We start from the raw sequence: 72,089 nt of genomic DNA, 5'->3' as shown, positions 1-72,089 counted from the left end.
GGTAAAAGAGGCCCTGCAAGAGGACATTGACCTGGACACCAACCTTGGCAAACTCTTCCTGAGAGAGTGCTCTTGCACCCAATTCAGGACCAGGTGCTATTTTTTTTAACACAGGAGCAGGTGTTAGAAGGGCAGGCTGAGTGGTCTAGCAGAGTGAACACATGGTTTAAGATCTTGCAGTGAAAGAGAGCATGACTGGTTCAGAGACTGAAAGAAGAGAAGCCTGAAGGGAAAGAGAAAGTGAAGGGAATGTAGGAGGAGATGAGGCTGGAGAGAGAGATGGAAGTGACAACTGCCCTGTGGCTAATCCCTGGCTTCTCATCATCTTCAGGGAACAGGGGATCCAAACAGAGGCTGTAAGCAGGGGGAATGCTTTATGAAGAGAAAAAAAATGCTAATTGGTCACTATGAATATATGATTTGTCAGTTGTTAAGCATTCACAATAAACACTTGGGAACTGTTCAAAGGCACATTTGATGTCATGCAATTTGGTTTATATAAAGCATTTTAAATAACAATTTAAAAGCATCTTGTTTCCACTCATATATGGAGACTGCATGATATGCCTGATAAAGGGCAATACAAAGTTCTTTTATAAATAATCCATAAACCAAAATCTAGAAATGACCAAATGTTTTTAAATTAAAATGCTGGAACAAAAGAAGTGACCCAACTGTTTATGAAATGGTAATGTGATATCTCTATGGATTCTTGAGCAACTTTACCCCTTTGCCCCTGATTTGCTTCTAGCTTGGGTTAGAAATGACTGGAAATTGTTACCACCTGACAGCTGCTGACATATTTGATGTTAATCAATTCTCCGTTTAGCTTCTAGAGCAGGTGTCCCATGTGGTAAAGCCAATGTCCTAATTGCCACTAATTGGTTTCTTCTTCAGCAAAGTTGGTAAGAAGGCCAAAGATCAAGTTGTTTAATCACATCAATAAGAAATGGAAAAGACCACTTAGGTCCTCCTTCCTCTTTCTTTGAAACCACCACAAGTCTACTTCCTATTCTTTTTCAAGGGTTCTGCCCAGTCCCACTGAGAATGAATCAAATAATATGAATTCTCTGCTTCTCTCATAAATTGTCTAAATATTTTGCTTTTATTCTCCCAATTACTCTCCTCTTTTCTTCCTTAGTAATCATCTTAAATTCTTGCCCTTGCTCTGTATTCTCAGGATTCAGACAGTAAGCGGAGTTGCTTGGTGAAGTCATGAAGAAAGAATGAGATGGAAAATAGAATTGCCTAATTACCTCAGTGGGTGGTCTTTATACACAGAGATAAAATGTACTGAAAGGGTGGGATCTTAGTTACTGTGAGATATCCACATAAAATAACAAAGAACTAATAACTATTTGATATTATGATCAAATATTGGCCAAGAAAGTCATCATAAATGGTAAACAAAGAAAATGTATTAAAGATTCACTAAGAAAATGGAAATCTGTGAGCTGGAACATTCCATTAGTTGAATTTTTAAGACTGAGTAGAATGTATAGGACTACAACAAATTTGCATTTTCAACAATCAGATCGTAAAAGATTATATTTGGTAGATACTGTTGAAAGTGGTTATTACATGTTCAGAATTCTCAAAAGGCATTGCTATTAGTAACGATAGGTTCTTTTCACATTAAGAGGACATACTTTTAAATGTACTTTTTTATGTTCTCATAATATGACCTTGTAAGATTTCTTCTTTCACAATGTACGAAACTGATCTTCTCTAGCCTAATGAGGAGCAAATCTAGAATTGGAATGTAGAAATCAAAGTTTTCAAAGCCTACTTATTTCACCACTACCATCTGTCAAACTCTTTCCTTTATAGTAATTTTTTTTGGTTGGTTTTATCACACATAAGGTCCAAAACAGAACGCTCTGAGCTATGACAAAGAAATCTTATAGTTATGGGGGCAGTGGTAAGGAGGGGGACATCTTGGGTTGATGAACAAAGCATTTGAATGGTTTAGTGTTTCACACATGGAGAAATAATCCTGGAGTCATCCAACACCTGTTTTTCCAGATTCTGATATATTGGGCTTACATAAACTCCTTTATTTGTATTTTAATATAAAATATTTTACTGGCAAAATCAGTGGGACAATAGACAGTAACAAAAATAATGTAAGAACATTATAAAACTCATAAAGTTTAATCCCTGATATTTATCTTAAAATTTATTTATAGAATGTTAACACTAATTCTAAACAGAAAGTAATTACAAATCTCCCAAAGGAAAGAGGATGTTAAAGAACATTCGTTCTTTAACTTATCTTTGGGATCTGTGTTCATCAGAAGGATTGCTGAATCATATAATAATTCTATTTTACATTTTTAAATTAAAAATAATCATTTATTTATTTACTTGAAAAGTTGCTTTCCTAGGAGCAGGGAATAGAGGAATGATAGCTCTAGGTCCCAGAGCTCAGTGGTAGAGAAAAATCAGAAGACAGTCAATGGGTAAACATTTAGTTATAAAAGGAATAAATTCTAAAACTAATCTACAGTTTGGTGACTATAGTTAATTATATATATATATATATATATATATATATATATATATATATATATATATTATCATATGTAAAATTTGCTGAGAGGGTAGATGTTATACTTATATTCACCACAAAAAAATGTGAGATGATGGATGTGTTAATGATCATGGTTGTGGTAGTTATCTCACAACTTATACATCTATCAAAACTTCATGTTGTACATTGTTATGGTTTAGATACTAGGTGTCCTCCAAAAAACTCCTGTGAGAGAAAATGCAAGAAAGTTTAGAAGTGAAATAATTGGGTGATGAGACCCTTAACTTAATCAGTCATTAATCCCCCTGGTAGGACTTAGCTGTGTGGTAAGGTGCAGCTGGAGAAGGGGTGTGCCTTTGGGGTACATATTTTGTCTGTGGAGGGAAGTCTCTCTCTCTCTCCCTGCTTCCTGGTGTCCTGTTTAGCCACTTTCCTTCGCCACACATTCCCGCTATGATGTTCTACTTCACCTTGAATTCAGAGTAACAAAACTGGCCATCTATGGGCTGAGACCTCTGAAACTATGAGCCTGAGCCCCCAAATAAACTTTTCTTCTTCCAATTGTTCCTGTTGGATGTTATGTTTTAGGTGTGGTGTCCCCAAATCTCACATGTAAGGCAGTGCAAGAAGGTTCAGAGGAGAAATGATTGGATTGTATCAGTGAATTAATCCCCAATGGGATTAACTGAATGGTAACTGGAGGAAGGTGGGTTGTGACTAGAGGAAGTGGTTCACGGCGGGGGAGGGGGGGGCGTGGCTGTGGGTATATATTTTGTATCTGGAGAGTGGAGTCTCTTTCTCTCTGCTCTCTGATCATCATTTGGGCTGCTTCCCTCTGCCACACTCTTCCTCCATGATGTCCTGCCTCACCTTAAGACCTGAGGAGTGGAGCCATCTCCTCTTGGACTGACACCTCTGAAACCAGGAGCCCCCAAATAAACCTTTCCTCCTCTACAATTGTGCTGGTCCGGGCAGCAGTGAAAAAACTGACTAAAACATTGGGTCTTTTGGTCTCTTCCTGGGGGGAAAAATACATCTTGAATATATTCAGTTCTTTTTTTTTTGGTATTCTAATATTTCACTAGGAAATCTATATTTATTTTCATATACTTTTATTTTTTTTGTTAATTTTTTTTATTGGTTGTTCAAAACATTATAAAGCTCTTGACATATCATATTTCATACATTAGATTCAAGTTGGTTATGAACTCCCAATTTTACCCCAAATACAGATTGCAGAATCACATCGGTTACACATCTACATTTTTACATAATGCCCTATTAGTAACTGTTGTATTCTGCTACCTTTCCTATCCTCTACTATCTCCCCTCCCTCCCCTCCCATCTTCTCTCTCTACCCCATCTACTGTAATTCATTTCTCTCCTTGTTTATTTTCCCATTCCCCTCACAACCTCTTATATGTAATTTTGTATAACAATGAGGATCTCCCTCCATTACCATGCAATTTCCCTTTTCTCTCCCTTTCCCTCCCACCTCATGCATCTGTTTAATGTTAATCTTTTCTTCCTGCTCTTCCTCCCTGCTTTGTTCTTAGTTGCCCTCATTATATCAAAGAAGACATTTGGTATTTGTTTTTTAGGGATTGGCTAGCTTCACTAAGCATAATCTGCTCTGGTGCCATCCATTTCCCTGCAAATTCTATGATTTTGTCATTTTTTAGTGCTGCGTAATACTCCATGGTGTATAAATGCCACATTTTTTTTTATCCATTCATCTATTGAAGGGCATCTGGGTTGGTTCCACAGTCTAGCAATTGTGAATTGTGCTGCTATGAACATCGATGTAGCAGTATCCCTGTAGTATGCTCTTTTAAGGTCTTCAGGGAATAGTCCAAGAAGGGCAATAGCTGGGTCAAATGGTGGTTCCATTCCCAGCTTTCCCAGGAATCTCCATACTGCTTTCCAGATTGGCTGCACCAGTTTGCAGTCCCACCAGCAATGTACAAGAGTTGCCTTTTCCCCACATCCTCTCCAGCATTTGTTGTTGTTTGACTTCATAATGGCTGCCAATCTTACTGGAGTGAGATGGTATCTTAGGGTGGTTTTGATTATCATTTCTCTGACTGCTAGAGATGGTGAGCATTTTTTCATGTACTTGTTGATTGATTGTATGTCCTCCTCTGAGAAGTGTCTGTTCAGGTCTTTGGCCCATTTGTTGATTGGGTTAAGACACCTTAAAGAAAGAAAACTACAGACCAATATCTCTGATGAACCTAGATGCAAAAATCCTCAATAAAATTCTGGCGAATCGGATACAAAGGCACATCAAAAAAATTGTGCACCATGATCAAGTAGGATTCATCCCTGGGATGCAAGGATGGTTCAATATACGGAAATCAATAAATGTTATTCACCACATCAATAGACTTAAAAATAAGAACCATATGATCATCTCGATAGACGCAGAAAAAGCATTTGACAAAGTACAGCATCCCTTTATGTTCAAAACATTAGAAAAACTAGGGATAACAGGAACTTACCTCGACATTGTAAAAGCTATCTATGCTAAGCCTCAGGCTAGCATCATTCTCAATGGAGAAAAATTGAAGGCATTCCCCCTAAAATCTGGAACAAGACAGGGATGCCCTCTATCTCCACTTCTATTCAATATAGTTCTCGAAACACTGGCCAGAGCAATATATTCAGTTCTTATTGGTTAAGTATACCTAAATAAAGCCAAAAATAAATAAAAACTTTAAAAATAAATATTTTTCCTTACAGCAATTACTCACAGATGCTGGGCATCCTCAGTGTTCAATTGTTGGAAAAACATTAATAGAAAAAGTTATATGGTTTTATTTCCATGTCATAATAGAGAAAGTCCATGATATTTGAATTTTAATTTAGACTTTATCAGAATGACTCTAACAAAATGCATCCTCCCCAGGGTGGTTGATACATGAATTGACCTCCTTATCTGTTTTTAGAATGAAATGTTGGAAGGCCAAACTTTCAGTTAACAATGGATAGCAGGTCATCACAGTCTAGCAGTAACTAAAGAGTACCTCAAAGTTAACTGAAAAATATTAAATATTTCCTTGTGATGAGAATCTTTAGTAAAACTTTTGCTTGTCTATCTGCAGTCTTTGATGCAGGTGCATTAATGGAAGCATTGTGACTTTCCTTCAGATATCTAACTCCCTCATGTCACTCATGTGGATTTTGTGTTATTTTTTTGTCATGAGTTTATTTTTCTACATGTACATACAGTTTGATATTGGGTGCACAATAATTTTTAATAAAAAGAAATAGCAAGAGTTGTATAAGTAAAAGCTGAATGATGATTGATTTTTATTACTCTTGTGACAATGGGTTAGATAATTACTAAGAGGTGAAGCCATATGTTAAGTATGAGGGGAAGAACTGTGCTTTCTAAGCATTTGCTGAGCACTTAAAACCAGTAACAATGTTCATAAAAAAGTATAATTCCTACTGGATATGGAAATGGGAAATTCATTTTTCTCTTTATAACAATGCCTTTCAATATTGTGTGAGTCTGAGTCCAATTAGGAGATAAAACCACAGAGTAATCTGCATAGGAAAAGTTTAATATAAAGGACTATTAAATATAATAGGGGATTAGGATTAAAAAAAAAAAAGGTTGGCTAGTGAGTATGAAAGACTAGGCTATTGCATACAGGAATGGAATACATGTGGGACAGTCAGAGCCCCGGGGCTATGATAAGTGTACGTGAAGTAGCACGTCTTCCCATAAGCCTGAGACCCTGACTTCTGGGAGAAGAAATAACCTTGGCTCATTGAAGGACAGAGAAGTTGCTGTGCTTTGCCAATGGAGCCTGTAAGAAATCTGTCCTTCAGACCTTGCCAGAAATCCCCTTCTCAGTAGTTGGAGTAAGCTTAGGAGAGATACTCCACTATGAAACTAGCATGGGCTGTCTTTGGAGAAGCCACTAGACACTGAACGCTGCTGTTCACAGTATTCTGCAAAAAACAGCTACAGGAGAAGTGGCTGGCATTATAGAAGCCAGATGCTGGAGAAGCTGCTTCTTCTAAAAATGTAAGGTGCATTGCTATTCAGGAGTGTTGAAGGAGACAATTGCAGTTGAGGAGGCAGTATGTTACACACTTTAAGAGGAGGGGCATGCCCTGCCAGGAGAGTCAAATAAAGAAACACTAGGGTCAGTCAGAAGACAGAGGGCATGAGGAGGAATTGTGGCCATCGACCTATTTTGTTTCCCACAGGAAGGACTAGGCAAGGAAGAGCAAGGAGGCTTATACTGACTAATTTGTCTTAAGATGAGTAGCTAGTTCTAACACAGAATTTAGTGAGGACATGAGCCTTTGGTTTCAACGGAAACCTCTCTTACTGATTGGGAAACAGAAGACAGATTTTACATTCCAAACTCTAACTCCATTACAGTGATAAGCTAATTAAGGTCCCATCAACATTTCTGTCCTCCAGCTTTTGCTTTCTGCTAGGTTTCTTGTAATCACTCCTGTTTATGCACAGTTAAAGGACCCAGCAAGCATATGAGGAAAATTTGTTTGCAAATTTATAGGCTTCCATGTCTGTGGCCCTCTCCTTTCTTGAATTTATCTTCTCAATTTCCAGCCACCTGGTAACCCCAAGGTCTATCCTCTGACATCCCACCTCAATCCCACACTGCAGTCTTCTACTCAATCTGTAGATTTTGCCCAGCGCTTTGTACACTAGGGAAAGCTCAGGATAAAATCAATATACACATAGATTACATCAGGTGAATTTACCTCAAATTTCTGCTTGATTTGTGTCATTTTCCAATATTTTTAACAGCTAACTTATTTTTTGCGTCTAATATATTTTTTCCAAGTATCGTTGAAATTGTTACTTTCAAGCCACTATGACATTCCTGAAACTGACAAGTGATTTTGGAACTGGATTCCTAAAACCCATGTATGGTCCACAGACAGCTGCAAAGAGTGATGGAGAATCCTTCTTCCTCCCTACTGCTACTTTAGAAAGAGATGACCTTTTTGTGTTTTATTTTGTTCTTCAGTTTTTCTCCTTATAATATTGTATTTAGGAAATAAAATCTGCTAACAATAATTTGGAAAATCATTGCAGTAGACCATTTAGTCAACAGATTTTTGAATAATATCATAACATGTGCTACACCAGATTTTGTATTTTAATTTCAGATCCTGACTAGTGTTAGGGATTTTGGTAAAATTCTTGATAACTAAAATTTATTTTGTATATGCCCATGCTTTCTTATTTATACTTCCATGATACTGAAATGACTACAGAACAAAGCCAAGAAATATTTTGTTATGAAGTCCACGTCTTCACAGTTACATAGATAGCTGTAGGTATTATATAGAAAATTTTATTATATAATTTTAAAGAGTGTCACCTATACGTGTTTCTAAGTACTTAACTATTGGTGCTTTCCAAAAAGATTGACCATTCAGCACAATGTTCTTATTTGCTTTTGAAGCAGAGCATTCCAATACTTTTTTTTTTTTACTGAAACAATATTTTTATCAATTAACTTTACTTCCAAAATGAAATTTTAATTTTTCAGTTTTCATAAAACAAAACATACCAAAGGGCAGCACATAATTGTTTATATACTTTTATGAGTCAATTTATCACTTCTTTTAATATAAATAATGTGAAAAAAGATGAGTTAGAGAAACAAGTCTGGGTAAAATATTTCTGAGAGAAATATTGTGAAGCTAATGATTTTGTTAAACATAGGCTCAGAAGAGGGTATGATATGCCTAATGTGAGAGGAAAGTTAAGGGAAAACAAGTGAAGAGAGAGAAAGAAAAAAAGACACTGAAAAGGGGGACAGGGGTTGGGAAACAGTCAGAAGACAGCCAGTTGTCACCTTAAACCTAATCCTTGTAATCACAATGAAACATATCATTTGTTTTCTTTTAATTTATAATAATTGAAATTGAGATGGGAAAGCTTTTATGACTTTTGTCCAAGTTGGAATGGTTAGATCCAGTGAGAACCAAGATCAGGACCAGAACCAAGGGACCTGACTCCACGTGCACTCACTGCACTTTGTTCCACCACAAAATAAATATGCCAACTGGATTTTCTTTAAGAATGTTACTTCTGAAATTTGTTAAATGTATTCTTTTTTTATTTATATATAATATTAGGAGTCACCCTGACATTACCACAAAACAATGGCACACAACCCACTCTAATTCAGTTCCCAGCCCTTCATTCCCTGCTCCCCTTACTCCATTCCACCAATCCCTCTTCAATCCATTTACAGTTTACCTTTTTTTTATTTTTATTTTTTTTACTTTTTATTATTGTCTGGTGGAAACACCCAATGCCTGGCCCACTTTGTCACATCTATGCATGTAATTGTATCAGATTTATTTCACTGTTCTTTTTTCCTATCCCTCCTTCCTCCTCCCCTTTGTGTACTCTACTAAGCTTTCTTCTATGTTGATGAAATTCCTTCTTCTTTTTTCCCTTATTTATTTTTGTATTAATTTTAAAAAAATTTCCCCTTACTTTGGATTAGCTTCAGAGAAATATATGTATCAGAGAAAACATTTGACCTTTGACTTTTGAGGCCTGGGTTATTTCACTTAGCCTGATAGTCTCTAGTTTCACCCATTTTTTGGCAAATGCCACAATGCCATTCTTCTTTATGGCTGAGGAATATTTCATTGTGTGTATATGCCACATTTTCTTTATTCATTTACTCCTTTGTTGAAGGGCACCAAGGTTGATTCCATAGCTTGGATATTGTGAATTTAGTTGCCTTAAACATTGATGTGGCTGTATCTCTGTAATATGCAGATTTTAAATCTTGTGGATATATATACCCAGGAGTGGTATACCTGGGTCATATTGTGCTCCCATTCCTAGTTTTTTTGAGAAATCTCCATAGTGCTTTTCAGAGTGGTTCCACTAATTTGCAGTTCTACCAATAATGTATGACTGTACCTTTTCTCCCATATTCTCATTAACATTTATTATTAGTTGTATTCTTTTTTTTAAAGAGAGAGTGAGAGAGAGAGAAACAGAGAGAGAATTTTTAATATTTATTTTTTAGTTCTCGGTGGACACAACATCTTTTTTTTGTTTGTATGTGGTGCTGAGGATCGAACCCAGGCCGCACGCATGCCAGGCGAGTGCGCCACTGCTTGAGCCACATCCCCAGCCCTATTAGTTGTATTCTTGATACTTGTCATTTTGATGGGAGTGAGATGAAATCTCAATGTAGTTTTGATTTGCATTTCCCTAATCACTAAACATTTAAAAATATATTTCTTGATCTTTTGTATTTCTTCTTTTGTAAAGTGTCTGTTTATTTCTTTTGCCAATTTATTGATTGTTTGTGTGTGTGTGAGAGATAAGGTTTTTTGAGTTTTTTGTATTTTCTAAATATTAAAGCCCTATCTGAGGAGTGGGGGGCAAAGATCTCCCATTCTGTAGGCTCTCTCTTCATGCTTTTGTTTCCTTTGCTGTGTAGAGGCTTTTTAATTTGATGCCATCTCACTTGTCCATTTTTAAATTTTATTTCTTGCACTTTAGGACTCTTGTTATGCCAATGTGCTGTAGAATAGGCCTACATTTTCTCCTAGAAGTTGCAAGGTTTCTGGTCTAATTTCTAAGTCTTTAATACACTTTGAGTTGACTTTTGTGCACTGTGAGAGATAGGGGTTAAATTCCATTTTCCCAGAACTATTTGTTAAAAAACATTTTTCTTCAATGTGTTTTTTTCATCTTCACCTGGTATCAGATAACTATATTTTGTGGGTTTGTCTCTGTGTCTTCTATTCTAGTCAATTGTTTCTCATGCCTGTTTTGGTGCCAGTGTCACACTCTTTCTGTTACTATATCTCTGTAATATAATTTGATGTCTGGTATTTTGATGCCTCCTGCTTCACTGTTTTTCCACTAAGAATTCCTTTGGCTATTCTGGGCCTCATATTTTTCCAAGTAGTTTTTATAACTGCTTTTTCTAGTTCTGTGAAAAAATATCATTGGAATTTTGATTGCATTGTATCTATAGAGTGCTTTCAGTATTATGGCCATTTGTCAATATTAATTCTGTCTATCCAAGAATGTGGGAGGTCTTTCTATCTTCAAACATCTTCTTTAATTTCTGTCTTTAGTGTTGTATAGTGATCATTGTAGAGATCCTTCATGTTTTTTGTTAGCTTGATTCCCAAGTATTTTGCTTATTTATTGACACTATTGTGAATGGAATAGTTTTCCTAATTTCTTTTTCAGCAGATGCATCCTTGGAATATAGGAACACAATTGATTTGAGTGTTCATCTTATTTCCTGCTACTTTGTTGAATTAATTTATGAACTCTAGAAATCTTCTGGTGGAATTTTTTGGAGTCTTCTACATATAGAATCATGAATCATCTGAGATAATTTGAGTTCTTCTTTTCTTATTTGTATCATTTTAATTTCCTTTTCTCACATAATTACTCTGGCTAGGGTTTCAAGGACTGTGTTGAATAGGAGTGGTGAAAGTGAGCATCCTTGTCTCTTCCTATGTTAGAGGAAATGCATTCATTTTTTTCTCCATTCAGTATATGTTGGCCTTGTGTTTGTCATATATAGCCTTTACAATGTTAAGTTCCTTCTAACCCTAGTTTTTCTAGTGTTTTAAACATGAATGGAAATGCTTTTTCTGCATCTATTGAGACAATTATGTGATTCTTGACCTTGACCCTATTTATAAGAATGCTATTTTACAAAAAGTTTTAACTTACACAAATATAGACTGCAAATTTGGTGTTATGGAGAACACATTGCAATTGTCAATATGAAAAACTGAAATAAAAACTTCAGTTTCATTAAATGTAATGAGTTTAATGATTGAGAATAATAAATAGCTTGAGATCTAACACATTAATTGGGATTTATTAAATAGAAAAAAATATTAAAGATATGTATGGATATTTCCAGTTTGTCTTTGAATTTTCTTGTCCTCAAAATAATATTTTCTTCTGCCTTCATTTTGTTAGTCCTTATTCAACATTTTTAAAATAAGAATTATGCTCACGCAGTAATATGTCACCAAGACCAAAGGATACATATTCACGTACACTTATGTAATTATATATCTACACACAATATGTTTTTCATCTTTAAATTCTATCACTGCTTTCCCTAAGGGATTCATAATAGTGCCAAATTACTCAGAGAACACACTGAGATTAAAAGACAAACCACACATCTCATAGACTCTAAATCTAAGAGCATCTCCTAGTAATATTACTCCTGAATGTTGTTTTAGAAATTTCTGCCAGATCCCAGGTCTGGAACTTTTTAAACATATGGGCATGATAAATAAGAAAAAAAATAAACAAGTGAGCTGAATTTTGAAACAAGACAAGGAACAAAAACTGCTAACACAGTTTCAGACCAAAAAACACTGGAAAGCTCTTCTATGTCTAACCACTATTTGGAGGAATGGAGGCAGCGGTAGAGGATGGAATAAATGGATCTTTGGATTACTTGTAAACATTCACTTTTCTAGATAGTTTAACTTCAGTGGTGATGTGACCTGAGAAAACATATTGACTCTGAGTTTTATAAACAAATAGTCTTCTCTTTTAGAACATAGTGTTTATTCTACAGGGGCATTCTTGGTTCATCTTTTATTTGAACTAAAATTTATCTCACAAACACCAATGATATGGAGATGTTTGTGAGTGTAGTGGTAAAAAAATAAAATGGTGGATGATAGATCTTCAGGGAGGGAAGCCATCTTTTCTTGAGCACAGTTTCTATGAGCCATGTTTAGTCACAAGGCAGAACTATGTTAAGATTGATCTAAGAAGCTACTTCTCTCTTCATAATAATGCTAGGATGAATTGGGAACTTTCTTAAGGCTGTTCATAAAAATAATGGCATTACCTAAGGACCTGAAGTGCCTGGAGGGGTTGAGGAGTAAACAGTAGTACACTGCACACACAGAGGTTGCTAAAAGGCTAGATCTCTTGTTATGCTCTTACCATACACACGAATTCTTGTGCAAATGTGACTTGAGAAATATGAGAATAATACTCCATAACCGGACCTATATCACATTAAAAAAGTAAATGCTGCTAAGACTATTTCAGGCAAAGTAAGGAAGGAGCATAAACTATGGTTAGAAGAATCATAAGAATCATTGGGTGGGATCAGGTATAATATATCCCACTATTGGTGGAAGAGAATTTTGATTCCTTCTTTTTAAAATTAAATGATGGTGTTAGCCAGCCTTAAAAGGCTGGAAGACTTCAATCAGTTAGAAAAGTTACATTTGGCTATGTTTATTAAATATCTGAAATTCTGTCAGAATGTCATCGTTCTGATATCCAGATGTATTGTTAACAAATATTAAACTCATAAATACGAAATAGGCTTAAAACTGTACCAATGAAGATGACATAGAGTCATAGCATAAGAAAGATCATTTAGCTAAACTAAATAGTGTGATTCATTTTACTGCCCTATCTTTTATATGATCTTAATAAATCAGACTTCAGAATTTCATCTACACTCTTTCCCCAAGCCAAATAATAATTAAAGACATTTTTATATTTGCTAATGGGGAAATCTCACATGAAGTACATGTTTTCCCTTTGACAAGAGAAACACTTATTTGATATCAATTAAATATCAATTCTACCAAGTTTATTAAATATCAATTCTACCAAGTTTTGTATTAGTTCATATCACTTCCTGGGTAAACACAGTCATTTCTTTTAAGTTCTATCAAATTACTTTACTATAAGCACATTTTCGTTTTAAAAATAAGCTTTTAAAAGGCATACACTTATTGTTAAATAATCACTAGAGACAAAACAAAAATTTTTTCATAGGTTTACTTACATCTTAGATGCATAAAGAAGTACGTAGAAACAAATGTTAATGCCAACTCCCACAGGGAAGGCACATTATCAATTTCATTTATGAAGAACTAGAAAAAGTTTTTTGCTCTTCTCCTGAGTATTCCAGGACATCACATTTCTAAGAGTATTCTTCATCCACTCTTACTGCTGCCAATCAATTTGAAACCCTCACTTGATAAAATGTTCTATCCTTTTTTTCAAAATATTCATATGTGTAGTAAATCTTCCAATATTTATATTAAGAAAATATTTCTAAATATGGTCCTTATGTAACTTTTATATCTTTATTTGGTTTCCAAGCCCAATAAATCATGCATCCATTTTTAGGACTCTGTGGATACTAAGTTACATATTAAATGAATTTAGCAAACTATAAGGCACTTTACAAAAGGAACTATTCCTATCTCAAGATGATTCATATAATTTACCTTGGGATTTCTGGTTACTGGTTGCAAAGAAAAAAAATACGGAATTTCTTTGAAGTATTCAGCTGGCAAGTTTTTGCTGATCTGTGTTTAAATCTCTTTTATGACAGTAGTATGCGTGTATGTCAGGGAAAAGCAGAAAAAAATACAGAAACACAGAGGCCAGAGTATATTAAGATGCTGCATGTTGATAGATATCTCTGTATAATTTATTTACAAAACAATTGCCATCCTAGGTAATTTCCTTATATTACATTTACATCTACTTCAATTTACTCGTTAAGATACTTATATTATATTTGATGATTTCCCATATGCCAACAATTAATGAGTTTGTTTTACAAAATCTGAGATCTTCCTGTTAGAATGATATTATGGCTACTTCAAAATAACAACAGCAAATTCAATCTGTTTATATGAAAGCCTCAGAATTTGTGCTGAAATATTTCATTGTGGACCTAAACACTTTTTTATAGAGATCTATTATCTTAACACCACAGTGATCATAGCCTATATATAAAGTCATAGTTTATCACCAAAGATACCTAAAGCTTGGAGGGGGGGGGGTGCAAGAAGAATATTTCTCATAGACTTCACTTACTATTTTATCATTTTTTAAAAACTCATTATAGATGAATAAGAAGTATATGTAACTGACTAAATTATTTAAAGCATGCATTTATCTGTTCTAGTTGGCTATTTTGCTTATGTATACATAATCATATGTATTTGTAGTTAATTTTCATATCAAAATCATGCATATTTATTGAGAACAAATTTTTTTGTTTACTAGCTAATACAAACAGAGTGCCTATTATGTGGCAGGTAGAAAGAGGCTCTCAAGACTCACAATGTCTTTGCTCTTAGAAGGTGTTATTTTCATGGAAAAATAAGATAATAAAAAAATTATCAAGTAAAGAATATCATGTAAGACGATGATAAAGTGATGGAAAAGTAAAATGGGATACAGAGAGCTGAATACAAAAGGGGCTTCTTTAGGTGCAGCAGGTGGGAATGACTCTTTGAAGAACTCATATTTGAACTGAGACATACATGGTGATACATACATACATACTAGTGATGCTATATGAAGATGTAGGAACAGAGATACAGGGGAAGAGGAGAGCTTCATAACTGTATTCAGCCAATACAGCTAGTGGGTAAGGGACTCAGAGAGATTGGTGGGAAATGAGAGAGAGAGTAGGTAGGCTGCAGTTGATCATGTGGATCTTGCCTACTTTCAGAATATGGTTTCCCTAGAAAACAGATCCTGAGATGACTAATAGCATATTAGGGAGAGTGTAATTTCAGGGTGCTGAAATGTGAGAGAAAATGGGAAACCAGATAGGAAAGGAGTAAAAGCAAATTCAAGCAGCGCTTTGCTAAGCTAATCACAAGCTACTGCTCAGACAGGAAGTAGGTCTTGCTGGGGTCATATGGTCAATAGAAGGCAAAATGCATCTCTCAGCAACTTCCACATTCTCTCATTGGTGTTTGTCACATGAGGTTTTATTTCCCCCTCCCTTTCTTGTTCCTTTTTAGGCAACTGCTGGAGGTACCGGAGACCTTGTGTGGGTGATCACATTGTAGTGACAAGGGGCTCAACCACAAGGTGCCACAATGTGTGTGTGTGTGGGGGGGGGCACCAGGAAGTCCAGCTTTTAGCGCCAGGGAGGCTGTCAACCAGGATTACGGGATGGTGCTTCAGAGAATGGACTGTACCAAAGGTTTATGATTTTATTTTAATTCATTGTCTTTAAAAATTTTTTTTTAGTTGTTGATAGACCTTTATTTTATTTATTTATATGCAGTGCTGAGAATTGAACCGAGTGCCTCATACATGCCAGGCAAGTGTGCTACCCCTGAGCCACAGCCCCAGCAGATTTTGTTAATTTCTAATTCAAGTCATTGAATAGTTTGTTTTTTTTTTAAGGAAGTAATCAATAATCTCATTGATGCTTTTAAAGATCACTGTAATTGCTTTGTGGAGGAAAGGGGCATGGAGAAGTCTAATTGGCAAGAGAAAATGGATTTTAAATCATTAGCACAGTTTTTGTTTCTGTTCTGTTTTGCTTTTTTATTTTTGTTTTGTTTTAACTCTGCTGAGAGTTTGAAGAAGAAAGAAATTGCAATATTCCTCAATATGGAAAATTTTAATGACCTTTATCTGAGTCATCACAGTGAGGTGATAGAACAAAAGCAAGTTCAGATTTAATTGAGAAGAAAATGGAAGGTTATAAAGTGAATCAGCAAAGTGAAACTAGACTGCCCTGGGAGGAGTTACTGGGAATTTTTGTTCAAGACCAAAGTTTATTTTTAAGGGCATGGTTTTAAGGCCTATCTATATACTAGGAATCATCTAATCATGATATATAAATTTATTAAACAGGACAAAGAAAAAATATTTGCAGGAAAAAAAATTTGAGTAAGATGAACACAAGCATGGGACAAAAGTGGGTAGGTAAGCTTTGGAAGAACAGGTGCTTCTTTAATCTTAATATTACAACCTTAATCACAAGCCATCATTTAAAAACTAGTAAAAAGTATTTTCCTCATGGATATGAAAGGATACCAAAAATTATTTAGGATTCTAAGCAAGAAATAACAAGTAGATCCACAGTATGATTGAATGCATAAAATACGTAGAAAATTGCTCAAAGAAATGCAGAGATGCACAAGGAGATATGAGATGTTGTAGAACCCCACTATTATTTATTTATCTAATCTTCTGTGAATTCTTTTGAGGGAGTCTTAAAGTTATATAACTATAAGGTCTATAATATTTGTCCTAAAGCCATTGGATCTCTCACTGAAGTACAATGGAAGATCTTGTGTTAACAAAATGAGATACTTGAAAGTCATACGACTGCATGTGGATTTGATCTGCACATTAATGAAATCCAGTTTAAGGCAGACAAGCAACAGTTTCTTTTCCACTCACCACTGAGGTTTTCTTTGTTTCTGTGTAGGTCTATTTGCCATCCAGTCATGTGGAAACAGTTCTCATATTCTTGCCATCTTCACAGTAAAATCCCTAAATATGGGATTGGAAAGCTTTTTTTTTTGGATTTGTGTTGACCGCTTTTTGAAAAATCTGTTATTTCTTTTCCAAATGATTGTTTTGGATCCTTCCATTAGGATCTATAAAGGCAATGGCAATGGAGTTTCTCTGGAATCAAGGGCACATCCTCCACAGGCTCCCTCTTTCTTCTTAAGGGACATTAACTTTCAGACCAGGTTAGTTGAAACAAACAAACCAAACCTGAAACAAACATATGAACACAGGCTTCCCTTCTCACCAGTTAGCTTTGGTTGCCCATTATGAGTTTTACTCTTATCCCAAGCAACTATTAGAGAACAATGAATCCATTTGTCTTACAACTGAAATATTTTGGAAATGGAATGTTTCCAATATGTCCTGAATTCTCATTGTTCTTTGCCCCATTAAGGGATAATTTATTTATTTATTTATTTTTGAATTGTCTATGAATAAGGAAGCCAAAGCAATTTGGGACTTTATTGCTTACAGTTAGTTATTTGAGTTCTATTTTCTTTCTAATATGGTTCAATTACCACCATTGCTTGCTCATTTCAAGTTACAACACTGGGACAGTTTATGAATTTCTAAGTTTTGCCCTCGTGTGTTTTTGAAGATGAGGCAAAATGTAATTGAGACAGCAGCCACATTTTCTGGAGGATGCTGGATACTGATGTGTATACATTATTCTTGATGGCTCCTTAAAGCTCTTCAAAAGAATAACATTTCAAATATTATATATCAACAATGCCAAGTGATGACAAAGTCAAGCATTAAGCTCTTTAAAGCCATAATATTAAAAATTCCTTTACTGGGCGGGGTGTAGATTGTGGCTCTGCTTTGCTTCACAAACTGATTCTTCAGTGGTTTATGATACCATACAAATGTAAAACCCAAGAAATAAAATTGTGCTGTGAAAGGAAAAGTAAAAAAATGCTAAATAATCAATAAAATCTGGGAAAACATCTGTTTTAAATTACTAATAATGGTTATATTAACAGTAGTAAATAAACATGGTAAAAGAAATATCCTGTGTTTATTTTCTCTCTCAACAACCTAATTTCTTAGATTCCTAATTGGTTTAGGAAATAAGTGAAAACTATTTTCTTAAATAAATGCATGTGAATATTCTCAACCAAAATTACTATTATTAGTGATAACCTTTTGAAATATTTTAAAATGTATGAAATTTCAAAATTATACAAATTTTGAAAATAGGCTGCCTCTACAGAGATAAGTTAACTCCTAAAAACATGCTGATCTCATCAATTACTGGCTAGTTTTATAAATTATTATATATATTCATTAGAAGATATAACAACTATTTCTAAAATATAAACTGAAACTCTAATCCATGTTCTGATTTCACAATTTGCATAGACTGATAAATTCCATTAAGAATAAAATTTATGAAGTTAAAAACATGTTATTTATAAAACTGGACACCTTTATTATTCTTTGATAATATATCACAATTAATGTAACTTTAACTAGCTGCAAATTCTTAATGTAATGCAGATCATAATTCTCTATGTCTCAGGTACCTGAGATAATGAAATATTTTTGTTTTACATATATTGAGCATGCCTAGGCAACTTAAATACTTTTATATTTTTAGGTTCTGTAACCTTGGACTCTCCTGCCACCATTTCTTCTTTAAGTAGCTCTATTGATCAGTCTACAGGGAAAGGGTTCATCGAAAATGGGAATCTAAGGTCAACCTAGAACCCAGAACAGGGACATTTGGGAAGTAATTTCATTTATATATATATATATATATATATATATATATATATATATATATATATATATATACACGTACACACACACATACATGAACTCCAAGCCAATTTATATATTTACATATAGAGCTACTACAATATGTGTGTGTGTGTGTGTGTGTGTGTGTATGCATTTAACATAAAGTTAAGATGTGAAAAACATTGGACAATATTGGACAGTACTTCTTCATTTCTTGATCCTTGATTCATTTGGACATCTAACTTAAGTTGCACGTATTTTTAGTTCTTTGTTTTAGTCCTTTTAAAAAATCACAATTGAATTTGTATTCAGCAAATATAACCTTTGAATTCATATTTTTAATTTTACAAGTTAGTACCTGACACCAATATTAAAAGTTTAAGGAAGAAATATTCAGGAAAACAAACATGTGCCTGTGCTAGTCAAATATACATGAACATACGCACATTTGTATTTATGTGTGTTTAAACATATATTTCCCAAACTTCTTGGGAATACTGAAAGAATAATTATCAAAACGAAATTTAAAACTTTGTGTGTGTATATGTCACATTGTTCAGCACTCTTCTTCCATGACTAAATTTTTCCAAACTCTTGCAGTATATTTTATGAATTAACTGAGTTTTTTCAACAGGGAAAGAAGTAAAATGATTCAAAAGAGCCAAATTAAGAAATAACTCAGTACAGTTAGTTAATAATTATTTTTTTGGCATCAATGAAAACTTCTATTAGATCATAATCTTAACAGTAATCACGAGATAATACTGTTGTGAATCTTTGGACGTTTTAAAGTATCAGTGGAAAGTTCCTCTTCAAAGTTGTTGTGTAATCTACCTTCATATAAAGGACACTCTTCTCTCATTTAAAATCACATTTGCTTTAGGTTCTTTTGCAAAATAATATTATTTATGAATATGATGTTCTAGATCACTTAGTCCTGGTAATCCAGGTTACATGTCTCAAGGTCATTTCTTCCTCTCTCTTTGTTTATGTGCTCTTGTATATACATATTTTCAATTTATTTAATACAATTTGAAAGCTTGGTAAAATAATTTATATTCTAAAAAGAGAGTTCCTGAATTGTTCAGATGTTTACAATTCATGAAGAACTGTGTGCAGTGCTAGGAACAAAGTTGTGTTGGTAAGGGACAAAACCAGAGTAAGCAAGTGATGTGGAATTCATAATTTCTCAAATTGAGTATGGAATAAAAACCCTGCATAAGGACTAAGGAATCATAGGATATTTGCTTAATAAATTTAAAAATCCATCTTTAAAACCACTTTGTATCTAAATGTTAAACACATTCTGTATATCATGTATATAAAGCTATCTTTCTTTTAGATGACATATGATGTAGACAAACTTATCAGTATAAAAATACCATCAAATTCAGACATTACCTTAAAGTTTATTTATTCCAGGGGTCTACAACCTTGGTCCCATGAATTTTAGGATGTTTAGGTGTAGTCGTGAAAACTAGTCACTGAAGCCAGAAGCATGTCTCCAGTGTGACTGAAAATACCTTCTGAAGTTCCTAAATATTCCTTGGCGGGTAAAACACCTATGCTGGGAAATAGGGATCTAGTCCAGTCAGCTATAGGATGCCCTTAAGTTATCCAAACTGATTATACAGAATTAATTTTGTCCTATGTATAAAAATTTCATTTTATAAGACATAGTCAAGCTAAAGAGAAGAGCTGGTGAGAAGCAGTTTATTTAATTTACCATTTTTAGTACAGCTTCTAATAGTTTGCATATTTACAATGATTCTTGAGAAAATTTATAGAAATACAGATATTTTATACTAATTTCAAAATGTATGAGTTAATTTTGAGATTTGGGGATTAAAACCTCTATATACATCTTATAATAATTTATACATTTAAATTACTCATCAAAGTGATTATTTGATATTACTAGGATAACTTTCTTAAATAATTGATTCTCTCAAAATATTTACAATGTTTGAGAAAACTTTAGTTTTTACTTTTAAATACTTTTTCTGTTTTAAGAAACTGTTTAAGCCATTATCCTCCCACAACACACACACACACACACACACACAGAGTAATGCATTCTGAGCAATTACTCACAGGAATTGACAGTAGTAAAATAAATGTTACCATTTAGCTGATTAATGAAAATTTGAAGTTCTAGTGAAAACTTCTTTTACTTGTTCCTGTAGGGTATAATTCCCAAGAAAGATGCTATGGAAAGAAATGGAATAAAATAAAAACCATTTACGTGGGTTTCTAGAAATCCAGGCAAGACTGATTTGGGTTAGGAAAACTTTCTTTCTACAGAATATAGGGTGATTCAAATGATTGAGCAGCCTAAAATAGCATTCACTAGTAGTGGCAGAAAATATATATATAGAATTTGCTGGGGTTTCCTTTCTCATGAAAAAAGTCTACCCACTGTTCCTTACCTACCTCATCAGTGTCATGATTTAGTTGACAGCAGTTTTTGTTTGTTTGTTTGTTTGTTTTGGGCTGGGGATCAAACGCAGGGGTGTTCTATCACTGAGTTACATCCCCAGTTCTTTTTAGTTTTTATTTTGAGATAGGGCTTGCTAAATTATTGAGGCCAACTTCAAACTTGCAATCCTTCTGTCTCAGCCTCCCAAGTGGCTGGGATTATAGGTGTGTGCCACAGCATCTAACTCACGGCACTCTTGAAAGAGGTTGAAGGTGAAACCCTAAGACTGAAAATAGAAATTGCATTGTACTCAATATTTTGTTCATTACACTTCAGAAGCTCCTTCCTCTTTGGAGTTTAGAGTCAGATATATTGCATTCAGTTGGCTCTAATAGGTAATTCATTCATATCCTCTCCTATGTGAAAAAATACCACAAGCAAATTGTTTCAGTCAGCTTTTTCACTGCTGTGACTAATGGACCCAACCAGAACAACTGTAGAGGAGGAAAAGCTTATTTGAATACTCAGTTTCAGAGATTTTAGCCCATAGATAGCAGGCTCCATTCCTCAGGGCTCAAGGTAAGGCTGAATATCACGGAGGAAGAGTATGGCGGGATGAAGCAGCTCACATGATCATCAGAAAGGAGAGAGAGAGAGAGAGAGAGAGAGAGAGAGAGAGAGAGAGAGAGAGATCGAGATCTCCATTTACCAGATACAAATATACACCCCAAAGTGATGCCCCCTGTGCCCCACCTCTTCCAGCCATATCCCACCTGTCCTGAGTTACCACCAGTTAATCCCATCAGGTGATTGACTCACTGATTGGGTTAAGACTCACAGCCTAATCATTTCCCCTCTGAACCCTCTCACATTGTCACACATGTGAGATTTTGGGGAACACCTCACATCTAAAACATAACTGAAATTTACCATTAAGCATGATTCATCAGACTAACAGTAAGGAGGACTTTGGCATGGCCACTGTGGCACACTCTTGAAGACTACTCCATCAAGCAAGAAGGCAAAGTATGCCTACAGTGGGGAGGGGAGAACCGCAGGTCTCCACCAGCAGACGGTCCCAAGGCTGTGTCAGAACTGTGGGCACAATCTCAGTGTAATGCAGAAAGCCTTCACTGTAGCAGACTGGCTCTAACTCAGGGTTCCAGAGTTTGAACCCACCAGGGTTAAAAACCTTATTCAACACTTCATTTTCTGACAGGTGAGAGAAAATCAAGGAGTCAGAGTACCATTATTAGGCAGTGGAAATCTCTGGCTATTCACTGGTGTGCTGCTCATTAAAGGAGGTGGACATTGCAGGACTTACAGTACTGTGGACTGCACATCGCAAGACTCCTGTTCCTGTACAGGGGATGTGTGAGCAGCAAGAGAACAATCAGGACGGGAGCCATGCCAGAGACTTGATTTAGAGCAGGACTCTCTGACTTCTCATAAAACTTGAAAAGACGTAATGTATAGGTTTTTATATTTCATATATATATGCCAGGTTAAGAACTGTGTCATCATACTGAATATTTTTTTCTATGTATTCCTTGATGGCCAAGATTCTGTGAGAAAACTATTTCCTGGTTGATTTAAAAAATCATTAGAAGCATGAAAACCATTTCTATTACATGAAGGATTCATTAGACTATGAAGGGAAGGGAAACCTCAACACCTAACTACCCTGTGGCTGAAGCACATTTAGAACTTTGGAGTCTTTGAGTACCATTCATGAGAAATGCTGAAGCTGTGTGAGAAACCAGAGGCAATCAGGGAAATGGAAGCAGTGGAGAGGACCCTTGCACACATTTCCCAAGGTGGCTGGTTGCCTGCTATCCACATGCACAGCAGATGGCAGAAAGGCTGCGAGGGTGGGAGTGGCTGGCACTTCCTAGGCTGCCAAGCTCCGTCTGGGCTCTTGATAAATATTAATTAAATGACTGAACCCATTGAAGAGCACAGTCCATGCTGCCAATTATGACAACCAGTCTTTGTTTTGTACATTATTCTCATGTTAGCCTGACAGGGAAACTTCGATCTGTCTTTATAAAGTCAGAATGGGCTACCAAACCTATGTGAAAGGCAAAAGCATACATGTTTCATAGATTGTACTGCATTAACATATGATTAAAATCATATTCTAGGGGTAATTTTGATTAGCAATTCATCTGGAAATACAATAATTCAGCAAAACCAAACTGTATGTGATAGGATAGGAGTGCTTTAGGTGTTTTTATTGCTTGGCCCGAGGTGAGAGCCGGGAAGAAAAGCAGCAGCCCAGAATTGGTTTGAAAAGGGGGTTCTTAATCCTTGTAACAGGAGCTGTGAAAATACTACTTGAACCCCTGAATTGAAAAGCATCCAGAGAGACCTGTGTTATGGTGCTGCTCCACAGGTAAAATGAAACTGGTCTGAGATGGGTGCTCTCCAGAGGGAAAAGGGCTGAGAAGTCATAAAGCAACCAGATGTTCAAAAGCATCCCTAAGATCGGGTGTGTTCCTTGTCTTTCTGTATGAAGGGGCGTTCCTAGTTAAATAGTGACAAAATTCATATCCTCTTTGTTATAGCAAGTTACCGACAATATCTGTCAGGCTTACCAGCCTGTGGGTTCAGATGAGGACTCATTCATATTAATGTCCAAATTCCACAGGCTCCCTAGTAATGGCAAGACAGCACTCTCCCTCCTAGTGTGCAGTGTCTGGAAATGTCAGCCAGTTATTTCTGGAAGTCCATATATGTTTCCCAGTTTCTTTTACTCCAGCCTTCTTGCTAATGACACTGCCAGGCGATGTCCTAAGGGGAGGCACCTGGTCACTGGCAATTTTCCAGGATTTTTTAACAAGGACATTGCTAGGCACCAGAGTTACCATATGGGAATGAAGTCTTTTCTCCCCCACCCACTCCATGTTCTCAGTCATTTGTGCTCCAAATCAGCCCAATTAGTGCTCAGGGCCCCTGCTGAAAACAGCTGCCACTAGTCTTGGTGTGTCAGATCTGACCATGGGCACAGGTGAAGAACAACCTGGCTCCTCCTACTTATCCTTCAGGAATAGGGATAAGCTTTGCTTCCGCAGAGAAGCATCTTCTCAGGTCTAGGGTTTTAGGATTACTACCTTTTTATTTTCACAGTTCTCCTACTTCTTCATGGCACTTTGGGATTTTATTTACATTTACAATTTATCTATCTTCCCCCTCTAAACTCTTTATGTGTAATGATAAAAACTTTGCATTTCTGATTTACCACAATTTTCCCAGGTAGTTCTACCATGTTTTACAAGTCTGGTAGGCACTGTGAACATGGGATTCTCTGAAGTTGAGTAGCTGAGGTCCCAATATCCAACACTAATAAAATAGGGTAGGTGCTTAAGTAATTTTGAATGAATTCTGTTTTGCATGTCAACATCTCTGTTATAATTTATTGAAGAAGTTTAAACAAATCTCTGTATTCTACTCACTTTCAAAAATATAATATATTGCAATATAATATAATTCCTTTCATGTTAAGGACACTGATAATGAAATTTCCATTAGCCTAGTTTAAATGTCCATACAGGATGGAGATGTGGTAAAGGTGTAAAATATAGAAAATATATGAGCTGGGGCTAAGGAATCAAAAAGGGGATGTGACATATATTCATTCAGTTATTCTACAAATATTCATAGAGCACCACTTCTATAGGTTTTATTTAAGATGCAGGAAACTCAAGGTTAGTAAAATGAAGGAAACGGACAATAAATGAGTTAATAAATGATAATAAGATTAATATTTAGCTAAGTCTTTTAGAAAACTGCAGTACATGGAGCTACAGAATAGAACACAATATGTGAATTTGGTCATTTCATACAATTTGATTAAGGAGTGACCTCTTTTAACCCTGTTGAGTGAGCATGTAAAGATATTGGAAAAACATTGCAGGAAAGGAAACAGTATACCAAGAAAAACCGGGTAATACTAGTGAATAAAGTATCCTTCAGGTGATTTGCGGAAGCAGAGAAAATGGATGAGAAACATGTTGTTTTAGTCAGCCTTTTCGGTGCTGTGATTGATAGGTCTAACCAGAACCACTGTAGAGGAGCAAAGTTTATTTGAGGGCTCATGTTTTCATGTTTCCATTGAAGGCTGGCTCCATTCCTCAAGATTGAGATGAGGCTGAACATCATGGCAGAAGAGTGCGGCTGAGGAAAGCAGTTCACATCATGGTAATTAAGAAGCAGAGAGAGAGACTCCACTGGCCAGATACAAATATATACACCAAAGCCATGCCTCCAAAGACCCACTTCCTCCAGCCACATCCCACCTCTTCAGTTACCACTTAGTTAATCCCAATAAGGGGATTAATTCACTGTTGGGTTAAGACTCTCACAACCCAATTATTTCTGCTCTGAACCTTCCCTGCATTGTCTCACATGTGAGCTCTTGGAGGACACCTTACATCCAAACCATTATGCATGTGAAAGTGGAATGCAGCGCAATGCCTGAGTCATCTCAGGGCTTCCATCCTATGGATATTTACAGATGATGGAAAGCTGAAGCTGCATGCACTTTCTGTTCACTTCACACTGAACCATCTAGAAAAGCCAAGGAGGTAAGCCAGCGGTTACTCTCATCTGACTTATGAGGATCTTTAGTTCAGAAAAATAAAGGTACTTTCCCAAAGTCACACAACCAGCAAATGTCAGTACTTGGATTTGAATCCAGGGACTTTAGTTATAGATATGTGACTAAACAGAGAGACACATATAGACTCTGAAATATTTCCAATTTTAATGTCATTTGAATACACATACACACACATAAAATCTTTCAAATAATTACTCTTTTCCCACTTAGTGTCATTGAAAAACATTAACTTTTCATGTTCTACTTTATTGTGTATTTTTCAATTGAAAGTATGTCTCAGAAGTAGGTAAAGAGGAGTATAATCAGTGCAATGATTTTTACTATTCTTACAGTTGGCATAATTTCACATCACAGAATCATAAGGTTAGCTATGATTTCAATATCAACTATGGCACCCAAATAACTGGGTTAATTTTACTTTGAGTGAATAAAAATTATGAATTTTTATCAACTATGACTTTAGTGTTAGTTCAATCTTCTTGTAGTACTCTCTGGGTGAAAGAAGAAACAATAGGAAATATGGCTTCAAGGCTTTTTATGTCTATTTATATTATGCTGGGTTCTAAATATGACTTAAGGAAATATTTTTGAACTATGAATGAAAGTGGTATTAGAGGAAACCCTAAAAAAGAATATCAAAAATAGAATCAGCATATGGTGGAGTCCACAGAAGATGGTTCATACTGAGTTACAAAGGAAAACTTCTGTCAGTTGTTCTGGACACTTCTTGGAATTCTTCCCTTAGGCAATGTTATTGAAATATCAACATGACTATTAATGAAAATATCCATGTTGATAAGTAAATAGAAAGAGTCTACTGAATTCATGGAACATTTACATTAGTTTTATTGATTAAAACTTTGGCTGCTATTATTAGTACACATTCATACTTCATAACTCAGCAAATGGAAAACTGGTCTCCAAACTGCTCTTTTTCAACGTTGTTTAAAAAGTTTTCTATCATTTTTTTTTCTAATTTAAATTTAACAGTAACAATGGTACCACCTGTCCACCTGCTATAGGCATGTTTTCTACTATGTACAAACCACCCTGACCAAGGGTTTTGTCCTCAGACAAAGCTGTGTTAAATATGAATGACGGGTTTAACAGGTATGTATTGCAATATTTGGAAAAACACTGACTTGGGCAGATCACAACTGGAAGAGAATTTTAATGCTACATTCTGAATGTTCCAAGGGGCAGTGCCAAGCAGAAACACAGAAGATAACAGATGGTAAATATATTCTGACCAACTGACAATTGCAATTCCCGCAGCCAAGCAGTTCCTAAGTCATGCAGCTCCCAGGTCAGATAGAATCCGTTCTATTTTTATGCTTAACAAATATATGTAACTATATTTAATAAACAAATGTTTTGAGCCACAAGAAGGTATTTTGATAGGTATAGTGAAAATACAAAGAATTATTAAAAATTTTAGAACAATGAAAGACCTGTTTTATTATCCATATTGTGTTGTATGATTTTAAAATATGTTTAGTACTACAGACTACTTCAGGTAGTGTCTTTGGTCTTCTGAAGAAATATTTTCCCACAATGGAAACTAAAACAGAAAGTCATTTAAAAATGTTCTGCAAAGGTACATGATTTTGTGGTTATTTTCATTAAGTAATAATTAGAAACGCTTAAGAGTTAATTGTTGTATTAGGATTTTATTGTGTGTAATTGACGTTTTAGGATAAAATTATATGATTCAGACTCTTACCAGATTGATATGAATTAGTTGAAATAGGAGCTACTCTGTTTCATTTTAAAAAACAAAAATGGGTATTATGGACAGAATTCTTTATTTCAACATAGAAAAAGCATCCCCCACTTTCATAGAAAGATATGATGACTGACTCTCTTCAAATATGTAAGAGATTAGAAAAGCTGGCAGTGTTGGCTAATTCAATAAAAAAAAACTTATCAATTTCAATTTACTATCATGTGGAAGCCAACATTTTAGAGTCTATAACAATTCTTTTAAAATGTGGATATATACAAAGGAAGATGACCCACCCTATGCCCAGGATTGAGACTGTCATACTGAAAAGCATCTATTCCCCCAGACTGGCAGGATTTCCTATGACAATTTTTTTTTCTAGTCGCTTTAAGAATAGGGCTGACCGTTTTACCAGATAAAATCTTGTTGGGGCTTGGAAGCTAATAGTTTTCAGTTCTTAATTTACAGTAAGCCCTGCTTCTGCCTGCTTCAAAAATAAGACAGAATACAAAGCCAGATGACCTTAAATAACTCCAGGAATGAGCAATCACCTGTGTATTAATAATTGCATATGACACAGTCTTGTGCAACACCAAAGTAGATAATTCTGATCAGAATATAGATCTGAATTCATCACCGTGTTTATGACATCTAATGAATAAAACAATTGCCAAATTTCTACTTTCTACCCCAGTTATACTACGGTTTCAATTAGGATTTCATTTTCTAATTGCATCTGTTAACTTTGGGGATTGGTACACCATCCCGAATTTAGTGGTTTGAAACATCAAGAAGTATTTATTTAGCTCACAGAACATCAGGCTATAATACAGGCTGGATTTAGTGAATGGCTCTTCCAAAAGTCTCAGCTGGTGAACATCATGCATCAGCAGTCACCTGGGGATTGACAGGGACTGGCTCATCTGGAATGGTTCCACTTGCAGTCCTATGAATTGCTGGTACAGGGCTGAAGCAACAGTGGTGACAAGGTCATTGTTTCCTCTTCATCCAGCAGGCTAGGCCAGGCTTACTCACATGGTGGTTGCAGAGTTCCATAAGCAGTAAGAAAGGACAAGCCTCAGTTAATGTGTAAACATTTGCTTGTTTGCCACCGTCCCATTGCTTAAAACAAATTACATGGCCAAACCCTGCAAGACAGTGAATAAACACTCCAAATTTACAGGGAAAGGCAGCAGAGAAAGGTGACAATTTGTGGAGATTTTTCCAGTCTACTTATTAGCCATGATCAGTTTAGCATAAAGAATTGAGTATTGACTAGATTTGTTTCTTTAGTAAGGTGTATTAGTAAACAACGACAGTAGCTGCCACGGTATTGAATGTTCAGTAGTTCAAATTTTTGATGACAATCTTAAGATACAAACAATACTGACAATTATATTAATCATTTTCCATTGCTATAAAAAAATGCCCAAGGTTAAATTCTTTATAAAGCAAAGAGGGTTTATTTAGCTCACATTTTTAGAGGCTGAAAGTTCAAGATTGGGCAAACCTGTTTATGGGCCTCTGATGGGTTCTCATTGGTTGGGTTATCAATGGTAGATGACATCAGAGCTGAAGAGTATATAAGAGGAAAAGACCTAACGGTGAGACAGGAAGACAGAGTGCTGAGAGGGGCGAGTCTTTTGTTGTTCTTGTTTTAATGAATCTTCTTGCAGAAACTAATCTAGTGAGATATAAGTCCTTCAGAGAACAGCACCATCAATGACCTAATTATCTTGCATTAGGTTCTACCTCTTAAAGTTTCCTAACGTTGCCACAGTGATGACCAAGCATGTGACATATGGTCCCTTGTGGAACACCCTCCTCCCCATAGCACTAACACTGAGCTTTTGCCAGTATCCCACATCTCAGTGTTTTACCCACATTATTTCCTCTGATTGAGAAAACACCCAGTGAGGCCACTGAGTATGAAGGTAGTCAGACAGCCTGCTTGTTCCTGGTGGATCCTAAAACCCTGGAGACATATATTTATTTTTTCTGTTCAGTATTCTATGGGAGGCTCTTTTACTTCTGTCTCTGGTTACTTCATGGAAATTATTGTCTTTATCAAAAAATAGAATGACCTTTTGCTAAAAAAGAAGGGAAACATAAATGTATAAAAAGATAAAAAAAAACCCAAAAAACTAAAGAGGCACTTTTTAAAACCAGTATCTATTAAGTCGTGGGTCAAGGAATCTGAAAGTTTTTGTTGGATTCCTGGACATCTTGGTCAGGTAGATCAAAGCAGTCTTACATTTATACTTTCTATAATACCACACTTCAAAATTTTCACCTGACATTGTGACATCTTATCCTATGTCTCTAGGTGATTGCTTACCAAAATATTTTATTTTTTGGCTGCCTTATCAAGGTATCATATCTTGGCAGCCACACATCTGAGCAGATCACCTTCCTTATTATTCAGCTTAGAACATGTCTTGTATCTATTGCTGCAGCAAAACCTTTTCAACTCTGACCATGACATCTACACTATTGTCCTCTAGTAAATGGAATTAGGTCATACGCCACCCTGCTTTGAGTTATCTGTATCCATTAATTTATGCAGTCCTCCTACATAAATTATTTGAACTAATATAACTGCTGTAGCACAAACATATTCTAATATTTTCATGGACTGGTTTTTATTTCTGTGGAGTTCAGATTGCCTGGAGCAAGAAAAGGGCTTCTAAGAGAAAACTCAAAGGAAAGGATCAGTATGGTGTACCAGGTGCAGGGACAGGGACAGCTGGCAGACTAAAGGAGGTCCAAGTGTAGGTTCATGAAAAATTCCAATTCTAACCCAGCTGCCTTGGCATCATATTTCAATGCTAGGAGATAGGGGCTTTGTCCATAATTTAAGAGATCTGCTCAGGGTTATAGCCTTTTGAATCCAAAGCAACTTTCATTTAGCATCCTTCCTATTTACCAGTCTGAGTGTTCCCTGGGAGTGCTGCTTTCTCACTTCCTTAGAGAAGAAATGCCGCTTTTCCATTTCAAGATCCAAAGGTACTCCTCTAAACCTACTCAGGAGAGGCATATTTCCAACTCTACCAGCTCATACTTGACAGCAACGGCCTCGAGAATGTACTGTGAGGGCTGGGGATGTGGCTCAAGCGGTAACGCGCTCGCTTGGCATGTGCAGGCTGCTAGGTTCGATCCTCAGTACCACATAAAAATTAAAAAAAATAAAATAAAGATGTTGTGTCCACCGAAAAACTGAAAAATAAATATTAAAAAATTCTCTCTCTCTCTTTCTCTCTCCCCCCCCTCTCTCTCTTTAAAAAAAAAAAGAAAGAAAGAAAATGTACTGGGAAACAAGAGTATAGGACTTTGGGAAACTGGATGGGCTGTACAATTCTGGCTCAGCGACCCAAGCAGACATTAAAGAACAATTTCAATAATTCCTGTAATAGTTTTCTTCTTAAGCAGTTGTTTATTAAACACTCTAAATGGGCAGAACATGGAAAACAATGAGCTCCTTATTTGTTTTGTAAGGGTAGAAAGGTGGTAGATGTCATTGTCTAGTATTTACCAATGTCAACGCCTTTCTGGGGATGACCTCTGAGAAATACAGTATATGTCCATCTGCCAGATTTAGCATTGGCCATCAAGTTCCAGCTCTCCTGTACCCCAGGAGAAAATTCTAATTCAAATTGACTCATGCTCACAATTATTCTTGCAGGTAAACAAAGGGATCTTGGAGCAGGGATATTTGGGCACTCATGTCAATACCCTGAATTTATAGTGGCTGGACATGAAGCTGGAACCCAGGTTGCATAGAAATAAAGAATCTAAGAACCATGTTATATCCTAAATTTAAAAAAAAAAAATTATACTCACAAAACTTTGTAAAATAATTAAAACCTTGATACTTCATTATTACCTCAAATTGATAAACACCCCAGGGGATGGGTCTAAACATCAGTGTAAATTGTTACCAGGTTTTTCTTCTTTCTACCTGGAAGAAATAACATAAAATATGCTTTTTAAATGCATACAATATGGTTTAATAAATCTGATTCTTGCTCCGTTCCTTCTCCTCCCTTTAGCTCTTGGCTGACCTAACTGGGGCTGGAGACACTCCCTTAAGTTTCCAGCAAAGAATGTGTTTGCTCTTCTAACTTACGGTAGCCTGATGTTTCTAATCAAATCCAAGATTTGGGATGAAGCTTGAAAACATCAGCAAAACACACTGAAGTTCAGATAGGCTACTTCAAGTGTCACTCACTGGTTCCTAAAATACATTAATATTAATTGGGGCTATTTTTTTAACAGATTGTTTTAATATTTTGAATAATTTAATTGAATACTATTTTTAAATTAAGGTTAATTTTTCTCTTTTCAATATTTTTTAAATTAGTGCTTGGATAAAATTCATTCCTTATGGCATAATTTCTACTCATTTTTTTTCAATAAATATAGAGCTTCTATTTTGAAAGTGTACATAGATTCAGGCACCAGAGAGAAGGAACTGTGCTCTCTTAATTTTTCTTGCAATATTGGGGATTGAATCCAGGGCCTTGCATATACTGAGCAAATGTTCTACAACTGAGCAAAATCCCCAGCCCTTTTAAAACTGTTTTTAAATTTTTTTATTTATTTGTGACAAAGTTTCATTAAATTACACAATCTGGTCTTGAACTTATGATCTTCCTACCTCGGCCTCCCAAGTAGCTGGGATGATGCACCTAGGCCACTGTGTCCCAAATTCTTTGTACTGGTATCTCTTTTGTATAATGGATGCTCAGTAAACTCTTAAGAAATTGTAGTACAGCAGATTTTTTGTTTTATGCTTTTAAAATAGAGAAACTAGGCTAATGATTTATGTACACAGCAACAGTCCAACTGTTAGAGAAAGTGTCCTAGTTGGGTAAAAGAAGTGAGATGACTTCAGGGTACCCCTCCCCCAACAGATGCAATGAGAACCATGGAGACATGGAGAAACAGCCAGCAATTCATTGTTCTGGTGAGAGATGCAGAGAAATAAGAACCTAAAGTATAAATTTAGAACAAGATGAGTCTCAAAATACAGTATAGATACTGCCAAAATTTTGCTTGTGGTATCTAAAATATATAAAACTGAGAAACATTTTAGTTTTGGAGGGGTTGTAAGAGGCAATTAGAAGCAGACAGGTAAATGGTACCAGGAGACTATTAGACTGGAAGGCAAGACTATAATTTAGCCATTAGGTAAGATTACAAGGCAAGAAGCAGGTTACCCTAGGTCACATGAATCCCAGCCAGAGCATGAATGGCTAAAAAGGGAAATACCTAAACATGGAAATAGGTAGAAATTGTAAAAAGAGTATGGGCTTTGGAATTACACAGATACAGAATTTAATACCATCTGTGGCTTTTAGTATATTAGTTAATGTACTTAAGTCTCAGCTTATCACAACAGAGGAATAATAATATTCAGTATATACAAAGAACCTTTCCTAGCATCTGGCATGCAGTAGAGGCTCAGTACTTCCTGGTGAATACGTTTATCTTTGTGAATTTTAACAAATAGATACATAAGCTGCCATTCTGTTCCACAGAGAACTGAGGTTAAAGGAAACTCTTGTTGGGGACAGAGGTGCCGACCAACTTGTGATGTGGAGCACTGTGATGGCCTTGAGTCCTGGGGAACCAGGTGCACATTTATTCACTCCTGAAGAAGAGAGCAGTCGGCTCCCTGGACAGTTTAGATGGCATACAAACGTTTCCCAGTTAAGCAGAATTCGTTCCTTATTAAAAATAACAGTTAGAATTATCTCCTTCTGCATCTTAAAGATATGCTATTGTTCTCATTCACCAGGGATGAAAGTGAACCTCAAGGAATCCAACTCCCCCAAGTAGACCTGACATCTGACCACTTCCTTCAGGTTCATGCAGGGCACCTTCACAGCTTGCCTGAGCTACTCGCTGATCCTAACTGGGAGCCCCAAGCCTGCTGTTTGTTTCTCCAACCAAACTTTCACATCATTTAGCAGCTAGTCAATTATTTAAAGTTAAAAGTTTAATTTTAACAGATGTTTCATCTTAGAAATGTTCAATAACCTCCCAAGGCACGTAGAAGAAAACACTCATAAACATTCTCATCAAGAACCATCTGACCCCGGGGCCACGGTGCCCTTGCCACATGGCTCGTCCTTCGGTTTCCTATGGCAAGGGCTCCCTTATTGTCGGTACTCTGCTAGAACAGCCTGAACCCCCTTCTTCTGTTAGTGAGCTTTGTGTCACTGTGACAAATGCCTGAGAAAAACACCTCAGAGGATGAAAAAATCATTTGGGCTCACCGTTTCGGAGGCTTCAATCCATGGTTGGCTGGCTCCTTTGCTTTGGGACTGTGGTGTGTCAGGACACCATGGTGGGAGGGTATGCAGGAGGAAAGCTGCTCAGCTCATGGCAGCCAAGAGAAGAAGAAGGAGAGAGAGGGGAGGGCAGGGAGGGAAAATAGAGAAGAGGAAGGATTTTGGAAAAAGATAAGGCCTTCCAGCTTCAGTGATCTGCTCCTCCATCCATGCCCCACTGCCTAGAGTTTCCACCAGCTCCCCATAGTCCATTCAGTTACCAATGGATTGAGACTCTGGACAGAGCCCTCATCACTCAGGATCCAATCATTTCCAAATACTCCTCCTCTGAACATGGCGACCATGGAGACCAAGTCTTCGACACAGGAGACTCTGGGAAATTTCAAATACAAACAATAATATTGACCTTTCCATCTTTTGGCTCTCTGTCTTAATTTCATTCCTCAGCAAGAACATCCTTGACTGTCCTTCAACTGAAGTTGAAGCTCTCTGATTGTCTCTTTCAATAGTTTGCTCATTACAGTTATAGATCCTTTAAATCTTAGTTTAAATTATATGTTTATTGTAGGATCATGACATTACATATCTTTCATCCTCCAGACCCTAAGCAGCACAAAGTAGGGATGTCTATAGGGTAGAGGCTAATAAAGGACATGGTACATAGAATGTGATTGACAAAGATTTTAAAAAGAATCGATGAAATATCACCTTTGAGTAAGATGACTGAAAGTCTGAAAATTAATATTACATACATAGGTAAGACCATATCGTGACCGGTCTTTTTGGTAAAATTAATTTATTGTGTTCTTGTCAAAAGGTACAACTAACATACTGGTTACTGTAATTTACATAGAGAAAATACAGTAGTGTTCTTTGGACTTACCGTGAGAAGTTAAGTTGTCCTCTACCCTTCCTTAAATTCAGATGCTTAATACAAGTGTTTTGCTTTTTAAATTATAGTTTGCATTACATTGGTGTGCCTCACTGATTCAGTCACGTTTTGCATTGCAATGACCAAAATACGTGAAAAGAACAACTTAGAGGTGGAAAAGTCTATTCACAGTTTCTGAGGTCTCAGCCTGTGGATGACCAATTCATTGCTCTGGGGCTTAAGTGAGGTCACACATCATGGGGGAGGAGTGTGCATGGCAAAGGAAAGCTGCTCAACTCACAGCAGTCAGAAAGCAGAGAAGTAGAGGGGAAGGGGCCACAGGGAAGATGTAACCTCCCCGGGCATGCCCCAGTGACCCTCCTCCTCTGGTCTCCCCTCCTGCCTACAGTTACCACCCAGTCATTCAAACTAGGATGGACTGATTAGGTTACATTGCTCATATCTAATAATTTCATTTCTGAATATTCCTGTATTACCAGGAACTTTTTGGGGGGTGTGGGGGAGGACACCTTATATATAAGCCATAATACTAACCAAAACCCAATACTCTTTATTTTAAACTTTCAATGTAGTTTAATCATTATCTTTCTTCCTAAAACCTAATTGAAATCATTATAAGAATGAAAAGCAAAATTAAGTTTAAATATTTAGCCACATTTTAATTATGTGTTTTTAAAAATACATAGACCTTTAAGTTTTATTAAGATATTTATTATATATGCTACTTTTACTATATTGGTGTCCTTATTTCTTCTAAGAAAATGTAATAGTCACGTAAAGCTCTTTTTAAATTGCTTATTTTTCTCCTAGAAATTGACATCAAAATGGATTTATTACACAGGATCCAGTAAACTTCTTCTGAAATGTAACAGATTCAGAAAAGTGCAGAGATCATAATTATGTAGCCTGATGAATTACTACAAAGTGGTGCAATTGTGTAACTACTATCACTTCCCAATAATTGTTGACCCCACCCAAACTAATACTTCTGAGTTCTGTCACTGTAAAATGGTTTTGCCCATTCTTATACGTTATGTACAATAAATCAGATTATATGTACACTTTGTACATTTTATTTTACTTATCAACATTCTAGATTCTGCCCTTCTTATTAGTATAACATGAACGTGTCCTTTTTTACTATAGTATAGTATTCCATTCATAGATAGACTATAATTCATTTAATAATTTACTATAAAGTATTTAATAATCCAAATATTGATGCATATTTGAGATTTTTAAACCAATTTGAGGCTTTAAAAAATAATGCTTCTAGGAACATCCTTGAATATGTTTTGTTTGGTGTATGTCTTAAGAATAGAATTGTGGGCTACTCATATGTCTAGTATTAATAAATATTGCCAAATAGATTTCTGGCCTGATTTTGTCCCTGTGTATATCCATCAACAATGTATAAAAAGCTCTGTAATTTGAATTTGTACCAACAGTTGGTATGATCCTTGTAAATTCTAATCATTTTCATATGTGCTTAGTGCTGACTCATTGTAGTAATGATATTAAAGGCAATTTTTAAATATTTTCAATGAATATTTGGATATCATCTTTTTTCATATCAATCATCTTTTTTTCATGTCAGTCATCTTTTTTCATTCAATCTATTGCAGGGGAGCCTGCCTTTTCCTTGTTGGTTGCATTTGAAATTTCCCAGAGTCTCATGTGTTGAAGACTTGGTCTCCATGGTCGCCAGAAATGTTTTTACATTCATTCTGAACACAAACATTTGTCAAGTAGACAATTTGTCAATATCTTCTCCACTGAGGCTTAGTTTTTAGACTATTTTAATGACATCCTTCAACAACTAGAAATATTTGAATGAGGTTGAATTTATTAATCTTTTTTTTTTGTTAGTGTATTTTCGTTCTTTTCAAGAATGTTTGTTTCAGTCAAAAACTGTTTAATTTTAACACATTACAAAAATTCAGTATCTTTTACATTTAGGTCTTCAATCCATTAGAAGTAGATTTTTGTGTGTGGTGTCAACTGGAGATAGGTCTGTTTAATTTCCATATGGATAGCCGAATGCATCAATGCCAGGTATTGAAAAGGCTGCCTGTCTCTCCTTTGTATTGCCCTGGCACTCTTGTATAAAACATCTGACTTTAATGCAGATCTGTTTGTTTCTAATCTCTATTCTGGTCCATTTATCTTGCTTGCAGCAGGAGTGTACTATGTTTAAATTAGGTCTAGATAGCTGGTAATATGTATCATTGAGCCTTATTCTACTTCAGGAATAGGTTAGCTCTTTTTGACTCTGAGTTGTCATATAAATTTTAGAATCAATTTGTTAATATCTATATATGTAAACAGGCAAAAATTATCTTCTGGTATTTTGATTGAGATTGAAGTTTTTGTATTGATAAATTTTGAAAGAAATCTTTTTGTAATATAAAATATTTGAATGCGTGGCATAAACCCCAGCTTGTTAAGGTCTTCTCTATTTTTTAGTTATTTTGTAGTTTCTGGGTGGATTCTTATACAGATATCATTAAATTTATCCTACGATATTACATTTTTAAAATTTTATCATAATTGGCATTTTCTTTTTATTCTCTAACCCCTATAAATACATACATAGTGATTTTTCTATATTGACCATATCAATATACTCTGTTATATATATTAGTTTTAAATTTTTATCTATGTATTATTTAGGATTTCCTACATTTCATTATCTTCAATAATGACTGTTGTAGTCTTTTATCTCTACTTATACCTTTTATTCTTTTATCTTGTTTTATTAAAGTATCCAGAACTTCCTGTATAAGAATAGAATAAATATGATCATGATAATGAACACTTATTTTTGATCTCAAGAGAAAGCTTTTGAAATTTCATAATATTTGCTATTAGGTTAAGAAAGTTCTGCTCTAGTCATTGTTTCCTTAAATGATATTGGAATTTTATCAAATAATTTTCTGCATCTATTGGTGTCACCCTATGACTTTTCCTCTTTAACAATGTGGTGAATTTATTTTGCTCAAGGTCCACCTTAGTTTTGGATCTGTGGCTTAACTACTTTTGTCAATTTTGAAAAGTTTCTAGACATTAGCTTTTCAAATATGTTTGCCTAATATTATCTGTTCTGCTTCTGAGTCTTTAAATATATAGATGTTTATTTTTTTCCTTTTATAATGTTTCATATTTCTCCTATGGTCTTCTCCTTTCCTTCTTTCTTGTTCTCCTTCCTTTTATCTCTGTGCTTTAGCTTGAATATTTTCTACAGATCTATATTTCCATTGACTAATTCCCTCTTTTACTTTCTCTAATATTAAAATTAATTGTAGCTCTTAAATTATTACAGGTTTACCTGTTTTAAGTATATATAAGTATCGAGGTTTTTAAATTTAGACTTTTCACTTTATTAACATTACATTCATGTGTTAATCAAAACTTTGGCCATCAACTTGAGTGATCTGTAGGTCTATTTCTCATTGAAAACTGGTGATCTTTAAGGAGAACATTTTAGAAGACCTAGGTGGTAGCATTATCTCCAAAAAGATTCACTCTGTCCTTTGGTGAGGACCCTGAATTAGGGGGAAGATCTAAAAACAAATCATTATGCCGAATTATAATTTCTGTATGGGTCAATTTTTCCACTGTTCCTAGGGTGTTATTCTGTGGAGGTACCAATTGAAAGTCTAGGGTATTTATGAGGATCCTTCTTTATGATCACTTTCTAATGTCACTTTTTATTTACTTGATACTAAGAAACACCTCAGTGGTTAAGTGGTTTCTACTTTCTTCTTACATTTTTTAGACTCTCTCTGGACATAAACTTGAACAAATGCATCAAGGAGAAATATCATTTATCATAAACCCATTTTTATTTGTCTCCCTGGACTTTGCCTTTTAAGTTTAGGATATCTTAGTCCAATTTTTCTTTCTCAATTCCACCATATTTTCCCTAAATACCTTAAGTGGTTACCAAAGTTTTTGTGTGGTGTTTGTATGGTGTGTGTGGGGTCTGTGTGTAGGATGTGTGTGTGGATGGGTGTGTGTGTGTGTGTGTGTGTGTGTGTGAACTATGGCCTTCTGCCTGGTTTCTCAGTTTCTTTCCAGAAAATGTCCCATCCATAAGCTTCTCACAATATATCACCTTCTTTGATTCATCAGCAACTTTCAGTGATGTCAAACAAATCCATGTCTTTGTAACTTTGTGTCTTTTCTACTTGTTCTCAGTAAGAGTAGGTTAGTCAGCTATGGTCATATTAGTGTAGCCATCTCAGAAATTCCTGACTACTTGATTTTGATGATTCAAGGGTTTCATATTGTTTTGAGTGTCGGGATCTAAGTGATTTAACAAGTATTGCATAAGCTTTAATAATAGCTATAAAAAGGGGAAAATATGCTTGCTATAATATGTGTGAAATTCTTTAAATAGGCATCCCACAGGCACTATGCCAATGGAATGGTTCTCCTCATTTCTGAAAGAAGAATAATTGATGTGGAAAGAAATTCCAGATTTTCTGAATCTGAAAACAGATCATATTAAAATACGGAATGGCCAAAAGCACATACAGGCATATAGAAACTTAGTATTCACAATGGAAAGAATATACTGAGCACAGTGCACAGGCATTTCCTTTGTAATCCATGGGAGACCTGAAATACTTTTGCTCACTAGTTTTCCAACTAGAAGTAAGAAATAGGATTGTGCTACAGTTAGATGAATAATGTAAACTTCAATGGCAAGGAGAGCTTTCCAGAAGTTGAGATGTTACAGATCCATGGGGCTCAGGAATTGTTACCATTGGACAGACTGTTTCATTTTTATTCTGCCAAGGGACATTAATAAACAGCTGTTGCCAAGGTTAGGTTCATGAAAAAGGAGTTATTAAAATGATTTTAAAATCCTGAAAATCACTTTCAGCTGAGATTGTAATTTAGATGTGAATTAAAATATATTAATGTTGTATTCTATCTTTTGCATATTAATTTTTCAAGATGAGATCTAATAATCAAAGTAAAATATAAGCCAAAGCACTGACTTTTATTTAGAGATTAATTAATGTTCAAGTGCATGAGAAGGTAGGAGAAAACTTATCTATGCTTTTAATTTATGCATTGAGCTATGGTTTCTTAAAAATAATATATCCAACATTAAAAAATGGTTTCATAAAGATGAAGTACTTATTATTATATATTATTTATTATATTATTTTATATTATGTTGTTTATTATAATATTTAAAATCATTATATGTAATATTATATTAATTATAAATATATATTATTATTTTGAAACTTTAAAGTAAACTTTTAAAACTCAAAATGCCTGGCCTATAATATTTAATATTACCATATTTTTATTATAAAGAATACATCTATTCTAGCTCTAATAATTTAATATTAATTACATGTTCTTATAGACTTTACAGACATTGAAAGCTTAAGTAGCATTTCAGAATTACTAAGTAAATTTCAATTAAAAGCATTAAAAATCTATAAATAGCAAGCATTGGGAGAAACATGGAGAGAGGATTAAATTTCTAGACATAACAAATTATTCACCATTATGGCTGTACATTTTCAGGAGTGGAGACGGCTGACTCATTAGTGACTTACACATTTAAAATTTGAGTAAAATTTTGACTCAACTATTCCATTTCTTATTCACTCATGTATGAGATAGGTATTACTTAGTACAAGAATTATTTTACCTAAATTATGAACACTATTCCTTCTATCTTCCATGATATTAAATTTACTCTTTTAAATCAACTTCTACATATTTCTTTTTATACCATTTATTTAAATCTCTAATGTACCAAGCTGTTATTTCTCTCTGACACCTGTGATTTAATAGCTTATGGATATTTCATTGTGGTAGACAGGATCTTCCTGACATTCAGAAAACCCCCAATCAAAATGTGTTGTCCTACTGTAGCCTTTTTATGGTTCCTGACTTATTTATTTTTAAGAATGAAGGAATTAGCTGGTCTAGATGGCACACACCTATGATCTCAGGGGCGCGGAAGGCTGAGGTAGGAGGATCGCAACTTAGTGAGGCCCAAAGCAATTTAATAAGACCTGTCTCAAAGCAAAAAAAATAAATAAAAATAAAGAATTAAGAGATTATAATGTTTATCTTATTTTCAGTCCAAATTATTATTATTGTTATTATTATTATTATTATTATTATTATTATTATTATTATTATCATCATCATCATCATCATCATCATCATCATAATACCAGAGATTGAACCCAGGCACACTTAACCACTGAGTCACATCCATAAACCTTTTTAAAAATATTTTATTTAGAGACAGGGTCTCACTAAGTTTCTGAAGCTGACTTTGAACTCTAGATCCTCCTGCCTCAGCCTCTCTAGCCACCCGGATTACAAGCCAGCATGACTGTGCCCTGGCTCAATCCAAATTATTTGATTGTACTTTTTTCCTTTCATTTAGAGTAAGAAACTATGAGTTCTATTTTTCTCAAATGGATAAAATTTAACATTTATTTCCAAGGTCATCCTATTCTCTGGAAATGGGATGAACTATGTATCTCTTAGGTTAAAATTGTCCTCATCTACCAGGCATATTTGAGGTCATTTGACTACGCAATCAAAAATAATATATTTCTTAAAAAATACTGTTAAATATTTTTCTAAAATATGGATATTCAATTATCACACTTCATTCAGTGAAGAGTTCTATTTGAAATGGCCTACAGATTCAACTCTGTCAAGAATCAAGTTTATATTTATGTCCAGTTGTATTATAAATTTATTTTACAGTGCATCACACTTTTAATTGTTATTAAAATTTATAATATATAATTACAAATATATAATATATTTAAATAAATTTATAACATATATCATTATTACAGTTTAAATTGAGTGTTAGTATTTAGTAAGTCAAGTCCAGTCACATTTTTCTTCAATTAGAGAAGTGTCTTGACTTTTATTAAGTTTTTGAGTTTTGAATTTTCATATGTGTTTTAGAATTTACTCCTAAATTCTTCCCAAATGTATTTAGGTTTTGATTGGAATAGTATTGAATCTACAGATTAAACTGGGCAAAATAATATCTTTATAATATCTGATTTTTTTCAGTGAAAATATTTCTCTCCATTTATTTAGGTGTCTCAAATATTTTGCTAAAGCATTGTACAGAGTTTCCACAGATATTGAGCATATATTTATTTCCAAAGATACTGTGCATATATTTTATTAGGTTTAAATCTAAGCAATTTACATTTGTATAACCTATTTTAAATTGTACACAACAAGCATGCATGCACAGTGGTATGTCTCAGTTGTATATATATTTTTTTACTTGTTCTTGCAAGTGATTTGTTACCTTTTTATACATATTGTGACTTTTGCATATACTTTGTTCATTCATGCCACTTGGACATGTCCTATGGAAATAGTTGAGCCTAGGATGATACAGAATTCTTCCAGTAGAATTTGCAGTTCTGCCATCTGGGAACACTGAATTTACAATATTTTACAGATTCTTCACTCCAAGGTTTTTGGGGGCACCTATTAATATGTATTCATGCTGTCAAACTGTGTTATAGGCTGTAAATCTCCGATGATCAATTTAAATTTGAAATTTAAATTCTCAGGAGTAACTTTTTAAATATTCATTACGCCAAGTTTCATTATGGTCAGTTCCATAGCACTAATCTAGTTAGGGGAAGTATATCTCTTATTCATTCTCTGAAAATAAAGTGCAATATTTGGTGTGTATCAGATTTACCATAGTCTTCAATTATGCCTTTTAACCCAGGCTTTGAAATTTAATCCTTGTTCCAAGCCCAGTACATTTGCAAAATTAATGCTTAAATTCATTGGGTTAAAAAAAATTCTGCAGAATAAAGCCAAATTTAACATTTATTTATTTTTGACCTCAGTTCTTACATTTATAACAGCTCATGGAGATGGCTAAAATTTTTAAAAAATATTTTACAGTAGATGAGCCTGGGGGTATAGACAGTCAAATCACCAGAAGCAGAATTTTGTGTATTTATTAAGTGTCCCTTAACTATATGTAAATATTATGTCAATTAAAGGTATATTAAATTTTTAAAAAATCACCTAGATAATATTTATAACATATAATTGTATAATAATAATTATTGTTTCCTAGCTGTGTTCAATGCAAATTCCTAGAAATAATAACAATACCAACATAATTGACAGTACTTATCCCTGTTCTAGTCCTTACTGTTCCCATTAAAAGCAATACAAATTTCAGCCATGTGGCAGAAAATTTTTAGAGTCCTGAGAATTCTAGTCCGTCAACAATCCCATATCTACCAAGCCTTTCTCTTTTGTGTAAAAGGACACAGAGAGCAACATTAGAGAGTTCATGTTTTTCAAATAGGGAAGGGCAACTTGAAGAAATGGCAATTAATTATAATTGCATGAAACTCACTAAAACAGTACTGTGAGTTTATAACATGGAGAAAAGAAGAGAGGGATGAAGGGAGAAAATTGTGAGGTGGTAAAGACACTCTTGGAACAATACTGGAAGTAACTTGTTCCTCTTAAAAATGAGTGTCTAACATGAATATGCATTTATTCTGTAATTTCTGCATGATTTATACTTTGCATCATCCAAACAGACTGACTTAATTGGAAGAAAGAAATTTATTATTTAAAAAATATTTTGGCTAATAACCAAAGAATAATTAATGAAAAAAATCACCATTATGCAACTCCAAATGAAGTAAATGATTAAGGAACTAACCTTCCATGGATATTCAAAGAAGTAACAAAATTGGTGGAAATTTTGACAATGGAAGTATTGTGCTGTTGCAACATGAACCTATGGTCAGTGCTAGTTACTGTTAATAAAATGCTGGAATCACATATTTTGTGACTGGTAAGATGTAATATGAAACACAAAATGACTGTCCCCCCTGCTATCACAAAATACCATAAACTGGGTAATTTATACGTAATAAAAAATTATTTTCATACTTCTAGAGGCTTAGAAGTTAAAATCAAGTTTCCAGTGGCTCAGTGTCAGGGTTCAGTCTCTGTTTCAAACTCTGCTTTCATATGGTGAAAGGCAAACAAGGAGTGAGTGAGCATCGTGTCCTCATATAACAGAAAAGACAGAGGGATCATGCAGCACTCTGGATCCTCTTTTATAAGGGCATTAATCTTACTCATGAGTGTAGCATCATCATGACTTAATTGCCTCCCATATTTCCCACCTCTCAATACCATCAACTTGGGATTTAAGTAATGGCATGTGAAGTTCAGAGGGATACCTATATCCAAAGAATAGCATTATACTTCTGGACTCTCAAAATTATGTCCTTATTATAGGCAAAGTACTTTCATTTTATCCCAGCAATTCCATTTTGGGGTTTTAACTTGTTTCAGTGTTGATCTGAAAGTCCACAGTCCAGAGTATCATCTAGTTGCTGTTTAAATCAGATATGGCTGAGACCCAAGGTACAATTCATGCAGAGGCAAATTTCCCTCCAGCTGTAAGTCTGTGAAATAAGCAAGTTCTTCCAAAATAGAGGAATAGGCTTATGATAGACATTTCCATTACAAAAGGGAAAACTAGAAAAGAAGAAAGAGCTGACAGCTCCAAGTAAGTCTAAACCCAGCAAGTCAAACAATATTAAACCTTAAGGTTTGAGAATAATATTTGATTATATCTCTTGTCTTCTAGATACCCTAGGCTGGGAGTTGGGCCCCCAAATCTTCAGGCAGCCCCACCCCATGCCTTTACCTGGTGCAACCCATGTTACAACCCTCATAGGTGGGAGTCTCATTCCCATGGCTCTCCTAAGCTAGCTTTGAATGCTGTTGGTTTTACCATTCCAAGGTCTTAAGAGCAGCCAAAATCCATTCTATAAGATGTTGTTTTAGCTAGGAATCTCTGTGTGATCCAATCCTGTGGCTCCACCAGCCATTTCCTGAGTGGGGACTCTACAGTGGTTCCATTTCACTGTGTGCTTCCTGCCTGGATAAAGGCTCTCTGAGGCATCCCTGAAATCCAGAGGGAGGTAGCCTTTTTTCCAGAACCCAGGCACTGTGCGTGTCTACAGAGTGAGCACCATATAAATGACACCAAAGTTTATTACCTGTGCCCTGAAGAGAAGTAGCCTGAATCATACCTGAGCCTGCTGGATCCATACCTAGGATGACCAAGGAACACTGTGCCAGATTACTTTGAGAATATACCTGAGGTGTGCAGCACTGAAGTCCTAAAGGTGACAAAGGTCTCTCTTTTCTTATAGTTCTGTCTCCCAGGCCTCAGCACTTTGGGATATGGAATCCTTGGTATTACAGGTAAGATCTCTGAAATGCCTTCAGGGTCATTCATCATTTCTTGATAAATATTATCTCACTTCCTTTTGGCCAAACACACATACCCTTGGTGCTCTTTCCTGAACATACCTTTCAATTCATTACAACCTGGTCAGGTTGGAGGATTTCCCAAATCTTTAAGTTATGTTTCTTTTACTCATAAATGCCATCTCAATTTATTTCTCTTTAAAAATTTTACTAAAAGCAATCAGAGAAGTAATGTAGCACTCTCAATACTTTGCTTAGGGATTTTTTCCACAATTATACTTAAATTCTGCCTTCCACAAAATGCCAGAACATGGGCAACTCAGCCACCTGTTTTTTTTTTTTTTTTTTTTTTGGTCTCTTAATAAAAAGAATGACTTCTCTCTCTCTCTCTCTCTCTCTCTCTCTCTCTCTCTCTCTCTCTCTCTCTCTCTCTCTCTCTCTCTCTAATATTTTGGTCCTCATTTACATGTGAAACCCTATCAAAATTACCTTTACCTTACTTATTCCTACTAACATTCTGTTCTTGACCATGTAGGCAGTCTCTGTCAAGAGCAGATTGTATCCTGCTCTGAGTTCTTCCATGATGTATAAGAATAACAAAATAACAACTTTCAGGCTGTGCTTATCCCTGAGTTACTTCATTTCTTATTTTTATTTTTATTTTTTTGTAGTACCAGGGTCTAATCCCAGGGGCACGCTATCACTGAGCTTCTTCTGTTTTTTTAAAGCAAAAATTTGTCATGAGCTACTTCGTTTAGAGCACAAAGGCAGAATGACTTAGAAACTTATCTGAGAAAATAGAAAACAACCAGATGTTGGATGTACAGAACTCATTGAAAACAATAACCCTCAATTGCATTACATAATCATAAGGCACAAATTGACCACCTTGTGAATTTATTGGATTAAATAAGAAGCATGTGGGTATATTAAATCCATATCAGAGAAACCAGGCCCAGGAGCTTATCAAACACACCAGCCTGCTGAATATTGCAGCACCAACACCTGAAGCACATAAAAGGTGAGGCACCTAAGACAATGGGACACCAGCATATACAGATCCATCGTATCAGAGTGTCAGTTGAGTATGAGGTTGAATGTATCATGAGGTTGGCAGGCAACAATCTCTCAGCTTCCTCAAGAATTCAACTAGGATTGATCTCCTTGGTTGATGCAACCCACTTCTAAACTGCCTTCTGGACTCTTGTTCTGACTCTTTGAATTGGTTTACTAAAACCATTATCTGCCTACCTGTGGTGACTCTTCATTTCTGCCAATTCTCTGCATTTGTTCTATCTTCTTGAAATGATTTGGACAATCTTAATTCATTCTTAGCCATTCTGTAACCTAATATATTATTGCTTAAAGTGTGATGTATGACTTGAGTGTTATATATATCAGTAACTAAGATTGGAATGGAATTAAAGGAATTGTGATTTCCTTATTCACATCTATCAAGTAAACCATGAGTGCTCAGTGAGTTAAAGTCAATGCAAATGATGAATCTTGTGAATTCATTGTTATTCAAAGAATCTGACATTGTAGAAAGACACAAACATTCTATCTGTGTTAATGGCATAGCCCGCTCATAATGATCTCTAATAGGATTTAGACTAGAGTCTAAAAGGTAGACCTATACATTTTTTTTTTTTACCCTGGAGCTAGGAAACCCATCTTGCCCTGATCTTGGATATTAGAAGTTCAGAACTCCAGAATCTGGTCTTCAGATTTCAAAACTAATACCAACAGCCTCCCAAATTCCAAGGCCTTTCTATTTGGAGTGAGCTATACTACCAGCTTCCCTGATTCTCAAGCTTGCAGATTCCTTATTGTGGGACGTAGCAGTTTCCATAATCACATGAGCCAATTCTCTTAATACTCTCTCTCTCATCTATAAATCCATACATTTAGTTGACTGCGATCTTCAGTTAAAATTCAAGTGATTTGAATGTGCGTATTCTAATATGTTAGTCTATATTATGTTAATTTTAATTTTCTCTTGACATTAGTAATCATCAAGGTATATGTGAATCTTCCAGTATGTGTTCTGATTTTTTGGTGAATATGTCAGAATCAAACAAATTCATTCCCTGCTTTGTTTTTATATGTTTTGAGTATTTAGAAAGCCAAAAAAAGTGCATTATTATTTCATAATTGTAATTTCAAATAATAAGTAATAAAATACTCATAAACAAAATATCATATACTTAAATTTCATCATGACTATATGATAATTTATACCATTATCAGTGAGTTCTGTTAAACATGTCATTTTGTGTAAAATTCAGAATTCCACTGATGTTTCATAATAAAATTGTGAGCAAAAGGAAAAATTCAATCATCCATTTATATTCAACCATTTATCCAGATATTACTCATATCAAACACAGATTCATGATAAAATTTTTTCCTTGTCATACTGGAAAGGTATATCCCAATGCAATTAGTTAAATATTTGTGCTTCAAATTTTATAATTAACATATGAAAGTATTTCTATGTGGAATATAAGAGCATATTTTAAATTTCACAGAAATATAGATGCAGAACCTATTAGCATTTTCAAATGATTTTTTTGTAAATATAAGTTCAATCATATGATTTTAATCATCTGAAATACTTTGATCTGTATCCTATTAATGTGCTTAAAACTACAAAATAAAGTTCTTGCATTATTCTAAGTAAGTCTTTGATTATTAAATAATAATAATTAATTCTTATTAGTAGTACCAGGTATAGATCAAGAACAGCTATATTTATAAAATATTATTTTTATTTTACTCAATAGGTATTTTGCTGGTGCCAACATGAATAAAAAGTAAGTAAAAACAGGTGACAAATTCACAATTTTTTATGATCTCTCAGTTCATTTTCTTTGCCAATCTTTCTATTTAAGTTGAAATGACTGAATATTTGTGATTAAAATGAAAACAAAGATCAAACTAGAAAGTAAAATAGATCCCATGTCGATAATTTATTTGTTAGTAAGAATTTGTTAAAATCTAGACACAACTAATTTGTGTCCTTCCAGATTAACAAAATATGAAACTTAATTGTTCCTGATAGGTGGATAAAGGATGCATCAACCTCCAAAGCAGATTTAAAAATGAAACTTTGTATTTGCTGGAATGTTGCAGAAATTTTTTCAAAATGGATTTTTATTTCCAGTGTCTGAAGTTTGAAAGATGAATGATTAAACTTAAAAAGAATAATTATATCAAATCACCTATTTCTATCCAAATCAACTTTATAATACCTTTGGAATTCAGGAGCAAGTCTGACTTTTTTTTTTAAGTATGTAGTTAACTCTCCAAAGATCTGGTCATTGTGCAAACAATTTTCCTGGCTTTTATTTAGTGAAATGTTTTGACCTAGCAATTGACATTAAATTGACTTGTTCATTTTCAGACATGGTCCCTTCCCATCATCACTCCTGTACCCCCAAGATACAGAAGTATAAAACTATTTTCTTTTTCAGATTCACAATGAGTATAAAACTATTTTCTTTTCTCAATATCATTCAACTTAATTATATACAAACACATATTTAATTTTTATGTTTTCAGCCTCTATTTCTGTGCTTTTCAATATCAGATAATATCACAAATGAAGTCAACTAGTAAAATAAAAACCAAAGCAATCTTACAAGTGAATTCTAGTTCTTATTCATATCTAATAAAATGCTTATTGATTAACGATGGTAAGATCTACAGGCAAATTAAGATTTATCTTTCATTGTATTCATGATTATTATTTGTTATGTGAGCAAATGTGGCTTGTAGTAGAGAAAAGTCAGTTGGAATTCTTGAAACTAAGTAGACTCCTTGGCTTCATTCATAAAAAAATGCCATTTATAACACCATGCAGAGACAATGTATAGATTAAGAGGAAGTATTTTGCAAGCCATCCATGTGATAAGGGACTAATATCCAAAATATGTAAGAAAAATCACATAACTAAATAGCACAAAAACAAAGAAGGTTAGTTAAAAATAGGTAAGTGATTTTAATAGACATTTCTCTGAAAAAGACATGAATGGGTTAAAGACATGAAAAAATGCTTAATATTACTAATCATTAGGGAAACTCAATTAAAGCTATAAAATGGTACCGTCTCACATTGGTCAGAAAAGTTGTTAATATAACAAAATATATTGCATTAGAAAAATACATATGGAGAAAAATAAAGTAGGCAGGGATAGGAAATGCATGTTATATTATCTGCAAGGGCTCTCCAAGTGATGACAAATGTGTTGAAAACATGAAGTAAGTTTTGACATTATCTATCTATGCATCTGGTCAAAGAACAGTATTATGAACATAGGGGAACAGTACATATAGGGATCTTGAGTGGGCAGTATGCCTGGATTTTATGCAGGACAAGAAGAAGCCCTGAATATCAAGAACAGATAAAGGTGAAAATAACATCAGGTACAATCAGAATGTAGGTGATTGGGAGTTGATTTGGTAAGGATTTAGTGTTACATTAAAGTTTTGAAGTTATACATGAACTTTATGCATGGTTATGCTAGCAACTGTAACTGTTGGAAATGTACTCAGTGCTAGTTAATTAATAATTTAATGTTAATTTGGAAATTACTTCTGTTCTTTCCCACTTAATGGGAATTCTAGGCAGTAAAATGAGACAGTGCCATGTCCTTATTCTTGCCTTATAAAAATGTATTGATAACTTAGGTCAAAGCATAAAACGAATACTACAGTTGATGTTTAAATGAAACAGGAAATATTGCTAATACAAACAACCAACCTAAAATAACCATAATAATATTTAGAAAAATAAATATAGGTTTATATATAATTTCAAAATGATTAATTGCGTACTTTAGGAAGCTTATTCTAACAACTCCATTGGCACTTGAACAATAGTGTTCAGATCATGAGATGCAATTGTCGTCTGCACTTCTCCTGTCGAATCATCTGGCTTATTGTGTTCTATTCTTAGAACCACATTTGACAGGGGACACCAGTAACTGAACCATGCCAAGTAAAGAATACAATAGAAATTCAGTATGATGAAAAGTTAGGAAACAACTTCTTAAATTGTGCACTTATTAAATATATCTCCATGCTTTACCCTCATACTCAACCTCATATTTGCTGAGAATCTATTCTCAATATTGCAGCAGAATTAATCTTTAAAAAAAAAAATGAAAAGTCGCTTCTCAGAATTCTACAGTGGCTCCACAGAATCCTAGCAAGAGTCCACAAGGCTGTGTACAATCCTTCCTCATCACCTCTGATATCTTGTTTTCTCCTGCTATTCCCCTCCTTGCTCACTCAGCTGCAGTCACCCTGGCTGCTTCGTCCACCTGAAACACACTTCCCCTGGTCTCCTTGCTACTTCCCTCACTTTTGTCAAGTCCTTGATGAAATATCACCTCAAAGAAGCCTGCTCAGAGTACTCCATTTAAAATTCCAAACCATTCCTATTCCTTTATCCTATATATCTCGTTTCCACAGTACATATCCATGTTTAAAAATTACAGTTTTTGGATGGTTATTGTTTTGTTTGAATTGTTTCTTTATTTTTAGTTATCCCTCTTTGCTAAAATGAAAGATACACGAGGGTGAGTGTCCTTCTTTTCTTCATGGAGATATTCCAAATTCTAAAAACAAAATATGAAACATCATGAGACATCAAGAAATATTTTTGGAAATTAAAATGATTTGTTACCTGAAATTCTAAGAAAAGACTAAGCAACTCAGTGAGACCCTGTCTCTAAAGAAAATACAAAATAGGGCTGGGGGTGTGGCTCAGCGGCTAGTGCCCCTGATCTCAATCCTCAATAACCCCCCCCCCCCAAAAAAAAAGGAACAGCAGTAAGCAGCAGTAATAACAGATGTGGTATGTGGTAGGTGTGGTGGTGTGATGCCTTACACTAGCTACAGTGAGCATCACAAATTTTCAAAAGGATGGGACTCCCCCACAGGATTCTGGATAGCAGCCACATACCATGCAAAATTACTGAGCACCTAAAATATGACTAGGCAGGCAAAGAACCAACATTTGACTTTATTTAATTTTAATTAATTAAAATTTTCATTGATATAGCCACCTGAGGCAAGCAGCCAACATACAAGACAACATATATAGCTCTAGCACAAATAAATTAAAGCCCATGATAGATTTTTATAAGAAAGGGATTTTTTTGTTTAATTAGGAAAGAACTTACCAATCAGGGCTCTCCACAGTGGAACGGGCTGTCTCATAAATCTGCACTCTACTGTAGAGAAGTAATGTTTCAACAGTGATAACAATCAGAATTGTTCCAGCAGAGGTTCTGGCCCAGACAAGCTAGCTGTACTATGAAATGAATATAATTTCTAAATTCAACATCCTATTATATGCTTTATACCTAAAGTCCAGTTCTACTGTAACTTATTTTCTGTGCCTGTAGATGGAGAGAAATTTAGCATTCTCAAAATAATATATAACATACTAAAAACAGGTAATCTTCCTTTTTAAATCTTGCATCAGTGAAAGGCAATGAGGAAGAAAATACATTTTTAAAGGTAACAAAACAATGAATTTCTTGTCATCACTTTCTGATTAAAAATCAACCTTTATCATGTAATAATAGCTGCACAGACTATGGAGTCATCCAGAATCCATAGAGTTTGGAAAATATGCATTCTCTGGTGTCTCCAGATCTCCATCAGTACCATTTCTTTACTTCTATAGTAAGAATTTTATCTGTCTCATGTTTCTTCCCACACAAAGGACAGGTCCATACATCTCAAAAGTTGTTGTAGACAAGGGACTAAACTCTCAATATTGAGACACAAGCAGAAGTGTTGTATGCAACTTCTGCCTTGTAAATTTAAGAGGGCATCTCCTGTTCTGGCCATCTGTTCTTTTCCTCTCTGCTGGGTGAAGTGTCAATGATCAAAGTGACCTTGGATTTTTGAACCATGTGAATTTATTATTCATTCACTACATTAAAAGCAGATCTATCAAACTTCTAATCTATATCAAGACTATTTAATAAGATAGAAAACATAAGGTGCTTCCTGGAAAAGCAGAATAGGAAATGTATTAAGCATCTGTGTTTCTCAAATCTCATTCCTTTCCTGACAGCCTGCCGTTAGATTTTTAATACAATTTTGGGACTGCTCATGGAACAGTGATCACCTTGTCAGGTAAAACTTTACACCTGCTACTGGGGGGATTCTACTTTTTTATTTGAAACACTTTATATGAAAAAATGAAAAGGCTATTTAAAGAATTGCAAAGACACTGGTGGCAGGCACTTTTTCTTTTTTCCTACATGGTACTTAGTGTTTGACAACAAATATACTTAGATTTAAGGCTATAATTTTAGGTGGTGTTCAGAGGATGTGAATCAGTTTCCTGATACAAACATGTAATTAAAATCAAACAATGAGAATAGTTAAACATGGCATTGCCCAACATATTGTTTAATGATAGACTTCCTTTCCTGCCTTGTTGAAAGGTAAGGGTTCATTGCAACTACTTGCTAGTCTAAATACAATTTGTGTCTTAAAATATTTTTTCTTTTACAAATGTTTTATTACTCTGTGTATTTTTGTATGGGCAAGAGTTAGGATTTGTAGGTATTGTATTAGTAAAATTTTTTCACCTACCAAGTCCCATCAAAAGACAAAGACTAAAAAGTCTTTTTTTAGCTAAAAAACTCACTGTTTTATTCCTAGTTTTATTTCTGATCTAGTGAACTGAAATTGGGGTACCTGAAATGTATTATATTAAGTAATACATTCATTTTATAATACAAGCATATACATAGCCAACTTTTCTAATAAGGTAAAGGTTTAAAACAAAAAATATATTGTTTTATTTCTAATACTAGGCACATTCCCAAGTCTGATGAAAACACGTTCAATTCTAGTATTCATCAGAAGTTCAAGTTGAGTCAAGTTATTGAAATGATGTAGAATCAGGCCTGTTTACTCAGGAGAGTATGGAGCTCTAAAAGATTTAAAATAGTCTATCACTTCCAAGGAGGACTGGGAGAACTCTTCAAATATTTGATATGCATAAAGTTACAAGGCTATATGTAAACATATTTCAATATCTTAGTGCATCCAAAGTCATTTTTGAAACATATTCTTATAGTTATTTCCACCTAACACAGAGACTAAAGAGATCAGGAAGTAGAGAAGAAGATAAAGCTTATTATATAGATGTTTAATTCTTGCAAACAAATCACATCTCTGCTTAAACCTCAAAAATATTCCAAAGAAATAAATGAAAGCGTTATTTAACTTTCAGAATCACTTTAGCTTTCCTAACACTTTCCCATAATTCAGTACATCATAAACCACTCACTTTAAAACTTGTTTTTTTGATGTTGTGATCTGGACTGCATGATACAGAAACCAGGAATGGGAGAAAATTGAAACATGTACAATGATTGTGCAATAAAAACAAGATGCAGATTCTGAAATGATAGGCCATTCCGTTTTAATTTGTTATGCTTTTATTGCTTTGACTTTCAGAGGATTTTTCCTATAAGCATAACATTAGTTTTTTACATTTAAAGCATTTTTCAAATATTGTGAGTAGTCTCTGCATTTTCATATTTATCTTTAAAAACATTTATCCAAGCAAAGATGATTACAGCTCTGTCTCATTTCACATGCTGAGTAAAAATCTATTTGACAAAATATTTTAACTTACAAAAGAACAGATACTCATTCTTTTAAAAGAACAAGTACTGGTCTTCCAGTCCAGAAAAGAGAGTCCAGATTCATTTCTGTATGCTCCTGCCTGCTAAGTGCAACTATAAACCCTAGAAATAACAGCAGAGACAAAGGAGAATTTTGAAGGATGCAATAAGGAAGACAGAATGACTGGAGACCCCAGGACTGGAAGGACAATATAGTGGCAGTGTGGCCTGTGACCCCTCACCCAACAGAAAAGGATGACTTGAGCCCAGCCTAGGAACAGAAGGAAGTCCCCCTTGAATGAATTCCACCCCCCATTTCCAACTGATATCTAGTAAATCAACAGATGCAAAATAAGGTGTCAAAAATATTACTCATCTGGCAAATTTTAAAGAAACCATCGCAAAAAAGTTCCAGCTAGCAATTATGAACAGGCATGAACTCAAAATAAAAATACAGTGTCTCGGCAAAGAAATAGGAGATATAAAGAGAAAAAAATGGAAATTTTAGAACTGAAAAGGAAAATAAGAAAAAAAAAACTCATGAAAGCCATAACATGCTAATCATGAGTAAAAGTTGACAATAAAGGTGAAAGATCATATGGGTAATCTTGAAGGTTAGTTCTAAAATAAACTGAAACCTTTATTGATAAGTTGTGACAATAATTTATATTTTATGATTTATTTTTAAAAGCAACTGTTTTTTTTTGGAAGTATAATTTGGTTAAAAAATTGAGCTTAATGTCAGTTATTTAAAAAGAAAGGTTACATTTCTCTAAAATCCATCTGGGTTTAAGAAGAAAACATTTTTTGTAATGTGTTTGTAATTATTTTCAAACTATCTATAAAGAAATAGAATACTCCATTCATTAAAATTTATTTGAAGACACTTTCCATTACCAATTTTGATATTATTAAAACACAATAGAAAGAAAGAAAGAAAGAAAGAAAGAAAGAAAGAAAGAAAGAAAGAAAGAAAGAAAGAAAGAAAGAAATTACAGAACTATTATTCCCTTCTAGTTCATTTTATGGGAGGATAAAATTACAAAAGTAATTCTTCTTATTGCATACTAAATTTATAGTCATTAGAATATTAAAAGATAATTGCCTTTCCATTGTATAAAATGATAAGGAAACTGGCAATATTTCTTCTCAAGAATGCAAAATTCATGAGTTTTCCATAAACCATGTTTTGGTTGAATTTTTGGAATAGCAACCACAGAAGGTAAACAATTTAGTTTTATGATGAACCAACCTTGGAATCAAAAGGGAATCTTTTCCCTAAAAATTGCGGAATTGGAAAGATTTTCATTATGTTGATTGGCAGAGTTTGAAATGGATTCATTTTTATAGAAGAAGAGGTTTGTTGGCCATTTCTATCATTCTTTAAAGAAGCTTTTCAAAAACATTCTAGATTTCAAAATAAATGTACCAGTAAAAACTAAACCATCTAGAGTTCACAGACTTAATCTGATTCCTTTCTTTAAATGATAAAATGAGACAACTCTTAAGATACACATCTGTTAAGTACTATAGGTGTACCAAATACTTGGGTGATTTGTGATACATCCTTCTCTCCACAAGCCTATGGGATAACTAGTGTCACCTAAATTGGAAAGACGACAAATTAAAACATCAGATTAAGTAATTTTCTTCAGATCACATACTTAATATGGCAGTGGAGCTTGGAAGAAAATGCTTTCACTTTTGTCTGGAGTCTAATCCCCTACCAACTCCATCACACTGATTCCAACTATGGTCAAATGTAATTTGGTTGTTCAGAGTTCAGATGGAGAAGAGCTAAGGGAGACTTTATCCACACAGCTGAATGTTATTGTTCTCAAATTCAGAGTAGAGCCATTCCTTCCCTCATTGAATATTCATTCAATATAAAATAAAATAAAATAAAATTGGGAAGAAAGTGTTGACAAGTCATGTTCTAGAAACCGTGTGTGCACAGCAGCGCTCCTTGTCAAAAAAGCAAAAGTAAGAAAACATTTTGGATCAAAACCCAGTTGTTTTCGATCTGCATTTCGCCATTCCAGCTGCTCCCGCCTTTCACTGGACAGCAGGAATTTAATGACAGCTGCTGCAAGGATTATGATGAGCGACTTCCCACTTTTACTGATATTCTGGACAGGGTACTAGCTTTGATGTGTCATTGTTAGGTCTCATCTTGTTTTCATAGGAAAATGAGTCTTACTACTGTTTTCAACTAAAAGCTTATTCAAAATAAAATATAGCGATCAATTGCATTGTTCCATTCGGTTTAAATTACAACACAGTGTATATGGACTAAGTGCATAAGATTGCCTCTGGACAGAATATTATTTGTTAATTGTGGTGGCTTTCTAGGTGCACAGGAGCATTGAACAAGAACAACAATTGGACATTATCTCTCCAAATTCCAGAAGTTATTCAGCAGCTGTTATGAACTGCAAATGATAGAAATATTTAGCAAAAGAACACAAGTAGTCTGAAATTGTGATAATTAAACCCAAAGCAATGCTGAGAGAAAGACATCATGATAAAGATCTTTCAAAAACCTCAGGTCATTTAGTCCTATTTCCATAGGTTATACAGCCATGAATTCAAACATAAATGGAAAAATTTGAAAAAAAAATATGTATCTATGCTCAATCTGTACAGACTTTTAAAAATAATTTTTCCCTAAACAATACAAAACATCAAATATTTACCAGCTATTTACATTATATTAGGTATTATAGGTAATCCAGAGATGAGTTCAAGTGTATGGTAGGATACACATAGGTTATATGAAAAACTGTGCCATTACATAAGGGATTTGAGCATCTGCCAATTTTGATAACCACAGGAGTTCTGGGACCACTCCTCCATGGAAACCAAGAAACGACTACAGTGAACTATGAGTCTTATGAATTGAGGCTTTTGAATTTCATTGCAAAAGTTAGTGCATCCTAGAATTGGCTTTCCTAGCTTTGTTTATTCCTTTGCAATTTTCATACAAACATTCTCTACTTCAATCAGTTTGCCACGCCATGCCCATTATTCTCTCTCACAAAGTAGCCTGCCTCCTACTTTGCTGCAAATTTCTGTGCCTTGAAATCCCTGTTCATTCTTTATCCCTCCTTATCACCAGGATATTTTTATGAGATCACCCACACTTTTAACCTTTTGCATGGTTTCAGAAGGCGTTTCCTCCTTTTTGTTTATCTCTCCCATTTCATTCATTAGTTTGAAAATCATTTAATGTGATTCTGTTATGACAGGAATTATGAGAGGAACTGGGGGTTCAAAAATGAGTAACATCCCCTGAAGGCACTGACCACAATCTCCTCCACCATCAGTTACATCCTCACTTGCATCACCAGGCTCCCCCTTCCCACTGACTCACTTTCCTCCGAACATAAACAAGTAGGTGCAAGGAACAAAACAAAACAAATCATCTTTCCCTATTCAGCTACCATCCTGCCTCCTCCTGCTGTTGCCTCTCGATGTCTTAATAATGTTTATGTCTATAAAATGTTTTAATATACTCAGCCCCAAGTTATTTTTCACCATATATACCTCCTTGCATCATGCCACTCTTCTGAAAATTACTAAAAAATCAACTATACTCTTTCAAAGGTCTTCTTATCTTTATGACTTATTTTTCAACAGTTTTGATAACTTTTGGAATCGATCTTTTTATTTCTGGGTTCATGATGTTAATTTTTTATTACTGTCTTCCCAATATTCATAATTTTTTTCCCTTGTCTTTTTTTTCTGGCAGGTAGGCTGATGCTAATCCATAATCAGAGACATTTCCTTAGGTTGTTTTGACATAAATTATCTACTATTATATCTTCAAATGATGAATCAGTGTAATTGCCTACCAAAGTCTTTATTTTGGTGAGGGGGGTTGGTTAGTGTCCATAAGGGGTTGGATTGTATTTATCTAAGACACAGGGTGGGAGGATTTAAGGACATACTTGTAGGTATGTAGGTGGTATCCACGTGGAAAGCTAATGTTGCAGTTAGTTAAGAGGTATTTGAACGTCAGGCCCATGAGTTTTCCTTGCTCTGATAGGAGAAGGGACCAATAATTCCCTCATCTTTAAAAGAGGGCAATATGATAATAGCTTTGATTTTAAGAATAACAACAAAACAGAGCAACATGAGGAATTTGGAAGGAGTGGGGGGACATTAGGGGTAGAGAGACCAGTTTCAAGATTTTTTTTTTCTTTTGGTGAAAGACTAGGGTAATAACAGTTATTATTAGGGCAGAGGCCATTGAGAAAATTAGACATCACAAACAAACAGAAAAAGTCACAAGAACACAGAAAACAGACTCAATTTGAAAGAAATGAAAAGATTTTTGAACCAGAATAAACCAGACAACAGTGCTGACTAGAAACAGGCAAGACTCCGGGGAGGAGCTGATCTGAGGTGCAGGGAGCGGGTGGCCAGCATGATTTCAAGCATGACGCATTAGAGCAAAGGGAGGAGAAGCAGAGGAAAATGTTCAGGGCATATTAGGAAATGCAGAAGGAAGATGGGAACGAGAGATAGAGATTCAAGAATCATCCATGACAAACTCTAAAAAGTCTAAAAAGACACTAACAAGCAAAAATTGGTGAAAATTTTTATGCCTTCAAGTGATTGTTGTGTTGAGGAATTCTATCCCTTGCACCAGAGTTCTGGACTTTCTTTCTGGCATAAATGCCCTGCTAAATAATTCAGTGTAATAATCATTGTGTGGGTGTCCTGCTGTAGCATGGGAGCTGTTCTCAGGAATAAGACACCATGGAATTGTTTTCATCTGTTCATCATTTACTTGTTTCCATAAGCAGCTTTATCTGTACTAGGTTCTGCTTGTGCTTGAACTTCTTGAGCCAGTACTTTTGCCATAACAAGCTGAGGAATGCAGAACACTCCTCCAAATCCTGTTTTGGCAAGGGAGTCTTTCCTGGAGTTTTAGGCTTGAACTCAGCTGCTTCTATGATCTCTCAGAGCAACATTACATTTGACTAGATTTAATCATTTCTGCTTTGTAATGACCAACAATGTGAAATTCAATCACAATAATATACAGAGTAGAGGGAGTAAAATTATGTAGTGTTAATATAATTTTTAGGAAACATTTCCAAAAAAAATGAGAATCAGGATTATAGAATAAATAATGGAGGCTTTTGGGGGAATTTTATTTTCAAAATTAAATAGTGAGTGAATGATTCCTTTGCTGTGAAGAAGATTTTCAGTTTGATACCATCACATTTATTGATTCTTGATTTTTACTTCTTTTGCTTTGAAAGCCTTGTTGAGGAATTTGATTCCCAAGCCAACAGGATGGATAGTTGGGCCTACTTTTTTTTCTAGTAAGTACAAAGTCTCTGGTCTAATGCCTAGATCTTTGATCCACTTAGAGTTGAGTTTTGTGCAGGGTGAGACATAGGGGTTCAATTTTATTATCTTACATATGGATTTCCAACATCCCTAGCCATTACAGAAATGCAACTTTTAGAAAATGGGGGAGAAAGCGATTGTGAAAATGATTACTGAAGATTTAAGAAATTGAGAAAGGAATGGGAGGAGGGATTTATGATCAACTATCACATAGTTGAGACATTGAGAAAGACAAAGAAAAATTTAAATCTTGTGTAGTTAAAGCATGCACCTTCATTAGTATACTCTAGGGAAATTTAGGAGAACTGGATCTTAGACATATTAAATATTTACAGGACATTATTTCCTTAAATATAATTTACTGCCATATTAACTTTTTAGTTTACTCACTTCTATGCATTTTAAGTAATTTTTATAGGTTTAAAAACAAAGCATTTTTAAAAGTAACTATTAAAAAAATCCTTTTTCATTTCTAGAACATTGGTAAAATTAGTTGTGGCTTTCTTTTAAAGAGAATGAGCACAATTTCTTTGTATGCTAATGTGTATTTTTTTATGTGTGTGTATATATGTATGTATTTACATGCACATATGTGGTTGGTTTACTCATAGAAATCATATAAGCAACCACGTTTTTAGTTTTAAAAGCAGAATAGGCTTTCTGATGATAGTAACTAAGCACCAATCTTGTACCCTCACAGGTGCCCTCAGTAGTGCTTGATTAAATCACTATAACAATTCTCTTTATTTCATACATTCAGTGGAACCTAAGAGTTTAAAACATGAACTCTGAAGTTTAACAGGATGGGTTAAAACCACCACTTTGTTATTAAGTGAGATAAAAACGTTACTAACACTTCTAAGCTTCAGTCTTCTCAAAGAAGAATAATAGGAAGAAGCAATAGACCTAACAGTGACTTACTAGCTACCTCTCCACTCAATATCTTTTCTACCCAGTGATTTTCACCTATATTGATTTATCCAGAACTATACCATGAATCTACTCTTAGCTGTAAAGGAGTTTGGAAACCAAGCATTTTAAGATGGGTTCATTGCCAACTTAAAAACACTTTTTTTTTAAATTAGAGAAAGAGAATAAATATTGATAATTAGAAAGCTACCTGAGGATAATAATTTGCACAAGAGGATAATAACATCCATGTTACAAATACTGTTATGAGCACGCGTGCACGTTCACACACGCACACAAATACCACACAGAATCAAAAACATAATACTTTGTAGAGTGTATGTTCATAAAATAGTATATGAAGAATCTTCCTCAATCTTCAAAGATTGGAATAAATGTCTGAAAAATGGATTGACTTAGAGAACAGTTGTCTGGACAATTTCATAGAACATGTATATTACATTAGCAGTGTTATTTTAAAGAATTCCAACTAGGTCACTAGGTCTGGTATTTTGGTAATGACTCTAGAAAAACTTTCCTATAATTTTATATGTTTGGAATTTAATATCGGATTTCTTTCATTTTAATGCATTTGATGTCACGAAGAAAGTATAATAGTGTTCTTGCTTTCAAATACAATACTTTTTAGTTCCACTTAAGTACAGTATGATGTTGAATGACAATTGGGAAACCCTTGGAAAAGTCTAAATTAGAAAATTTAAGTTATATTTGATACTATTTGAAGAAGCAAATGGAATTTGGCTCTGAGAATTATTCTAGCCTACTGTGCCAGCTTTTAAACTTCAGTGGAATTCATTTTACAGAATTTTGTACTCAGAAAAAAACTTAGTTCCAGTGAGCTTCCCAATCTATACTGTGGTACCCTAGCCTGATGCAAGTCGACTGCAGGTGTTCAGAGAAGAGATTCCCTTCAACCAGCCATCCTGGGGCTGGTCTCCTAGTCCTAACTCAGGCTTCTTCCTTTATCCTAGCTATTTGGCATAAAATGAGAATTATAAAAATCACAAACTATGTATTAAAAGTCACAATTAACATGAAATATTTATCAAGCATCAATGGAACTAATCAATATCACCTGAAGTACATTCTCCCAAAGACTGAAGATATCTGCAAACTCATACTAGATCACAAGTAAGGCAAATCTGTAATTTATTGTTTCCCAAATGTTAGATGTCAACTGCTTTTATGATTTTATGTCTTTCTCCCTAGTGAGATTGTGTACCTCAATGCAGTGACTGAGTGTCACTTACCAGTATACAAAGTTGCATAAAATTGGTACATACTGATTTCATCGATAATCAACATAAAACACATTTTTTTTATATTTATGATCAAGGCATTTTTTGTACTAACAAATATCATCTGTGATATTTTGTTAAAAATAAAATTGTTCAGATATCTCCTCTTTTGTTTCTCCTGAAGAAGTTATATAGAATAATTTTGTAAGACATTTATTTTTATTTATTTGTTTTAGGCTTCATTTTGACATAATTATAAAACCATGGAATATGATTTGTTCTGATTTAGTCTCCAGTACTTCCCCTTTTCCTCTCCTCCTTACTCTTATTGTTTCCTTTACTCTCTATCCTACTGATCTTTCTGCTATTTTTTATATATTTAGTGTGTTATGGATATACATAATGGTGAATTCATATTAAATATGTTCTTTTCCATGCACTCTTGTTTATATTGGTTATGGATCCAATTTCATCATTAGAGATGGAATCAGGACTGATAGTCCTGCCCTATGCTTGTTGAACTTCCAGAGCTTGGAAGGGTCTGGAAAATCAGGTGTCTCAGCACTTAACGATTTACAAATGAGAAATCTGAAATAAAGAAGGTTCAGGTTTTCCATATAAGAAATATTTGTTAAACATCTGTCATATACTTATGCCCAGGCTAAATCCTGGGAATGAATAGGCAAATTAGAAATAATCGATGGGCAAATGCCTATAATCCCAGCAGCTAGAGAAGCTGAGGCAGGAGGATCACAAGTTCAAAGCCAGTCCAGGCAAAAGCGAGGAGCTAAGCAACTCAGCAAGACCCTGTCTCTAAGGAAAATACAAAATAGAGCTGGGGATGTGGCTCAGTGGTCGAGTGTCCCTGAGTTCAATCCCTAGCACCTCCCCCACCAAAGAATTAGAAACAATCACGTAAGGATTACTTGTGATATTCTACATTGTGACTGGAACAGAGCACCTGGACTAAATGCATTCGTACAAAAATTATTGAACATTTAATGGTGTGGCTCCCAATGCTCCTAGACTGAAGTAGATTCAAGAGGGGTGACCCTGAGGACTGATTGGCAGACAAGGATTTCTTAAGGTTTTCACTCTCACTCTAAGACAACTAAAGTCTTGATTATTATTACTATGCAGAAGTGACAGAAACAGGAATTTGAAGCCTTAACTCCTTTTAAGAAGATTTTGTTTTTAATTTACAATTGTAGGTTCTTACTGCTAAATACAAATATCACTATGTTCAAAATTTCAGGGAAAAATAATAGTGGAAGAAAAGAAGAGCCTTTTTTCAGTTCCATAGTGTTTTTTTTTTTTTTTTTTTTTTTACTACTAGAAGTAATAAAACGTACTATATTAAGAAAATATGTGCATCACAGGAATGGCAAGAGTATAGGAAAGAGAACCCTACTGCCAACACTTCTAGTGTTCTCTGATACTGCGTGGGGGAGGGCATGTAAAATTTTCCAAAGGTTACTCAAGCAAGAATACAGACCCTGATCATGTTTGCTTGTTTTTCTTGAAAAGATTTCTGCCTCCAATATTTTTTGAATTGGTCACATGCATCATTATAGAGTCATAGAAACAAAAAGTGCTGAATTCTTTTTCATTCACATTCATGATATCCATTCAGTTTTAAAAGAAATTCTATTGATACTATATCAGAAATGACTTTCAGATCTGACTTTTCTCTCTATCCTTATTCCCTTCATATATTTCAATGCCAGTTCATGGATAAAAACTGAAGTAGTCACTTATTTGACTATTTTTCTCACCTCTCTTTTGGTCCTTCATACCCCATCAACTATTTTCTTTAAACCATATTAAAAGCACATCTTTCTACTACCAGGAAAAAAAATCTAGAGCACTCTGTGCTACATAGGTGAAAATACAAATTTGTTCAGGAGATATAAAATAAGCCATTTGATTGATTAAATTTTAAAAGTTTAAAAGCTTTGAGTTCCTGGCCCCTTATTCACACACTAGCAATTCTCCTGGTGTAATTTAAATAAATTAATGTCTTAGCTCAGACTGCCATAACAATGTAACGTTGACTGGGTGTCTTAAGCAACTGACACTCATTTTCTCTCAAATGAGAGAAATTTGCCTTTTTCTGCTGAGCTGAACTAAGCCACACAGTCATTGGTTGAGGAGCTGGACAACAGTGATATCACATAGAGGCAGGGCTGTCTTGGTGAGGTTACATCATGGAAATAAAATCACACACATTAAAGCTCATTTCTTGAGCTGAGTATGTAGCTCAGTGAAAGAGCTCCTACCTGGTATGTGTGAGACCTAGGTTGGCTCCTCAACACCACACATACATAAAGAAAAGTCATTTCTTCTCTAATGGGAAAGAACTAGTAAGATATAGAGGCAAGGTTAGATACTTATCACTACTAAATTTTTTCTAGCTAATGAGCCAAGGCAGAAATGAAAAAAAAAATGGGAGAACTGTTTTTGTGTTGCTGTATCGTTTTGTTGGTTTGCTTGTTTGATTCTTTCTCCATGATGTACAAACTCAGGGAGAGAACAAAAAGTTTGGAGTTAAGTGAAACAGTAGAGAGCTTAAAAGTTTTTGTTAATTGTGTGGGATAATTACTTAGTGTTTCTCTGGAGTCAAGAGACAATATTTAGAAGATTTTTTCATGGTATAAATTAATAAGCTGAAGATTAATTCATATAGGAAGAAAATAAACATAACTGAATTAACTTTTTTTTCTAGAGAAGGGATTTTCTGTATTTAGAAAAATATACTGATAAGCCATTCAGAGTAAGAAATGGGCCACTAATAACATGGTTTGGGATAAGACCAAAAGAAGAGCTTTAAACTACTCAGAAATTGACTATGATTGGTATGAGAACACCCTAGGAGAGAAGAGAGAATGGGGGAGAATCAACAGCCATCTCACGAAAATAAAGTGCTACCGTGTGCGTAGACTTCTTTCTCACCAGTTCTAGATTCTAAATTAGATGCAGGAGTCAGATAAGAATTGACACATTAACGTGAGCAGGTGTGATCTGGATTTGCGAAACGTGACTTAAATATGGATCCACGTGGGACTTTCTGCTTCTTCCCTCATGTGGTAAACTGAGCTCAAACAAGCCAAGCAACAAAGTCTTGGATGGGATATAAACAGAAGAAATCCTGGATTTCCCCAACTCTTGCTGCTGTCATAGGAAGTGACAGTCATCAGGAAGTCTCAGGTGCTGACTTGGCTGCTATGGGTAGGGTGATTCATAGGGGAACAGAGAAACAAAGAAGTAGGTGCAGTGGGCTATTGCTGGAGAACCTGCCTTTTGTCAAATACACCAATAATCTACAGGTGGTAGTTAATAGCAGGGTTCCCATCAGTAGTGGAGGCCCTGAGGCAAGATTGTATAGCACCAGATACCATGAGACAAAAACCTGCCACCAGGAGTCTACTGGCCCTGCACAACACCAAGCCTCTGACAGGAGAGAAGAATATGATTTGTAAAGATACCAAGGCTGTACTTTTTACTACCAAAGAGAAGGTCCTAACAGAAACACATGTATAAATGTCCCAGAGAAAAAGGAACTGCTACATCCATTGAACTGCCCTGACTGAGCATAGCTAGAGCTGGCAGGCATCTGCCCAAATTTAAGGGAGTCAAAAAGGGGAGTTTTTCAATATGTCTCTCTCATTGCCATGTTTATACCTATCTGTAGGAGCCATTCCAGGAGCCAACCCAGGTAGTTTGGACTGTGTTATCAGTATAGACATCTAAAAACAAGGCCCAATCCCTTGTCATCACAAGCGATTTGCAACTTTTAGAGGACCAGCAGAACAAAATCCAGACAAAACGATCAGTATCTTATGAGGTCAGGGAAATGGTGATGTCTTCCTCATGTGACTTCACAACTAAGATCTTCAGACAAAAGAACAAGACATACAGTGAAGAGACTTGGAAGGGGGGTAATGAGATCATCCACTTCTGTGGGGAAAACTAGCAGATTTGTTAAGAACATGATGATGACCTCAATTTGTTCCCACAATCTTATTTGGCTGAGTTATTCTGTTACATTTAATTTTATTTATGCACTTTCTGCCTTTTCATCCTCCTGATACTATTCCTCTTTCCTAGGTAGCTATAAAGTTGTGATATTTTAAGATCATCTTCAATTCAACTCTTAGAAGAATTGAAGAGTTAAGAAATAAGGTTAGGAAATCTGAAGCTGGTGGAACCCAGAAGGGAGAAGTGGCAGCTCGGGCAGCAGGATGCTCAAGCGGCAGCAGGATCGGCGCTCAGTACTCTGTCAGCCCAGCATGTGCTAATTAAAACAAGTTTTTAAATAATGACTTCCCTAAGGAGTGATAATGGCTCAGTTTCACCCAAGTGGGGCATTGTATGATCATAGACATAATCAGATTGGATTTTCTCAGACTTGGGTGGGGGGCTGTGTTTGTAACAAGGTTCTGACACCTGGCTTCCTGACTCAGATGACTACCACTAGCTAGCATGGATACGAAAATTGTTCTGATTAATCCTTCCCTTATTTAGTATGCTGTCTTAGAGAAGACTGAGGAGGGGAGGAAAGGAAAAAGAAAGAAGGGAGAAAGACAATGCCCTGCTTTCAATTTTCTGGTACTAATAAGTTATTCAATGAAGTCCTGCCATTCTGGTGTCAATATTATCCACAAATCAAACCCATTCTAAAAGGTTTTAAAATTTATTTAAACTTTTTAGGACATTATCTTATTGAAAATAGAAATAATTTTCTATCCCCAAGTAAAATATGAACTTCTTAAATTTCCATAGGAAAAAAAAATGTCCAAATGGCAAACACTTCTGTAATTTTTGGAAAACCTCAGGTAGTCATGTCAATAACCCTTCTGTGTGATCACTGATATTTTGATTATATCACATTGCCTTACTTAGATATAAAGCTCATCTCTCTCTCATTACATCAGAGTGATCATGGAAAATATAAAACATAAAAAAGTAAAAAACATGTGTCTAGATGGAAGTATTAAATAATGTGCATGCATTTTAAGAACACTGACAGAGGATAACTTATGGTACCAAGACTAACAAGTAAAATTAAACCACCTTTTCTTCAGTTTACTGGAAGACATCAAGAAAATGTTTTCACAGTTGTCAGGAGCTCCAGATGACAAGAAGTCCAGCTGAATAAAGAGAAAGAAAAAGTTTCTAGTAATATGAGTTGACATCAAAAGTTCTATGGAATTTCAAACTTAAGTAGATATCTTGACAAACTAAAGTGTAAAAAATAAAATGAACTAGAATGTTACATTTTTTCTTCTTTAGGACTTGAATGGAACATTTTTATAGGCTTACATAGAAATTTTAACAAAAAAATTGATACTTAATGGGAATTCAGCTTACTCCGAAGAACTAACCTAAAGTAAAATATTTAAATATGTCAAATTTTTTTTTCTCTAATCAAGAAAGCTGTTGTTCTAAGAACAGGCAAGTTTCATTTATAATTAAAGCTAGGTTTATTATATATAATAGGATATAGTGAACATAAATTTAGGACCATCAGGACACAATGAAACAAAACAAGGGATTAATATATAATTTGATAGAAACTAAGCATTCAAATATTCTGGTTGAATTGATAAAAGCTCTATCTATAATAGGTAGAAGTTTCCTGAAAGTACTATGGATAAAGTTTAGTCTTGATCAATTGACTTTTATAATTATACATTTGCCCAGGTCATTTACATGGTGAGAAAGAACTTTAATAATTTTATTGATTAATGATAGAGGCTTTTTTTTCCCCTTAAAGTTATTACTACCAAAGCATTTTTTTTTCCTTTTTTTATCACCCCCCCCCTTTTGTACTGGTGGTCTAATCCAGGAGCTCTTTACCACTAAGCAAAATCCCAGTTCTTTATATATACTTTTTTTTTTTTTTTTGAGACAGGGTATTACTAAGTTGCTTAGAGCCTCACTAAATCTTTGAGGGTGGCTTTGAACTTTCAGTTATCCTGTCTCAGCCTCCAGTGCCACTGGAATTACAGGGGTGTGCACCTTGCCTGGCTACCAAAGCAAACTTCTGATGTCTGACTTCCATGTAACATGACCTAAGAGGAGACTGCCCTGATATTGTGAACTACAATTATTCTAATTCCTGTAGCAGTAGTTTCTCTCATAAATGAATAAACTCTCATACTTGTATGAGCTCTCTGATGACTTCATTACTCCTAAGCTCTAAAAGTTGGTTTGTGAAATGATGGGGCCACAGGCTAAAACTTTACTTTGGTGAGAACCAGCCAAACTTCAGATGATTACCTATACTTGTATCCATTGTCTTGCTACCTATTTCTTAATTTGTTTGTATTATTTATGGTGACTGCAGTCTTGTGGCCTTAATCCAGCACAATAAGAAGGTTGCCACAATGAAATATCCAACTGAAGATTACAACGCTTTTGCCTGGAAGGGTAAAATTTATTGAAAAAAGGTCACTTTCAAGTACGATCTGTAGTATGTTACCTTCATTTATTCATTCAACAAACACACATTGAGTTCCTGTTGTGTTGTAGAAATAATGCTCAACATTGGCAATGCAGCAGTGACCAACTTGGAGACAAGTGTCTTGGAATTCCTGGTCTCCTGGTGGACCCAGACTACTAAAACATAATTACATGGTACTGTTGAGTGATACCGAGTTTTGTACATAAGTTAAATTTTAGTATAGGAAGTGATGTATCAAAGGTAAGACCCAAAGAAGGTATGAAGGTTATGTGGGAAAAGCACAGTGCAGTGGTAGAGTGACTTTTATTTATGGAAAAAAACCCACAAATATTTCTTAATATACCATATGTCAAATAGCCTCTAAGTACAGAGCAACAGACCAAACATGCCACTTCTCTGTTCTTGTGGATTTGCATTCTCTATGGGGAGCAAATAAAACCAATTATAGACACTTAGATCAGTAATTTTACGTGGCAAAAGAGCTATGAATAATTAAACAGGGTCATAGTGAACATTTGTTTTCCTTTTAGCATTTTTTTTTGCTTGACTTTTTCAGGGGTTTACACTGTGCACATGTAGTTCATAGAATTCTGGGGAAGCTGATGTCTCACCTCATACCTGCCATAAACCTAACCACTCTAAAAGTGATTTTACGTCTTTGAAAATAACTGGTTTAATAATCTAGACCTAAGTAAAGTCAGTGCATTCCTCTGACCTGGCTTAGTTTAGGAAGGGCAAAGTATCACAATCTAGGGACTAAAACAGAATAGAAAGATTCTTCAAATCTCTGGAAAGAGAGAGTTGACTCACACTTAGGAGACCATCACTAAAAAAAAAAAAAAAAAAAAAAAAGAAGAGTGCCCTCTTTGTTCCTAAGGTTGTAATAATTATAACTGCTGCAGCCATATCTCTATGTGTTTGATAGACTCTCAAGGAAGCTGTTTGAACCAATGGATTTCCACCTGCCTCTGAATATTTCAGTTACACAAGGCAATTATCACACATAAATCGATATCACTCCAAATTTCTGATACTCATCTGAACACATTGTGAATGCAAACAAAGAAAATGGTTAAAATATTAGAAAAGACCTGGTGGGAGATGGAGGGCGGGGGGTGGGGTGGGGGGCTCTCACGTAGGCTGGCAGGTCAAGAGCTCTCTGTGAAGAGGTGATAGTTAAACTGAGACAAGAGGTGAACCACATAGGCCCTGGGAGCAGAACTTTCCAAGAAGCAGAAAGAACAGCTCAACAGTCAACCAAGAATGCAGAGGTGTGAGACTTGAGATGAACACATACTAACTGATTAAAAAGCAAAACAAACAAAAAAATGTGTCACACATAGAGAAGGTTAGGATTCATTTTTAAGAGCTTTAAAGTATTTTTTGAAGTTTGGGGACAGCAAATTGTCTTTTTCTTCTATGTAATATTTTTCTTCTTTTTTATTCTAATTTCTTATATATGATAGCAGAATGCATTACAATTCATGTTATACATAGAGAACACAATTCTTCATATCTGTGGTTGTATACAAAGTACATTTACACCATTTGTGTCCTCATACATGTACTTACAGTAGTGATGTCCCTCTCTTTCCACCGTCTTTTCTACCCCATCCCCCTCCATTCTTCTTCCACCCTTTGCCCTGATTCTCCCATGTTCCCCTCCCAACCCCACTATGAATTAGTGTCCTTATATCAGAGAAAACATTCAGCATTTGCTTTTGGGGAATTAGCTAACTTCACTTAGCATTATATTCTCCAACTTCATCCAATTATCTGCAAATGCCATGATTTTATTCTCTTTTATTGCTGAGTAATATTCCATTGTGTAATATTAAATCTGATGTTTTCAACTGCAGCTATAAGGTGTTAGGTAATAAACAGTAACCACATTGCATTTTATACTGTAAAGAAAATTAAAATGGAATTAATGCCATTCTTGTCTCATCTTTTGGAAATCTATTTCAAAAGTCTTGATGACAAAAATTTCGTAGAAATTTTTTTTTCCTAGAAAACATGATGCCATTCAGTTGGTAAAATTAATTAATAAGAAGGAAAGATCCAAGATCTTATAGTTTTAATGAAAAATGAAGGAGGACCTGTTTTTAATTATTTCAGAAATCAAAATAGTTTAAAATTGCAGGATATAGCTGTCAACGAATGTTTTTATTTCTCTGGAAAAATCTCTTTTCAAGACAACATTATACTAAGAATAGGATAATTAAGATAATTAAGGAGACATGGCTTGAAGAGTGAGAGATAAGTTTAATGGACAAATTAAATATATTTTAGAATTTTCATATTGTTTTGTTTAAGAAGTTGCAAATCATAAATATATTCATTTAAGTATTCATATCTTCACTAAAATATTCACTATGGAAAAATACAAATTTCCCACAATATGTACTGACATCCTCTGGGTGTAATGCACTATGCTAGGGACCTCATAGACAAGTACAAAAAAAATTAACATGATTCTCTTCCAAACCAAAAATATCACAGGGACTCAGAAAGGAATATGGAGATACAAAGAAAGATGAGGCCAAGCTTTTAAAAACAACAATTCTGTTTTTCAAAAAATGAGATGCATTTGGATCCTAAGCTCTCCTCTTCATGTGAAGTAAGATCCTCATTCAGAGAGGAAGGTAGAGTTGCCTGATTTTGACATTTACAGAATACTCTTAATGTTACCTCATTTAAAATTCTTCCTGCCCCTATGATTATGAGATTTTGAGATAAGAGCATTTTCTTACTTCTAGAGAAACAGTGCTCAGGGCGGTTAACAATCTCCTCCAATGATGTCAAGGACAGAGCCTGGCTTCCAATTCCATTTGATACCAAGCCACAATTACAAATGTCTATTGTTTTATGTGTTTTCCTAAAAGTACAATTATATAGATTTTAAAACAATATTATTGATTCTGTTTATGTTGACATCTGAGCTTATATACAAGGCCTGTGCTTTGGAAATCAGAATAAATCTTTTAAAAAAGATAATCCATCTGATTTTAAAAGCTAAATGTTAGTGCTGGCAAAATGGAAATGATCTTAAAATAATTTTGTAAAAACAGATTAAGTACAGAAAGTTGAAAAAGTTGTAGATCCCAAGTGATGTTTGCACATTTTTATAGCTTGTAAACTGGACTGTTACAAAAGGTAAAATTGCAAGTCTATAAATGTAGATGAAAACCAATGAAGATTTTCCAATACTTTTATTGTCTCAAAAATATTTTTCCATGATTGCAGTTTGATGAAAGGCAGTGCCATATGCATCAGTATTTTTGTTTTATTTGCTGAATTTTGTGCTGCATATTGGATAGTACATTTTAAGATTAACCCATGGAGATATTACTACTACTAGCATAGCAACAGTCAGATACAACTGGTCCATAGGTGGAGGAATGGGTTAAACTGGGTTGGAAAAGCCAAAGTAACTAATGTAGAACAAACAAAATCAGGTGTTGCCATTAAGTTGACACAATTTAGTCCTCTATTGCTGGAAGAAAAAGGCTTAAAAGATAAAGGTGTAAAAGATTCTCTTGTCATGTCAGCTTCTCAGCAATTTTAACAGCTACTTGATACATAGTCTCTTGCATGGTGACAGTAAACTCATGAGATGACAATTCAGCTATTGTCTTGGTCTGTTGGATTGATTTTACAGCAAACCTTGAGATCAAGAATATAGCAATTACATTGCAGTATGTAATACAGTATGTTTTGCTCCATTTCTAAATGTTTAGCTGTTGAGGTTTTGCTTTTTTATCTAGCTTCTTCTCAGTCTCATAAAACGATTGGGTAAAACTTTCATCAATGTACTGTTAGATGTGAACAGTGAAGAAAAGTATATAAAAACTATGAAGTTGATAATGAAGTCTATCTTCCCTGAAAATATGCTCATTAATTGAAAAGATTATTAAATCAGTGAATCTAATACGGAAATCTGTTTCGAGTAATCTAAATAAAGCTGTATATTTACATAGTAAGTAAACATTTTAGAAAATTTACCCAATACAGAATAAAAAGGGGGTTCCCTCTTTTAACATTCCAAGAGGAGAAAAAAAAAGGCCATAGATATGTTGGAATTAAAGAGCTTTAAAAAGAAATTGTTTCGGTTAATTGCCATGATTAAACAACTTAAATTCCACTCTTAGGTCCTACTTAGCTGCCTTGTTTGGACTGTGAAAAGATTTTATTTCTGAGATTGAGAAAGGCAGATTTCCTCAAAAGACAGTTCTAGTGACTTAATTGATCCCTCTGAGGAAGTGCGTTCCAGCTAAGGAGACCAGAGTGTATTTTTTTTTGTTGTTGGATCAGACTCCAAAGCAGACATTTATGGGGGAATTCTTCCATTACACTCTCAGCTTCGAGACCAGTTGGTTAGTTTGCTGCCAGTGAGTCGAAGGTCATGAGTTTGATAGTTGCACACAGCACTGCTCCAAAGGGAGAAACTCTGTAACAAAGACATAGATCACAGCATTATCTCTGCCACTGCCTGGGGAGTTCCAGTGGGAGCTAGTCCCCAAAGATCGACCCACTCTCTCAAGAACTGATTGTCCCC

This window comes from Marmota monax, unplaced genomic scaffold, assembly GCF_021218885.2.
Source record: "Marmota monax isolate L192 unplaced genomic scaffold, Marmota_monax_Labrador192_F-V1.1 WCK01_AAM20220418_F8-fsc00065, whole genome shotgun sequence".
Taxonomy (NCBI): domain Eukaryota; kingdom Metazoa; phylum Chordata; class Mammalia; order Rodentia; family Sciuridae; genus Marmota; species Marmota monax.
Note: the sequence above shows the minus strand (reverse complement) of the source record.